Source organism: Nicotiana attenuata, chromosome 11, assembly GCF_001879085.1.
Source record: "Nicotiana attenuata strain UT chromosome 11, NIATTr2, whole genome shotgun sequence".
Taxonomy (NCBI): Eukaryota; Viridiplantae; Streptophyta; class Magnoliopsida; order Solanales; family Solanaceae; genus Nicotiana; species Nicotiana attenuata.
The window spans coordinates 55,190,469-55,262,284 of NC_031999.1; the positions used below are offsets into that span (position 1 = coordinate 55,190,469).

Here is a 71,816-nt window from a genome sequence, read left to right on the forward strand (position 1 = left end):
TCAAATGCTTTAGATTGTCACTCAATAATAATCTTGATGTTCTAATTACAATAACATGCATGCCAGTCGCCTATAAATGATCATTTTTTTCGTATTTAGAGACTACAACATTAATCAATACTGTACCTCTATTCTTGATAGTATATGCTCTTTATGGTTCGTGATGCAAAGGATTTTGTACATTACGATATCTTCCTTTTTTTTTCTCATTAGCATCGCATAAAACACAAAATATAAATGATCAAATTTATAAATTTCTTGCATGAAAATTTACATGTGCTTTGTCATATAATGGACTTCGGTAAAGGTGTATCTAATATTTCAAGAACTTGTGTGCATTGTTACAAAAAGTTTGATTCATGATTTATATTTAACGTGTTCAACCTTTAGATTCTTACTATATGAATTCATTATATTTTTGAAATTTTAGGTTCCATACTCTGTATTGAGAATATTGGGATCAATTGAGCCCATTGACTATATGCTACACCCTCTGCCGCTCTAAATTTTAATATAGATATTCGGTTTAATTATAGAAAAGTAAACCGTGATAGTTGGAGGGGAACAATAATTTCAATATGTCAGACTTGGAGATTTTAAAAGAATACAAATAAAGAAAGAAAGTAAAATAAAAAGTACATAGTTAAAACGCAAGAAGGGATACGATACATGCCCATCTCCTATGAATGGACCCGATTCTTAAAAGAAGAAAAAAAGGTGGAAAAAAGAATAAACCAGATGTGAGATCTAAACCTCTTGGATCAATTATAGAAAAAGAAAGGAAAGAATAACAAGATATACGTGAATTTGAATCATGACTTCACTTTTAAAAGTATACACAATTATATATAAGACTCTTTAAGCTTGGCACATACATGTATATTCAAGTAATCTTAAAGAGATATAGCGATGTTTTATATGGTATAGGGAAATGAGCATGGGTTTATATGAACTCATACCCTTACCCTTAGGTACACCTCTGGGCTTAGCCCCTACAATTATGAACACAACATCATGATGTCTTTTGCGTCAACATATTTTCTTGCATCGTCTATGTTATGTTTATAGCTTCTTGGTATGTCCTTATGCAATGCTTCAGGGAGCTCTTTATAGTTTAGCCGCCGATGAACATTTTACGTTAAGTTTTTCTTTTAATTTTTATCCTTGCTGATTTTTAATTTGAAGTATCTTATTTAATCATGAGCAGCCTATCTAGTAACAAATAACTCTAACACTTTTTATTGTTTTTTCTTACCATAGACATTTTTTTATGGAGAATGTTGTTATATATGAATATTGTTGAGCAATTATCGTTGTCGATTAAAACATTTTCATGTTGGTATCGTTCATATCATTCATTCATTGTCCTTCAATACGTGGGAAATGTTCTATACTAGATGCTATTGGGTAGCTTGTGCATGATCTTATATTTGAATTTACTTGTATGTGATTACATGTTAGTGCCTTCTGAATAAACTTGGATTTGGTATCATAAACTGTGATTTTGTTGTAACTGATGCAATAATACTATATGTTACTAATAAGGGCGTAATCAAATACCGAATAATCTTATGATAAAAGTGAAACCCCCAAACAAACCTAAGTAAATTATAATGCAAGCTTATGTATTAAAATCATAATAAAAATAAGTATTACTTCCCCCGGATCACTTTAATTGATTTTTTTGTCTTTTTTTTTATGATCCACAATATTAGATTTTTTCGGATATTAAGAAGAAATTAATTTCCTTTATTGTCTTCTAAATTATCCTTGGAGTAAAAAGTCTTGAAGTATCAATTATATTTCAGATGAATAAATCTAATTAATGCTAAAAGTTAAATTTCTTAAGAATACAAACAAAAAATAAGGAGTACAAAATTAAAATCTCCATAAAGACACGTAGTCTTCCCTCCATATGTATCTAAGAGCCTGTTTGGCCAAGCTTCTAGGAGGCCAAAAGTACTATTTTTGGTAAAATAAGTACTTTTTCAAAAATTTAACGTGTTTGGCCAAAATGAAAAAGTACTTCTTAGCAGCAGCAGAGGCAACTTTTCTGCTTATGAGGAGAAGCTACAAACTCTAGCTTCTTCCAAAAAGCAGAAAGTTAATTTATTCAAGATAAAAATAACCTTACAATAAATTTATATTTTTCAAATTATCCCTCATTAATTTAATTTTTCTTTTTCTTTTCCTTTTCCTTTTTTTTCTGCTATACATTTATTCTCTTTTTTATTTTAATCAATTTTTTATTCTCTTTCTCCTATTCTTAAGAGTAGATTTTAAATTTATATTGAATAATGTATTTTGACATATTTAAATTATTATGTAAATAATAAGTAATATCAAACACTCAATACTGTTGCTTTGGAATAACTGATATTTATATTAATTAGAATTTTTAATTTATATTTTTACTTTACGTTTTATATTTTAATTGAATTCTTTTCTACTAAATGTTTAAATTTATTTTTCTTTTCTAAATAATACTAATCGCAAAATCTTTACTGTCCTTTTTCGTTATTTGATACTTAAAAGTAGTTTTTTAAAAGATTGGCAAACACGATGAGTTTGCGAAAAGCAATACTTAAACGAATCGGCCAAACACAAACTAGTTATTTTACAAAAGTATAAAAATACTTTTAAAAATAACTAGTTTTTGACGCTCGGCCAAACGGTCTCTAACTCCCAAACGGGAAGCGCTAACATTAGACGGATTTGGAACTTCAAAAATTACAAGCCCCAAAGTTATCAGTGAGCTTCAACGGAACTCGGTTGAATTTGAGATTTTGACGTAGGTTCTGAAATAAAGGGTTTAAAAATTGAGTTGACACTTGTTACTGGTTTCTTCTCTTGTCAAGCTTTTTGATTTTTTGACCTAGGGTTTGAACAACCTTGTGGATCTTCTGTTGTATTGTGTTGTGTTGCGAACGATTAGTATATTTTTCAAGGGCCTAGGTCCTTGATTTGTAGGCCTCACTTTACTGGTACTTTTCCTGGCTTTTGCGTGATAACCAATCACTGTTGTTCATTGAATTGTTTTAATTGCATTCTTATTGAAATTTTGCGCACAACGACAAAAACCATGCTTATTCTTTGGAGTAGTATTTTAACCAGATAAGGTTGTTTCGATTTACCTTGTGAATTGATATCTGGTATGATGGTTATTTCTTTTGAGGTGGGTCACATAGCATGGTATGTTAAAACATCATGATATCGGTGAAGTTATAGTGCAATATGAATGATGTAATTTTATAGTTTGTCAAGTCTCAATTTATTTCTGTTTCAATTGTTGGAAGTGTTTGATTTACTGGATTTCGGTGAGTGAGAAGAATCAACTGATGATTTTATTCGATAGACAAAATTCTATTATATGTTTTGTATAGAACATAATCAACTGCCTTACAATGTAACTAATCCATGTGGTAGATATGTGTGATTGAGGGGCAGGAACTCTAGCAATTTTGACACCCAAATGCATTTTAAATCTAACTTTCATTGTTTACGTATTTTGCTGTTTAATGCAGTTAAAGATGGGGTCTGACTTGAGGAGGTGGGTTTCAGACAAATTGATGTCTCTTTTGGGGTACTCACAGCCCACGGTTGTTACTTACGTTCTTACTCTTTGTACGTTCTCTTCTTATATTTTAATAAACATTGATTAGAGTACCTACATTCTGATGTTAAATTGTTGTGGCAACATTGTTCATAATATCACTTCAATGCAGCTAAGAAAGCTTCATCACCTTCTGATCTAACTAATCAGCTCGTAGATATGGGAATGTCATCCTCGGGTGAAACAAGGGTGTTTGCTCAAGAAATTTTTTCTAGAGTTGAGCGCAAGACGACAGGGCCAAATGTTAGTATTTCTTACAGTTTCAGTTATTTCACTGGGTTTGACTAGTGAGGATTCTTTTGGTGAAACATTGCGCTTTATCTCTTAAAATTCGGTATTTCTTGTTGCACCAGCTGTATTTACAACAAGAAAGGGAGGCTGCAAAGTTGGTGAGGAAGCAAAAAACCTACACGCTTCTGGAGGCTGATGATGATGATGACAATAATGTTGGTGGTGAAAGTAATTCTGTGTCCTCTCAGACTAGGAAAGAGGATACCCATCAGAAGAAGTTCAGGAAGAGGGTTGAGACCCATGAAGACGAAGACGAAGACGAAGACGATGAGGCATAGTGCTTATACTCTTCTTCTTCTTGATAGAATTCGGTTTTGTTTCTGATGGTAAGCTGCCCCAATAGTGCTTGTTGTATTAACAGGTTTCCTTCTATTGACTAAATATGATGGTGCAGGTAGTTAGGAATGTGGGCGATGAAAGACGGGTTAGGAGACGAACTTCCCTAGATGAAGATGACAGTGACAACTCCGAGGTACAGCTTATGGTGTATTCTTTCAACTTTTTTGCCTGTTCACCTTCTCCATACCCAGAACTCCCCAACCATTTGATATTACTTGCATGTTTTGCTGTTGCAGTCAGAAGAGGAAATACTTCGTGACCAAAAGGAGAGGGAGGAGTTGGAACGACATCTCAGAGAGCGAGATGCTGCAGGAACTAGAAAGGTGAGCAATTTTAACATCGTTTGAACCTCTGTGGGCTTAGATAGCATTTGGTGCTTTTATGATTTGAATTCGCTGTCAGGGGTTTGGGTGGAAAGGTATGTTTGAGTAATTGGTAAATCAATCTATTAATTCTTCTGTTTCAGAGTTGTGAAATTGAAGCATGAATGCACTTTAGGCAATGAAAGATTGGTCCCACACAAATACGAATCTAGTGGGGTAGTCTTGTGGATTTGACTATCTTCTAATGCATTTGAAACCAGCAATTTTCGATGAAGCTTTCATTTAAGTTTTTGTTGGTTTAGTTGCTGTTAATTTGAAAGTTTAAGACTGAGGTACATATGCACTTGGATCTTCTATGTTCTATTTGCTATCATATATACCTTCTATTAGGTTCCCGGTCTGAGCATCACATTCTTTGATTGTGTTTGTGCATTGATATAACCTATATTTGAATGTCTCTCTAGATTCTCTCTGCCTTTCCAGGGTAGGGGTAAGGCTGTGTGCATCCTACCCTCCCCAGACCCCACTTGTGGGATTACACTGGGTTGTTGTTGTTGTTGTCTCTTTACCTTATAGAAAAAATAGTTGCTCTTTTCTTCATAAAAAAATGTTGCTCTTCAAAAAATGTGGCATGCATGTGCGAGGATTTTCTGTGTTATTTTGCTAGCTTTTACATCATTCTGTGAGAGGTTTTGATTGATATCTCTTGTTGAAATTATTGGATATGATTTCATCCTGTGTCTACTAATGGAGGTCAGACTTATTTCTTGTGTGCTGATGGTATTCAGTTTCATATTTCTTTGCTCTAATACTACTGTGGTATTTTTGTCTTCGTTAACAGTTGGCAGAGCCAAAATTAACAAGGAAGGAGGAAGGTACTTGCTATAGATACAGTTCCTGCTGTACATGTATTTGTTTATTTTTCTTATTCTTCAGTAGAAAAAATGAGAATTTATGCAAATGAGCTCATACATGGATAACTGCAGAAGAGGCAATCAGGAGGTCTGATGCGTTGGAGCGAGATGACATTGGTGCTTTAAGGTTAGTCACCATACAATCTAGTTCAGTATTCTATTATTATCTTGCATCTCACAAAATCTTCTAGTAACCACGTCAATCCATCATGAACTTGCAACTCTTCTATTTGAAGTTCATTTACTTATCTATTTTGTCCAAAGGAGCTAATTGAAGTTGGTGCGTCGCTTTTACCTGTGGTATTATGTTAATAGTTTTAAGGAGGTACTTGAACTTTATCTACCCCCCCCCCCCCCTCCCCCCCCCCCAAAAAAAAAAAAAGGGGGGGTGGGGGAGCAGATGAAATAGGCCTGTTGTGTTGGGCTTAGGAAACATTATCTTGCTTGTTAGTAGATAAAATGGCAAGGGACATGAATCGGAGCTTTTGTTGGTTGGAGCTTGGATGTCATTTTTCCCCGCTTATTGAGTATTCCACTCTTAAAGAAGAAGGAAAAACTAGATAGATCTGCTTATATAAGTTCAATTTCGGTCCAGCCTAATCTGCTTTAAGATAAAAGACGACGCGATAAGTATGTACAGATTGGGGACATGGTTTGACCGAAGTCATTTGTCAAATCAGCATCTAGTTTGCATGAAAAGTATAAGTGGAGCATCAAGCTCTTTTAATACGGAATACATCTGTATGGATATTTTCATACTTCCTTCATTCTAAACAAGTTAAAGACGCGATGATGTTCTTCAAGCAGCTTTTCTTTCTATTCAATCTTCTGTAGTCTCCAACTCGTGGTTGTTTAATACCCCTAAAATGTTGAACATCAAGACACGAGAGTCCATATTTGAATTTGCAATGCAACTGTGGTTTGCGCATTCACTGTGACCTGTGCCAGAGAACACCAGCTCATGATAATCTATCTCCTCTTCCTTAAACTTCTTGCACTTCAGAGTTGAGGGGAGATAGTACTAGTGACAGGAAAAGGCACACTGTGGCGTTTGGACTAGAGAACTATGTTTCTATTCATCCTTTCTTGGATTGATTGGGTGTGTAATTGAGAAGCACTTATTCGTCATCCTTATCATTTCTGTTTCAAAAAAGTAAAATAAAATTGAGAAGCAGTTGGGTGTTAATGTCTAACAAGGTTTTTGTGAAATAGACTGATCTTTTGTAGATTGAATGGCTTCGTGCACATTACATTTTCTAGTGCATTGCATTCGATACTTAGTTTTACTTTACTAATGTATTTGTTATTCTTTGTCTTTTTCTTGTGGGATTTGGGAGAAGGGTGAAAGAAGAGGGGGGGGGGGGGTTCTGTTATCTTCAATTTAAAATAGACGGTCCAATTTTGGGATGAGGTACTGTATCTTTGCATCTGGGCCTCCATGAAGGACAATGTTGAATTACAGGCCTCAGTAGTCGGATTTGCTATAACTATGTGAAGGATTTAGGGCAGAAATTGGAAACAAATTTACTTGTGTGAACAATTTGTTCGGGCAATCTCAGAATATCTTCCTAAGCTTTAAAGAATATCACATGCCAATCCTTATTATTTTGCACATTAAGTATTTGGCTCTTTAGCTGGCCGCCAATCCTTGTTATTTTGCACATTGTTGAGTATTGGGCTGTTAAGCTGGCATTCACAGATTATTTTCACTCACGTCTCAATTTCACTCTGATCCAGGAAGGTTTCAAGACGAGAATATTTAAAGAAGAGGGAGCAGAAGAAGCTAGAGGAACTAAGGTATTTAGATGAATGTGTATTGTAGTTTACAGTCTCTTATTGTATGGAAGTTAATTACGTTTTCTTATGTTATATAATCTTAAATTATTTCATTCTGGTAAGTAGTCAACGTATAACCATGTTTGTGGTATTTCAGAGACGATATAGAGGATGAGCAGTACCTGTTTGAGGGAGTGAAGCTGACAGAAGCGGAGCAACGTGAATTAAGGCAAGGAAATACACTTCGCCTGCTTTGTTTTGATGCTTGTTCTGTCATAATTCTTATTATAAGATTGCGTTTCCCAATTCATCTGATTTCTTCATTGCAATTGATTCCATGCCGAACTCACTCAGTGGCACTTGTTTATTTGAAGACTTATTCTTGCTATTAAGAGATTGCATGATGTGGAGTGCATCTCTATTTTCCAGCTTAGCAAGATTTTGAATCCCATAGTGGTTTGTGTTTATCATTCTCTTTTAGTAGCTTATATAGAAATGGTTTTTACATGCCTTATCTTTCCTGCTTTGGTGGGAGTCCTACTTCTAGTTGACGTGAAGTCATCCTGTGTTTCTCATCTGTTGTCTCTTTGGGTATGAACTTGATTTTATCTGACTACTTGTTCAATGGTTGTGATAATATGCTGATTCCAGCTCACTCAATGTGATATAATTTCATCATTCCCTTATCATATGAAGATACTGATGAGTACTAACTGAATTCTTGTGAACGTGGAATTAGTGCCGTTCTGCATTTGCCTTTATTAGTTTTTGGTCTAACATTCTCTTAAGTAGACTTTGATTGAATCCGGGATTGCTTTACATGCGCATATGCTATTGTGTACTCAGGACCTTTGCAATTTTGCAGCTATAAGAAACAGATATATGAACTAGTTAAGAAGCGATCAGAAGACACCGATGACCTAGGCGAGGTAATCGATATTCTGCATATTTATCGCTTCCAAGAACATTTTTTTGATGTAATACATTGTTTTTTATTGTTAGCATTTACTGCTTTAATGTCTTGCTTGTCATAGTTCCTGGCATCTCCTTCTCTTTCCTTCCCCCACAACATATGGATAAAAGGTAGACAGGAAAAATGATGTCTAGATCATCATTGCCAGTGATCCTTCCTTGTCTAACCTTCCTTTTGTGAAAGACTCGTTTTTGTTCTATCGCCAGTATTATTTCTTCTATCTTCTCTTAAGGCTTGAATGCAATTTAAGGAGCTTCGATAAAAATGCTGAACATCTAGATTTGTTGTGTAAATTATATTTTCCGTCCATAGTTGAAATAGTGGATGATTGTACCTTTTTTTGTAGTCCTTTTACGAAGTATCAATAACTGGAAGAAAAAACCTCAATTTCTCGCTCTTACCTTTTCTGAACAAACTAGTGGATGTTGGTTGGAGGTGCGCGGTAATCTGAATTTTAGCAATTACTGGAAGCCCTGTGTTATTGTTTTCTACTTGGTTTATTTTCTTATCCCATGTTTAATGTTCCAAATTATTCGTCAGATAGGTCTAAATCAAGGACAATGAGTTTGATGCAATTTTACTAGGGCCACTGATCTGAAGAAGATGTGAACTCATTGTAAAAATATTGGAAAAAAATTGTAAAAATATTGGAAATTGGCAATGGAAATTAAGTTGATTAAGTTGAATTCTATTCCATGTTCCAGTTTATGTCAGATTTCGTGTGGAAATCCCTTATTGTTGTTTTTATTCTAAATACAGTATAGGATGCCTGATGCCTATGATCTTGAAGGCGGTGTAAATCAGGAAAAGAGATTTTCGGTGGCTTCGGAACGTTACAGGTTAGTTATATTGAGAAAGATAGTCGTAACAGTTGCTCTAGCATACGGAGATGCGTAAAAGTGCTATTTGGTCTTGGAGAGTCAATTTTTTAATTAAATTTTTTATATGGGCTTGCATTCTGTTTTGACATTTCCAGGGATCCTGCTGCTGCTGAAAAGATGAACCCCTTTGCAGAACAAGAAGCATGGGAGGAACATCAGATTGGTAATCTCCAATTCACTGCTGCCATACTCAATGTTTTTGATGAACTTAGGAAGTTTTCTAGTCTCTAAGTTTGGAGTCATCGCAATGCAGGGAAGGCAACACTTAAATTCGGGTCAAAAAATAGGAAGCCCACATCTGAGGACTATCAGTAAGTTCTAGTTCCCACCCCCCCCCCCTACCCCCTAAAAAAAAAAAAAAATTTAAGTGTACATACAGAAAGGATGGTATGGAAGAATTGGCTTCTGTGCTTTACAGTTAGCGGATTTTTCTGTATCAAGGATCTGAAGGTATTTGTTTTCCAGCTAAATCTTATTATTCAAACCCGAGACTACTTTGGTGCAGATTTGTTTTTGAAGACCAAATTGAGTTCATAAAGGCAGCAGTGATGGATGGTGTTAATGTATGTCTGCTTATTCAATGTTGTCAACATGTTGTTATGCTAAATCTCCTTTCGCTAATTTCTTGATCATTGGTTTAAGGCCGTCTTTGGTTTGTGTGCAGGTTGACCAAGAGTCTCCCGCTGAGTCAATAGAGAAGTCTATGGCGAAATCAGCATTTGAAAAACTTCAGGTATCAATTTATCAGCATCATGTTGTGGAATAGAATTAGCACTTATGGGATGTTTGGTATGCGAACAAGTTATAGCAGGATTACAATGTAGGGATTATAATACGTGGATTACATAACATGTTTTGTGGTAGATGTTCGGTTCATTGGATTAAAATTGAGATTTAGGGGTATAATATAAAACTTGTGTTTGGTTTTCCACTAGATAAACTTGGATAAACTTTTTGTTTTCAGTTTTAACCTCGGTCTTCTTAAAACACTTTGGGAGAAGAGCTTTGGGGAAGGGCATCTTTGTCTTTTGATTATTTTATCTCAGGATTAGCTAACCTGGGATAGTTATCCCACATGGAATTTAGTATACGAATCAATGGATAGGAATTGATTATGAAGGTCTGCATCTATAAAGTTTTGTCTTTTCTGTTAGAATTCACTTTTGCTCTCTGGCTTTTGCACATTATTGTACTACTAGGTTTTTATTGAGACCATTTTTCTAAATTGACCACGGGTTGTACTTTCCAATTTTGTTGTGTTTGATTATTGAAACTCATTTTTGCTGATCGTCTTTCCTGTATACATTCTTTAGGAGGATAGGAAGACCCTACCAATATATCCCTACAGGGATGATTTGCTCCAAGCTGTTAATGATCATCAGGTTAGGTTGGTTGCTTTGCATTTGTTTTTACTTTTCTTTGGTTGTGGTCGCAGGCTAGTTATAATGTCCTTTTTACTAAATCGTTGTGTAGACACTATTTACAAATTTGTTGCTTGTTGCAGGTTCTTGTTATTGTTGGAGAAACGGGTTCCGGGAAGACCACCCAGATACCGCAGTATCTACACGAGGCGGGGTATACCAAACGCGGGAAGGTATGGATGTCTCTTATATAGAGTATGTACCACACCCTCCAAAAATAAGGAGGATATTTTTTTTAAGAGGCAGAGACTGTTTTCTGGGATAGCATTGACTACCATGCCAAGGGAAGTGGCTGGAACTAAAACAGAATGACGCCTAATTAATTGAGGGATATGCTATCTTACAACTCCTTTTTGATAAGTACTTTGGACTATTCACATAAGCACCAGGAAAGTGCTGATGTTACAAAAGTCCAGAGGACTTCCCCTTTAGTTCAGGAGTCCAAGAAGTCCACCAATTAGTCGAAATCATTTACACTTTTTAAGTTTCCCCTGCAAAGCAGAAGTCAATTAGCATCTAAATTCGACATAGTGTATTGCTTTTGTATTTCATTCAAAGCATCTATTGTTTCTCTCTCTAGACTCCCCGAGTACATTAAGGTTTTCTTCATAAAGCTCTTATACGCTTCCTACCTCTTTATCCCCGCCCGCTATTTATAGCATCCATTAAGGTCCTTGCTATGCCGACTGTACTTCAAAATGATTAAGGAATATCCTCCAGATTTGATTGACAGGAGGATAATGCATAAAGAAAAGGTTTATGGCCTCAGTTGATTGTTCACAAATGTAACATCTACTGCAAGGTATAACCCTCCCTTGGCTGCAGATTATCCTTAGATACATCCTTATGCATAGCAGTCCTTATAGGCATCTATTCTAGAGGAGTTTTACTCTTCCTGAAAGTTTTCCAATGCCAGAGAATATTCACACCATTTCCCAGCAAAAGCTTGCAGCAAGATTTTTCGGTAAACAATCCTTTCTCTTATCAGCTACCTCCTCCACATATGCTTTGTAAATCCTTATTAAAATGGATGGAAAGAAGAGAACATATGTTTTCTTGTTTCCTTTTCAGCATTGCCGAACACTTAAGGAAAATAATAGAATTCTCTCCATGATGTATTTGAATCACCAAGTCCCTACACCCGTGTTTCTTGGTCCAAGCATAGTGCAAGTTATGTTGTCACATACAGCTCCATTTCCTTGGAGGAGGAACATGGTTGGAGCCAGCAAAGAGTTGGCAATCTCAGTTCAAAACAAACTTTGCTACAATTGCCCTCCTTATCTCTATTTATAATGTTGAAAACTTCTCAGTTCAAACTCTGGCTGTTGCTGTTGGGCTCTCTGTTATTTTAGGTTTGGTTTGTGGGTCTTGTTTCTGCAATTCTTGAGAGTTATCTCTCTCTCTTCCTCTTTTTTTTGTTGAGAAGGTTACATTTGTTGTATATATTTTAACTGCACCAAAGCTAGTCTACAACAACAACAACAACCCAGTAAAATCCAATCAGTGGGGTCTGGGGAGGGTAGAGTGTACGCAGACCTTACCCTTACCCTAGAGGGGGTAGAGAGGCTGTTTCCGGGAGACCCTCAGCTGAGATACAATAGATCCGTGACAACAAAACCAAAACATAATCAGCAACGTGGGAGACAACAAATAAATGGAAAAGCAATAACACAAATATTATGCAAAGGTGTGAAACACAACATAAATCGCTAGCAGTGCTAGACAAAACACTATCATACTCGTCGGTACAAAGAGGGAAACCGGGACAAAGAGGAAAACCGCTTGACTACCCTTTAACCTACAACCCTAATGCTCGACCTCCACACCTTCCTATCAAGAGCCATGTCCTTGGAAATCTGGAGCCGCACCATGTCCTGTCTGATCACCTCGCCCCAATACTTATTGGGCCGCCCTCTAGTATAGTCATCCATAATTACAAAAGGGGTACAGGAAGATATTAATTCTTAAACTACTTACAAGGATCCTATAACGTCAACAAAAGACTCTAGATCTTCCATGTATTCTTGCTTACACCAAAAATAGTAAAGGGATACAAAATACATTTTCAGTTTCTGGATGGGGCTGTATTTATCTTCAAAGCATCTTTGGTTTCTCTCATTCCATATTGTCCGCCAAATGCAAGCTGGGACAATCTTCCGTCTCTCTTTCTGGTTGGAGGAGCTACTATATCTTTTCCAGCATTCTAGAACATCTAGGGTATCATTTGGCATAACCCACATGATTCGTTTCAGATTAATGAAAATCCTCCATACTTGTTCTGTTATCCTGCGATGCAAAAAAAGATGGTTGATTGTTTCTGCCTCTGCTCTACATAAATAACATCTGGAGCATAGGTGGAAGCCCTCTTGATTAGGCTATCCTGAGTCAAAATCGCTTTTCTGGTCAAAAGCCATGTGAAGCAAGCCAGTGTTGTCAAAGGCGCGCTTTAAGCGCGCTTAAGCCCTGAAGCGAGGCTCAAAACACGTTGAGCGTTTCGCCTCGCTTTGTGGGCGCTTTAGTGTCGCATCAAAACTCTAACACATACTTTTCCTTGCCAATGAGTGTAATCCTGAAAAGGCGACCTTAAACAATTGATATTTCACTTTATCATGAATTTTTTTTAATTTCTTTGTCCATATATTTGTTATTCATGCTTATAATGATTATTCTTGGACTACTATGCATATTTTTACTTTTTTTCCCGTTGCGCCTTTTTTCATTAAAGCCCATGCTTTATTTGCGCTTTGCGCTTAAAGGCCCAACGGACCTTAGAGCATTTTTGCGCTTTTCGCCTTTGATAACACTGAAGCAAGCAACTCTGTAAGGAATTGTTGAACTTCTCTTTTCCTTTGATTAAAGACCTTTGGAAATCTTTCCACATAGCTTTTATGAATTGTTGAAGGCTTGCTTGTATCTTGTGTATTCATTCTGTAGCTGTCCACGAATGTGGTGATACCTGTGTGGTCACCTTATTTGCAGTTCAGTTAATTGGATTGTCTGTCACTATATTGCTACGGGAATAAATTTTTGGGGAATAGTTTTTTTATCTTGAGGTAGGAGGAGCATTTTTCAAGGGTCCTGCAGTATGGTATGTTAACTTTGGTTGATTCTGTGAGGACTTCTCCACTGTCATTTTCTTACTCCACATCTCTGTGTTTCTATCTTTAGAGATCTTTTAGCTCATCTTACTTTTGCAGATTCGTTGCGTGTTTATTCTGTGTCCCTTTCTTTTCACCGTTGTTTTACTTTTGAGCTTGGTTTGGTCAAAATAATGAATGGAACCTACATATTCATGGGCTGTGTCTCTGCCCAACTAAAGGTGCGGTAGAATGAAGGAACTTCCTAGAGAGGTTTTCTCTGTTGCCCTTGCAGCAATCCCAAATAGGGAATAGGGAAGCCAGAATATTTGGCTATCCTAAATCATGTTTTTAAATTTTAGGAGATGAATCCTACATGACTTTCTGCCTGTAATCTTGTAATATAGGACAGCAAGGCCCTCTGCCAATTCCTTATTTTTTTAGGCAACTCGAAGTTTTTGATCATGAACCGTAAATTTTGTAGTGATTCTTTTTGGCAGTGATTTATTGTCATGGCAATGTATTCTCCCTCATGGTTGAAGCCATTAAACGCCTATTCTTAGCGATGTAAAACTGGAATCAGAAATATGGTTTATGCTTGCTGAAACTAATATTTGCTTCTCACAGATTGGATGTACTCAACCTCGTCGGGTTGCTGCAATGAGTGTTTCTGCACGTGTTTCTCAAGAAATGGGAGTGAAACTTGGGCACGAGGTATGCTTCAGATGATATGTTTGCTCTTACTAATAAGTAGATGATGTGTTTGCTCTTCATTTAGCATATGTAAAGGTTGAAAAGAGGAAAACTGGTTTTCATGTAGTTTTTGCAAGAATCCTCTTGATCGTGTTTGAACTGAAACGTTTTTGCTAATCGAGTTCTGGTTATAGGTTCTGGTACATCAGAGAACATCAAAGGCTTCTGCATTCTGATCTTTATTTATTATCTGCTCAGTTGTTCGCGTAATCTCTTGACATTGTCTTGTTCAAATGATATTTGTACCTTAGGACTTGGACATACATTTTGTCAATCTTTACATCAGCTTCCAACATGTAATGATTGAATCTGTCATGTCCAGGTTGGCTACTCTATTCGCTTTGAAGACTGCACTTCCGAAAAAACATTGCTGAAATATATGACTGATGGGATGTTGCTGAGAGAATTCCTTGGTGAGCCTGATCTAGCAAGCTATAGGTCTGTGCTGTAGTAAATGATTTTATTGGTATTCCTTACCCAACTCCCAAGCCTTTTGATTTGTCTAATCAAGTGTTTGGCTTTTCAGTGTCATCATGGTCGACGAGGCTCACGAAAGAACACTATCCACTGACATCTTGTTTGGCTTGGTTAAGGCAAGTTCTCCTTATTTTAGCCATTAAATCTTAATGTGATGCTCACTCTTGGTCATAATTGGAAGCCGCCCTTTGTTTGGTAACTGAACAATGGACATTATGAACTCTCTACTTGTTTGTTTTGTCAATGCAGCATGCATACATGAAATTGGACAAAAACTCTTGTTACTGGATATATCCTAATTTTCACTACAGTTCAGGAAGAGAAATCTAGAAAAAAATTAATGAAAAAAAGAATCTCCTCATAGAAAGCCTTTTCCATTCGGCTCCCCAAAATTCTCACTTTGGTTCTCCAGGCAAGAAATGGACTTTTCCCAACTTTCTTATACTTTCTTTCAAAGGAAACATGCAACAGAAAATGTTCTCTGTTGTTTTCCCTTACCTAGTTTCCAAGCAAATGATTAATAATGTTACGGTAGCTGGTGGGCTTGTATGGATTGGTGAACTAGGATGGGGAGTATCAAACTTTACATGGTCTCATTTGACCTTCAATTGTGACATTCATGAGTGGGAAACTGCATCCTATATCACCTTCTTGTTGCTGATATAGCTACTTATTTTGTCACAGGATATTGCTCGATTTCGGCCTGATCTAAAGTTGCTTATTTCAAGTGCGACTCTAGATGCAGAGAAGTTCAGTGATTATTTCGACTGCGCTCCAATTTTTAAAATTCCTGGAAGGCGGTTTCCAGTTGAGATACACTACACAAAAGCACCAGAGGCCGATTACTTGGATGCAGCAGTAGTCACCGCTCTTCAGATCCATGTAACTCAGCCACCTGGTGATGGTGATATCTTAATCTTTTTGACTGGGCAGGAGGAGATTGAAACAGCGGAGGAGATCATTAAGCACCGGATAAAGGGTCTGGGTACAAAAATTGCTGAGTTGATAATTTGCCCAATATATGCAAACCTGCCAACAGAACTGCAGGCCAAGATATTTGAGCCCACTCCTGAAGGGGCTCGTAAGGTTGTCCTGGCTACAAATATTGCTGAAACATCATTGACAATTGATGGGATTAAATATGTTATTGATCCAGGATTCTCTAAGATGAAGTCTTACAACCCTCGGACAGGAATGGAGTCACTACTGGTCACCCCTATATCGAAGGCGTCTGCGAACCAACGGGCTGGTCGATCTGGAAGAACTGGTCCTGGGAAGTGCTTTCGATTATACACTGCTTATAACTACATGAATGATTTGGAAGATAACACAGTCCCGGAAATACAAAGGACCAACCTTGCAAATGTCGTGCTCTCTCTCAAGAGCCTTGGGATTCATGACTTGCTGAATTTTGACTTCATGGACCCCCCGCCAGCAGAAGCTCTACTTAAAGCGCTGGAACTGCTCTTTGCCCTTAGTGCCCTTAATAAGCTTGGCGAGTTAACAAAAGTAGGTAGAAGAATGGCCGAGTTTCCTCTAGATCCGATGCTGTCCAAGATGATTGTTGCCTCTGACAAATACAAGTGCTCTGATGAAATAATAAGTATTGCTGCAATGCTTTCTGTGGGGAATTCTATCTTCTATCGTCCAAAGGACAAACAAGTCCACGCGGACAATGCACGGATGAACTTTCACATGGGCAATGTGGGAGATCATATTGCTTTGCTAAAGGTTAGTTGCTGTATGATAATAAACCTGTTTTGGTACAATCATATTCCTGGTCAATATAGGTTTTTGTGGCATGATGATGCGCTTTGCATATCTTCTTACTTCATATTTGTATCTTCCCCTTGGTCAATCCTGCCTCTGAAGTATACCCCAATGGGTAGAGACAAAGTAGAAACAAGTTTCCATATGGTGGACTTGCCTCCAAGAGGTAGTTTTCTGGGGTCGGAGGTAGGCATGACAAATTTTCTGACTGTTGAACAGTAAACCAGAATAAAGAAATGTCTTATATGATCAGGTGAAATTAAGTGCTACCATGCGGGTATATATTTCTTTTGGTGTCAGGGGGAGGGTACGTCTGTAGGATGTTAAAGAAAATGCAATGTCTTTATCACACTTCAAAATAATTGTCATGTCATGATAACACACTATCATTATTTATTGACTTGAAATTTAGCTGGCTACCTTCAAATAAACAAAAGAAAATCTAGTTTGCAGCTTGAATGCATGCTAAAAATGGCTTTCTTCTTTGTCTACTGTTGTTCTTCAGGTTTATAATTCCTGGAAGGAAACAAACTTCTCAACGCAGTGGTGCTATGAGAACTACATCCAGGTTAGTATCAAATTCTTGTTTTATGCTGTGACAGTCTCCTCTTTTTCATGAAAGACATTTAATAGCTAAATAAAATGCATCCAGGTTAGTTTCAAATTCTTGTTCTACGCTGAGTTAGCTCTCTTCTTTTCCTTGTTGAAGGAAGCCATCTAGCCCAATAAAATTTGTATTTAGCTTTGAATCATGATTCTGTTGCTACAAAAATATTTTAGTGCTATCATGTTTTGTTTAAATTTCACCAGTGTCATTAGAAGATCATTTTATCCACGGGGCTTTAACTAAAAGGGGCACTTATTATTAGCAATAAAGAAAAGGCCATTGATATTTTTCCATTCTGTAGATTTTTATAATAAGATGGGCTTAAATGGAGCGACATGGAGTAGAATTCATAGGACCAAACTCAATTTGATTGTGATTGAGGCTTGTTGTATTGTTGTATCACATACATGGCTACGGGAGGAAATTGCCCCTGACAGGATTGCAACTTTTATGGAAGGGGTTGGGGGGAGTGATTGTAACTTTAAGTGATGAGTGATGTTGATTCATCATTGTTACTTGTAATGTTTAATGAAATGCTCTTTTAACTTTCTAGGTCAGAAGCATGAAGAGAGCCAGAGATATCCGAGATCAATTGGAGGGCCTGCTGGAAAGGGTGGAAATTGAGTTGACTTCAAATATTAATGACTTGGAAGGTATAAAGAAGTCTATTACATCGGGATTTTTCCCCCACTCAGCAAAACTACAAAAGAATGGGTCTTATCGAACTGTTAAACATGCCCAGACAGTTCACATTCACCCCAGCTCAGGTTTAGCACAGGTAAAGGATTTTGTTTACTTAGAGATGGAAAAATAAGTAGAAAAAGATGTTGCAAGTTACAAGAAGCTCTAATGCATTGTTTGCTCGTGATGTTAAATCTAGGATAACTAATCCATGTATTATTTTATACACCAATTGGTCTATTATCTTATCCCACCACCATGGAATAACTAATCTATCTACAAGCTATACATGTGTACAAGCACCAAAAGGACAAAAGCACCTTTTGTCTTTTTTCTAAAAGCCTATGAAGACCAAATATCCAACTTCCAAGGGTATAATTATAAATTCATTATTTTTTAGTTTAAAAAGTAAACAAATAACTTAGATGATACTTTGTATACCCAATTTTAGTGCAATGAACCAAACACCCAACAAGAAATAATCCATGTACTATTAATTTTCGTATTATTAATCCCTGCATTACTACTTCCTACATTATAATCAATGTATAACTTGTGTTCGAACCAAACGACCCCTAAGTGTTTGGGAATGTGAGTCTCAATGTCTCTTTTTTCACACCACCTATGACTCCTAGAGTTGATTTTACTTTCATCCTCTAGCATAAAATGTTATGTTGCTGATGAAGTCTTCCCACTCATTCATAATATTCCTCCCCATTCCGTACCCAAAAGGGAGTATAGTATTTTTGGTCCTCCATCCCCCTTTTTGCGTACTTTTATGATATCACTCTCTCCATATATCGTGGTTCTTCATATATCATAACCATTTTCCTAATAAGGTTTTTCCGAAAACTTGGAGATCTTTCATTCCAACTGTCTAAGTGGAGTCCCGTAGGAAGATCCTTTGAAGCATTTCCAATTTACCTATGATACTGGCCGGTGCGTGAAGTAATGATAATGCACGTAGAGATGCTACCGGAATCTATGGAGCAGACTTTATTGGAAGTACCCAAGGGTAAGCTCAGATAAGTAATTGGAACTTGGAAGAGTTTAGAGTTCCAACCACAACACTTGTGCTAAATGTTCAATATTGTTAATGTCATCCATCAGAATGCTATCACACTTCTTGAGGTTGATCTTGAGGGCTGACAATGTTTGGAAACATATAGGAACCTGCCTAAGGTTATCTCCTTGTATAATGTTGTGTCACAAAACTGCAAACAAGAGATGTGGACCTTCATTGTATATTGTACCAGATTGCGGTAGAGAAGTCCCTCAAGCAACTACCTGCGATAGCTATCCATTATTTTACCCAACACTTTGAGTTTCAAGATGAATAGCATGGAGATGATGGGTCATCCTCTCTCACGCCCTTGAGCTCCAAAAATCACTCGTGCTGCCATTCACTAGGACTGAGAATTTGACCACTGATATGCATAACTTGATCCCTTTCTCCACCTATTTGAGTCAAATCTTCACATTTTAGATTCAGGAACTCACAAGGTTTAGATTCAGGAATTCACATGATTATAGGCCTTCTCAAGGTTTAGTTAGCACAAGAATCTCGACTTCCCTACCTCCTTCTGGGATCGACTACTTCGTTTGCCACCAAGATGCTTCTAGGATCTGTCTTCTATCCATGAAGACATTCTGAGAGGTTGAGTCTATATTGTCCAACACCTTCTTTGATCTAGTTGAAAACACTTTAGAGATTATCTTTGTTGATACTCCCACTGGACTTATAAGAGGCATGTAATGATTGGTGTTCATTGCTCCTTTTTTTCGTACGATAACTTCAAAGGATGTGTTGAGGCTTCTTTCAAAATTTGGAGTCTCTTAAATCAGTATTGGCAAAGGCTCATTTAAGGTGTGCTTAAGCCCCGAAGCTCTAAAAAGCTTAGGGGTATGCGCTTCGCCACTTAGGCTGCGCTTCAATGTAGGCAAAGCACCAAGGCACGCACCTCATTGCCCATAAATTCTATGTTGATAGAGCGGTAACAAAACAACAAATATAATTTCAAAAATATATATTTATTGTTAAGGAAATCATTATGAAAATAAAATTGTTACTTTTTTTTTGCATTACATATATATTTTTATTTATTTTTGCTTCGTTGTGCCTTTTTAAACTAAAACCCACACTTTAATTGCGCTTTGCACTTAAAGCTTTGATAGACCCGGAGTGCTTTTTAACGCTTTTCGCCCTTGACAACACTGCCTAAAATGCAACAATGGTTTTCATAACCTTTGATTTGACTGTTGAATGCTGTTGGAAGAACGGTTGATGAATCCATCTGGTCCGGAGTCCATAGTACTTGCACGATTCTCTGCTGCCTCCCTCACCTCGTCTTCCCCAATCTCCTTGTCCAACTACTCCCTCATATCATGTCCTAATTCTTTTTATAACCGTGGTGGGCGGGCCAACTTGCGCGCACCTCGACTAATTCCACGGGGTACCTGCCACCTCCTACCAGCAACAAGTACTAGGTAACTCTATTCGCCAAGGCTTGGATAGATGGGAAGAAATCACCTAGTATTCTTTGCCTCCGCTAGGATTTGAACTTGAGACCTCATGGTTTCCACCCACTTCATTGACCACTAGACCACACCTTGGGTGCTCATATCATGTCCTATTTGATGGAACAATAGCCTTTTAAACTTAGCTTTCCAACTCACCTCATGTTTATACAAACATGCGCTATCACCCCTCTTATCTCCTCTCCTCATATAGCCCTCTATTCTCTTCCAAAGACTCTTGAAGTTTAGCCTCCTATTCACCACTGCTGCCTGTGAAAGAATCTTGTATCAGTCTCCTCCAACCACAAAGCATTCGATCCCCTTTTCCCCTCTCAACTTCCACAAACTCATAAACTCTAACATCTTCACCTCTACCCTTCCAAGATCCTCCCTATTCCACACCTGTATGTCCTTTTGGTATTTTCAACTTCTTTTCGAGTTTGAATGATGGCATGCCTGTGACTGCAATTCAATTCCACCAGTGCCGCTACTCTATTTACGAGACTTTATCCTCAGCCTCATGTTCTCGAATCTGAAAGGGGCGTGCGTGCTTCTTCCTCCGCTACCATCTAGCAACTAGCATGATGGGTTAATGGTCCTCGATCAGTACCTCGACTGGGGAATCTGTGGTATGTTCAGTACCATTTCCTTCCAAGAGTTTGATGCCAAGAATCTTCGCTAGCGTTTGGACATAGATTTGATTGAAGCTTGAAAAAAGAGTTTTTGAAGTCGCGTTGAAAAATATTTTTTGAAAGTTGAAGTTGTGTTTGGACATGCATTTTATTTGAAGAAAAGTTGAAGTTTTGTGAGTGGAAGAAAATTTTCACCCAAAAACCTCCCTAAACCAATTTTTGAAATAATTTTTCCGAAAACGCGATTATATTTCATAAACAAATAATGTTTTCAAATTTTTTCTGAAAAAATGAAGTCAAAATCTATGGCCAAATGGGAGCTTCATTTCTCGTTTATGACGTCGATCCTTCAGCCGTGGCCCATATGTAACTAGCTTCTGTCAAAGGAAGATCATAGTACGGTTTACTTTGTATTTTTAGGTTGAGAAGAGAGGCAGTCTGACCTTTTCCTTCTTATGGATTTATTAGTCCTGTGATGCTCTTCCCTGGCAACTGGTATTTCTGTGTGTTGTTTAGCTAATTATGACTGAGCCAGCCAATGGGGTCTTATCTCCCCCACCCCTCTCATTTTAATCCTTCCACGCTTTCAAATAGCATGCACTCAGTTGTTGTGCTTTGTATTTTTAAGTTGTCAAGACAGATAATGTAACCTTAGTGATGATAGTAACTTCATGAGAATCATTTGCTCTTGCATATTGTAGGTGCTCCCTAGATGGGTTGTCTACCATGAGCTGGTCCTGACAACTAAGGAGTACATGCGGCAGGTTAGTCCACCTCTCCTTTATCTCTCTTCTTTTTGTTTCGTAGCAGGGTTATTATTGTGTTTGCTTGATTATCACGGAGATTGTAATTGAGGGTTTTCCTGGCAGGCAACTGAACTGAAACCCGAATGGCTTGTAGAAATAGCTCCTCACTACTATCAGTTGAAAGATGTTGAAGACGGTAAGCGTTCTAGCTCTCGTGTTATTTTCGGTTTCTGTTTGTCCTGCTTTATTGGTGCCTCACAGCTAGACTACATCCCATCTCCTGGTTGAGGGACTTGCAATCCAACATGAACTTTTGGTTTTAGGCAAGGGACTAGTTGCATTCATTTTTGTTTTCAATAAAATATTGATATTTCCATCGGAGGAGGGTAGGATTGCACTTTTTGTTTCATAATTAAAAAACAAAAACCTTTTACAGGAGGGGTCATATAAACTTTTTAATCATTGCCTTCTGTAGTCCCAACTTCAAGTGGCGTGCGACTGCAGAAAGGTAAAATGAAACCCCTTACTTTTGGCAGCCATATGCTACTGCTGGAAGGATATCTTATAAGCTGCATCTAGTTTCATTTATTAGAGAATTAGATCCAACGAGCCTTGCTGCAATGGAGTCATCTGAAGGCGGAGACTTAGTTATTTAGTTTAAAATGCTTATCTGCTTGATGCATATTAGGGGCCAAAATATCCGAAGTATAATCCTTATCTGCTTGATGCCTATTAGGACCAAAATATTTAATGTTGAGGCATTAATTATCATATTTTTTTGGAGGTTTGGCAATTGGATTTCATTCCAGGAAAAAAAATGATGTCGTTCCAATTGTTCTATTTAAATAACGTAATATTGTTATGTTTATATGCCTTCTGCAGCTAGCTCAAAGAAAATGCCTCGCGGAAGTGGCCTTGCATCTTAGGATCAACTCCTATTTTTGCAAAAGAAAAGAGCATTGACAAGAGAGTGGTTTATGCTATGAAAATCTGCTCATTATACTGCTAGGCAGGACTCTGCTAACTGAAGAGGTCCATGGACATTAACTGAGATGATTAGATAACTGTATATATGATTTTGTAGATTGATTTTTGTAAATTTACGGCTGTAATTTTCTGTGCGTGCGTCTTTTTGATGTATTTGTTGTATTAGGGAGCTCAACTGTCTGATTAATGAATTGTGGCATTAGTACTGTGTATTGGTTATGTAATATATAAATTGTGGTTAATCCATTTGTTTTATACGACGAGCTTGCTATGACCGAGTTTACAAAAGAAAATAGTGGTAATTACAGAAGAAAACTATTCTTGTTATGCGCAAGTATTTTAAATTCAACAAAGCTCACCTCTAATTCCTATACTCCCTTTGTTTATATTAAGATGTTTGAGGGGACACAAAGGGGAAGGCAATTTGATACTATGTAGAAGTCTGGTCATAAATTAGCTCACTGCCCTTATTACTCTATTTGATAACTTCATTTTACCCTTTTTCCGACTGTAACTTCATTTTACCTCTTACCCCATGTTATTTTTATCAAATTTTAATGAAGGGATATACTAAATCGAGCAGCATTTCCTTCTCGCCAGTCCTCTAGATCTTGTAATTTATGGTAACATTTCGTTGAAGATCTATATTTATTCTTAGAATGTCGGTAAGAGAAGATAATATTATGTATTTGGAAGTGTCATTTGGTTAGGGGATGTTATAACGATCTAAATTAGAAAGATATGGAGTTGATATGATTGACTTTTTGCTAATATTATTGCGCTCCGGAGTAGTGGTAAGGTTTGCGTACACACTAACTTTCCCAGAATCCACTTGAAGAATTTTACTAAGTAATTGTTGTATTGCACGACAATTTTGTAATAACGACAATAAAAGCAGGAACTCTTCGTGTTGATAATGAGCTCGACGATAGTCGTGCTCGCTCTACGAACGAAAAGGTCCCATTATCAGAACTCTCTTAAACTATTCCTCCTATTCAATATTGAGCAAGATCATTCCACTAGAACACTGAAGAGAGAGAGCTTTTCTTTGTCTTATAATAAATGAATTCGTACAACAAATATGAAAAATGAATTACATGGCACCAATATTTTTTTATTATAGGAGAAGCTTATTGATATAGATAAATATCGTTATTGGTGTACACTACTAAATTGACAATTTTGTGCTTGACATGCATAAAAAAAATACATAAATTATATAAGTAAAAAAAAATCTATACTATATTAAAAGCACAAAGGCCCTTAGCGAAATATCGTTCGCCTTTTTTACCCTTTAAAATATAAAGTTCACATTAGACAAAATAGTAATTTAAGTATTTCATTAATATTTATAAATAATTATTTAATTAATTCTCCTCTAATTTAGGAAGCTATTTAATTTTTCTCCTATTATAACAATCTAGGAAAGTTAATAAAATTTCGCCTAAATTTTTTCCTATTCGTTCTACTCCCTACGGTGGAGTAGTTAATGGCCTTTAAGGTTTTGAAGACCTTTTTGTAGTTTAAAAAATTCTCCCTAGCCTAAGTTTTCGCCCCTACGTGCAACTCCCTATGATGGGGTATTAAATGTGTTTATTTTGCGGTCAATACCTTTTAGGTTTAGGAGATCTTTTTGATTAATTTTTTTTTGCCTTAAATCTCAAACACAATTTCTTTTTTTTGGTTAGGAGTCTTTATTATTTGATAAAATTTACAGTATGTGTGTTGCTTGTGTACCTAATCTTAATATGTAAATATACTTACTAAAAGTTATATTTGAGTATAAAATAGAAAGTTTAACTTTTTGAAATTGATGAATATTGATCTTATATATATCAAACTCAAAAAAAGAAGAAATTATACCCTATAAAATTCCCCAGTCATCATTCATTATGTTCAAATTAAACTTAGTCCAAGTTCTATATATTCAACTTTTCAGTTTTAGCAAGAATACATATATTTTGAAGATCTATGAGCTTTTCTAAAAAAATTGAAAAACTATTTTCAAGTTCATTTAGACAAAGACAATCTTTTTTCTTTCTTGCGAGCAAAATATATGTTTTATATTTTTTTAATCAATAAAAATCTATATCAACTATTATAAAAGCACAAAGCCTCAGAGCGAAGTATTGATAAAACTTTCTACCCTTAAAAATAAATTTCAGATAGGAATAATTTGACATTTTTAATTATTTTTCCTAATATTTATAATTTTGAAATCATTTATAATATTATGATAAAAGTATTAACTTAATTTTTCATTTTTATTGATTACTACATAACGAATCATAATATACATGGTTATTGAGACAAAAGCAATATTCATAAGATATTCTAATTTCAAATTACTAATAAACTTTTTTGTATAAGTTAATTTAATTTTTTATTTAAATAAATATTATTAGACAAGATCATGAATAAATGAATAAAATTCTTTATATATGTGTCAATTTCATGATCAATATTTATCATTATCACACTACTAGAAATTCGAAAAAAACCGACCAAGAAAAATCGATCAACTTTGGTCGGTAAAAAAACCGGCCAAAAACCGACCAAAGTTGGTCGATTTTTCAAAATATTTTAATTTTTAATTTTTTTTTACGAACAGATCAACTTTGGTCGGTTTTCTTTGGCGCAAAAATGCGGTAAACTATTTTTGAGTCCCGCGAAATTTATTTTTCAAGAAACCGACCAACTTTGGTCGGTTTTTGCAATTAAAATAAATAAAAATTTATATTAAAAAAACCGACCAACTTTGGTCGGTAAATTCGGCCGGTTATTTTAAAAGACCGACCAACTTTGGTCGGTAATTTTATTTTTTAATAAAACCGACCAACTTTGGTCGGTTATTTTCGTGCGAAAATACAATTAAAGAGTATAAAAAAAAAGACAATCTTAAAACAAAATGCACCAATGGTCTAGTGGTAGAATAGTATCCTGCCACAGTACACACCCCGGTTCGATTCCCAGACGGTGAATCTTTTGATTACATAATAAAAATACCGACCAAAGTTTTTTTTTTTTTTGCAATATTTTTTTTTGAATTTAATTTACCGACCAACGTTAGTCGGTAATTTCCGACCAACTTTGGTCGGTATACTAAAGCGAACACCAAAATTCCGTCCAAGCGTATTTGGTCGCATTTGGGTCGGTAATTTGCATAACCGATCAAAGTCGGTCAGTTTTTTTGGTCGCTAATTACCGGATTTCTAGTAGTGTCAAGAGCTCAAATTTACTAAAAATCTTATTGTGACTAAAACCATGCTTTGAATACTATTTATATAATTTTTTTTAAATAATTCTCATCAATATAGGGTACACGCGCGACGCGCGTAGGGGTGTGCATTCGATTTATCGATTCGATTTTGACCCTTATCGATAATTACTTATCGATTATCGATTTGTACATATGCTTATCGTTATCGTTTCAATAAGGTTTCGATTTTTTCGATTTCGATGTATCAATTTTGGGGGCTTATCGATTCGGTTATCGATTACACCAATAAGAAAATTTACGGGATTCCACGGAAAGTATATCACTATAAACGCGCCTAACTAATATGGACAAAAAGAAGCTAAAATAAGACAAACACTATTTATAATATAAAAATTGTGTCAACAAGCACATGCAACAAAACTAAAGTAAGGGATCAAATGTATGCCACCAACACTCCAACGATATAAAAAAATAAAACAAAACAAAACACATCATCACGGCTAATTCTGTTTTCCATTAATTTGAACTTCATTCCCTTGATCTTTAAATATGATCATTCCTTAAATGTGGTAGAGGAAATAATAGGGTAAGGGACTTAGGGTAAAGGAAAGGGTATAGATTAGGGAAAATAATATTGTATAGCCGCTTTCAAAATAGTAGCGGAATATATCACATTCTGTATGTTATATTAATCTACACAAAGAGGTAATTACTCATTTAACAAGTGTCTACAGTCTAGGGGTGTGCATTCGATTTATCGATTCGATTTTGACCCTTATCGATAATTACTTATCGATTATCGATTTGTACATATGCTTATCGTTATCGTTTCAATAAGATTTCGATTTTTTCGATTTCGATTTCGATACGAATAATCGATTCGATTTATCGATAAACCGATTCGAATGCACACCCCTAGACGCGCGTAACTTGAGACTAGTAATAATAAAAGGGGAAAAGGGGAAATTTGGGAGGAACGACGTCGTCCTGATATCCAAGCGGAAAACCCCTAGCAAAACCCCTTAGGTGGCCCAGGTCTCTTGCTCTTCCGATTCGATTGCAGTGCAGAGCAAAGCAAAGAGAGACGCAAAAATTTACATATATGATTCGTCAGACTTTCTATTCAAACTCAGCATCAAACTCTCGTCGCTGGATTTCTTCGACAACACAACTCCATGCCTCCTCATGGATGGACAAGATTAAAGGTGCATTTACCGGCGGCCAAAAGACTTCCTCTGAACCTGAATTACCCACCTCTCAGTCATTCACTCTCCCTCGTAAGTATTTTTGTAATACATTGACAGCATATAGTAAGATCCTTTATTGTGTTGTCTGAGTTTACTTTTTCCTATTTGATGGGATGTTTTAGGATTTGCGGACGAATTGAGCAAAGCAAGGAAATTGGGGACTCTGAAGCAGTACATTGTAGGGCGAAGTAGCGAAGCTACATTTGCTGATGCTTTTGAGAAGCAAGAATCTATTATCAGATATCTTGGTGCTTTGGATCCCACTGGAGAGGTTTTCCCCTCATTTTCCTTTTCTCTATAGCACTTTTCTGTCTAACTTGTGAATTTGTTATATCAAGGGGATTTAGCAACCTGAAGATTGAAACAATTTATGTTACAACCTTAGTGTTTACAAAGTCTGAACTTTTGATGGATTTCATAGATTCCATGCAGTGAGAAAAGGAATTCAGAGTCCTTTTTATGTAAAATATTGTGCACCTTCTTACTGCAGTTAAATGAATTTTCACATAACTTAACCCAACAAACACCAATAATAAACCCAGTGGATCCCACAAGTGGGGTTTTGGGAGGTTAGTGTGTACGCAGACCTTACCCCTACCCTGGGAAGGTAGAGAGGTGGTTTCCGATAGACTCTTGGCTCAGGAAAGATGAAACAAAGCAGTAGTCATGTGTAGGATAGATGGAAGAGACTATTGCTGTGACAAGAATTGGATAACCTATTGAAGCTCTTTCTGTCATTAATTATTTATTCTTTTTTTAAAAAAAAAAATAGAATCTTCAACCAATTCAAAAGCAAGAGGCAGCAAAACATTGCAAGTGCACAATAGCTGATGTTGAGAATACATTGGCAAAGTTTACTTGGGCAAAAGAAGCACAAACAAAACTTGAGAAGATGAAGGAAGAAGGGAAGCCAATGCCAAAGAACATGGCTGAGGTACTGTATATTGCATTTAAGATTGCTGCTCTATGGCATATTTTCGCTCTTTGTTTTACTCCCTCCATTCTATTTTATGTGACACTTTCTTTTTAGGATATTCCAAAAAGATTGGTGCATCTAAAAAAGATCATTTTACCTTTAATAAAATAATTTGTTTGAACTCCACTTGATATAAGATCTGATATTTTTATCAGGAGAGAGAAAGATGAAAGGACACATGGAACTCTTAACATCTCTAAATTAATTGTCCGCAGTAAAGACAATTTTGGTACTTACATAAACTCCATGTCCAGCCAAACTTCTTTACATAAAATGGGAATGAGGGAGTATTATAGTTTTTTTTTTAATCTCTTTCTATATACCATATTAGGTTTTCTGGTTGTTTGATTCTTTCACTTTCTGGGATTTTTGTTTGCATTGTGGAGAGATGCATATTCTTTGTGCATTCTAAGAAAAGAAATCTTCAGTTTTATCTTACTTCATAAAAAAAAAAAAAAAAAATCTTCAGTTATAGATGCCAGTAATGTAGGTGCATGTGTATTACGGGTTTGTTGTCTCTGGTCCATTCAACAGCTATGGGCTATGGTGGAAATTAAATAGCGCTTAAGATCCTTCTCATCCAAATACTTGGCTCTGCACAGAGTCTTCAGAATATGAGAAAAGAATGCATACAATATGTTCCAGTATTGGTGCTTCCTTTTTCTGTGGTTATATGAAGTTGACTTATTTTGGGTTCTTCTAATATTAGGTTCAAAAGTTGATGGGTTCATCCCCGATGGATGTTGCACGATCAAACTTGGCTAAGAGTGGGCATATTAGTAGGAATGCATTCTGTCCTTGTGGTTCCAAGAAGAGATACAAAAGGTACTTTTGCTTTTCTCATTGTTAAACATGAACGGCTATTTCTCAATGTTTGAATTCCTTAGAGCAGGAAGAGAAATGAGACATGTTTACTAGATTGCGCTATTGGTTGCCAATGTTCGTGTCTTCTCTTCGTGTACTGCAAAGACTACCAAGCTTTTTCCTTCCTTCTCCTTTTGCCATCTCTCTTGACCGGTCCATAATCCCCAGGCGGTGTAGGTGATTATCAAATGAAATGTCCTATGCGATGCAAGAAACATAGACGTTTCTGTTTCCATGATGTACGGAATCCATACATAGAGTGGGTGTGGATTATTAATCATGTTTGATAGGAGTTCCCAAATTCAATGTTTGTATGGTTTCTGTCAGAGGTGATTTATGGTTTACTAACATTCCAATGTCATGATGTCAATTGACGCTGATCATCTAAGTCGTGGGTTGTTTCAACCTCAGAAACCTTGGCTCTTTAAACTGTTCATCTACATAAATGGCTGCAAACCATCCATGAATATGTTTGCTGGTCTTTTCTGTATGCTTGTATATTGGATATTCGAAATATTTTGTGCACTGGAACAATGAATATGGTTTATAGATTATGTATACAATTAGTATTTGACCATATATTATAATGTTATCTCCCCTCTCTCTGTCTCTCTCCAAAAGGAGCTCTGCTGTGCCTGTCTTTTTCCTCTTCTGTGTTAGCCCGCCCTGCCCCTTTTTTTCACGTGACACGAAGGACTTGCATGTCTGAGTTAACTCATTAGCCCATCAGCCACTGAATTTAAGAATTTTTAGAGCATAACCAACTGGCGTAGATGAGCTGTTTCCTGGAGATATCACCGTAGGATACTTGCCCAATCTCTGCTCTCAAGATCTAGGAGAAAAGGGGGAGGGAAGAAGGCAATAAAGTCGTGAGGAAGAGGGGGATAAAGGAACTGCTTCAAATTCGATAGTGGCTTCTCTAGCCTACTCCGCCACCCCACCTCCCCTTTTTTTGCGCTTATTGTCTTGCTGTTGTGGTTTATGTAGGTGTTGCGGGAAGGATTCAACAATTTAAAGAAGAAACAGGAGAGAATAAGTCGACAAATCTAGCTAAAGATGAGGGGCAAACATGTCCAAAAGAAGAAATTTTTATATTGTCGGAATGGCATTTTCTTTTTGTAGTCTTGATATCCTTTTTCCCTTTTCTCCCGGTGTACGGACTCATTTTTATTCGGTCATGGGTTGGTCAATAGAACGAGAGTCGGCTTCCTTAATTAAGTCCTATGTTCTTCAGTAGCTCAGTAATATTTAGTGCGGTAGATTGTTGATTACTAGCAATAATTCGTGATTCCAAATGATGTGCGGACGGCTTGTCTAGTGATTGATGTGGGTGCCAATGCTATGTCGTTTAATAATAACAATTAGAAATGAACTTGTCTGTTCGCTAATGCACATCAAAATTCACCTTCTGTTTTGGTCATATCTAGTCTCAAGGATAATTGGTGATAAATTAGGAGAAAAAGCAGGTTTTAAACTATTATTATGAGTAATTATGGATAAATTCTGATATTAGCATCAGCTTAAGTTCAGTTAGTACAATAAGTAAGTACAGTACACAATGATGAGAAATAATAATCAGAACAGAGTGCAAGAAAATTTCTTGAAAATAAATCCAAGAATAGTGATCTTTCCAGAGATTGTGTTGAACATTGGGGAGACAACTCTGCTAACCAAACGATTCTTTTGATAGTCATTCATTTGCTTCTACAAGAAACTTAGATCTTTAAGTTCCAGGAGTCACTGCTTTGCTTTTGCTCATCTTTCTATATATTAAAAAAAAAAAAAAGAGTTTTTCCATCCATTGTTGAAAAAAAACGGAGATTCTGAATTATAAAATATAGTATATCAAGAAGAAAATGCCCGAACTAATCAAAACAAGGCAATTTTTTTTTATTGTAGTATAAACTGATTATCATGAGCTGGGAAGCTGACGTTTAAACTGAAAAAAAAGAAAAAGAGAATACATATTTTGAACCATGCAATTGAAAAATAGTAATTTAAAGGCCTGAAGTTGAAAAAAAATTGAAAGAATTGGATCTTCCTCTCATTTCTAGTGCTTAAACCAGGGAAAGGCAACCTGATGTTTCTTATGCCACAACTGGCATATCCTTGAGCCATGCATCCAAAGGTTTCCCAATGGAGTAGACAATGAACCCGATTTCTCTGAGCTTCTCCGCGTCAACAACGTTCCTCCCATCAAACACGAATGCAGGCTTTTGCATGTTATCATAAATCTTCTTGAAGTCAAGTGTTTTGAACTCATCCCACTCGGTGAGAATGCAGAGACCGTGGGCGTCTTTTGTTGCCTCATAAGCATCCCAGACGACGTTAACTTGCTTTACTGCACAAGGGCTCATTGGTTGGAGGTGAGTTGGATGATCCCAGTCAAACTTTTTCATTGAGAGATCCTTTGTTATTTGATCCTCAGTGACCTGTGGATCATATATACTCAAGTGTGCATTGTCTCCCAACAAGCCTTTACACACATCAATTGCAGGAGTTTCCCTAGTATCACCTGTGTCTTTCTTGAAGGCAAATCCAAGAATTGCAACCTTCTTTCCAGAAACTGTGTTAAACATTGAGGAGACCATTCGGTTAACAAACCGATTCTTTTGGTAGTCATTCACCTTGATCACTTGCTTCCAGTAATTGGCAACTTCTTTTAGGCCATTACATTCACATATGTAAATCAAGTTGAGGATATCCTTCTGGAAACAAGAACCACCAAAACCAACACTGGCGTTGAGGAATTTTGATCCAATTCGGGTGTCCTTACCAACGGCATTGGATACCTGTGTTACATCAGCCCCTGTAGCTTCACAAAGTGCTGACATTGCATTAACAGATGAAATCCTCTGAGCCAAGAAGGCGTTGGCAGCGAGCTTTGAGAGTTCAGCTGACCAAAGATTGGTGCAGATGATTCTGTCTTCAGGCACCCAATGCGCATAAACTTCTTTGAGGGCGTGGATCGCCTTTTGCCCTTCAGGGGTATCTCTTCCTCCAATTAGAACACGGTCTGGATTAAAAAGATCCTGAATTGCAGTTCCTTCAGCAAGAAATTCTGGATTCGAGAGGATTTGATAATTAATTCCCTTGCTATTATGGGTGAGTATTTTCTCGATTGCCTCAGCTGTTTTCACAGGAACAGTTGATTTCTCCACAACAATCTTATCGTTCTTGGATACGTCTGCTATCATTCGAGCAGCACTCTCCCAGTAGGTAAGGTCTGCAGCTTTTCCAGCTCCAAGTCCTCGAGTTTTCGTTGGGGTGTTAACAGAAACAAAAATGATGTCTGCTTCAGCAACATGTTTCTCTACTTCAGTGCTGAAGAAAAGGTTCTTTCCTCGGCGTTGCTTCACCACATCATCAAGTCCAGGCTCATAGATAGGCAGCTGATCGCTGTTCCATGCTGCAATTCGGGCAACAGAGATATCAACAACAGCTACTTCAATTGAGGGGCACTTGAGGGCAATGACTGCCATCGTCGGTCCACCAACATATCCAGCTCCAATGCAACAAATCTTCACCATTTTTGTCCTGCAATATGAAACCTGGTAAATAGGGAAGGATTAGATTCAGAACCAAGCTTGTCTGCAGTATCCTAATTATTATTTTAACAGAAGTTAATGCTTCATTTGGTCCCTCATTAAGATAGGCTGTAAGGTAACAGGAAATTTATCCAGCAAAAAGCTGTAAGTTTCAATCTAGGTGTCATCTTTACATTTGAACTTGCATTAATAAAGAAAAGTATAGCATCTTATGAAAGGAATCATATCCCACAGCCAAAGGGATATCTCTTTTTATTTGTCCAATTAACAACCACCATGTTCTCCCAATGTCCTAATCAGCCTCCACAATATGACTTTCATATGTGAATGCTCTGGTTACAGATACAAAGAGAACTGGATAAACTCCGCTAGATCTTTTTCTTTTCTTTTTTGTGCCCTCATAAAAGGGTTGCATCGACATGCCAAAGGCGTGTCAATATCAGTGCACCAGGATAATTCCAATCAGAGCATATAATATAAAGTTGATATTATAAATATAGAAGCTTTTCAGATAGTAGTTAATTTAGACTTGCAAGCATCATCAAATGCATTAAGTCTATGGCACAAGTATGTAGTATCAAAGCATATGTTACCAATGGCGGAGGTAGGATTTCCGCTAAGAAAAAGTTAAAAAATTGAAAGGGATTGTGGCCAGCAACCTCACAAAGGCTTTGAGCCCCGTGACCACTGAGCTATGTTTTTAAGCTATAGCAAGGGGATTCAATATAATATATAGAGGTATAAAACAGTGTAATTTTCCGGCAAGGGGGTTTAGTGAACCCCCTTCCGCCCCTAAATCCGCCCCTGTATGTTACCAACAAGATCTTATTACCAATGCACAGGAATACACAAAGAAACTGAAATTAAGAAAAGCTGAAGTAAAAAAGAGAGGAAGGAGCAAACTGAGACAGTTTTACACAAAAATTGAACTAGAAATCTGCATTGAGAAACTACAACTATAAAACCACTTCAATAAAAGTTACCTCAAGGATTTCCCACTAACTTTTAAGAAGAAAAGATATGTCTTGATTCTGAAATGAAATGTTGTTATAAAAGGGAGTCGAAGAGATTCAGTGATGGTATACAAAGATGTGGAAAGACCACTTTATATAATGGAAAAGAGACTAAATGGTGTAAGCCAATGAACTCTCAAAAACTAAGTAAAGTGCCAAACGTAAGATTTAAAGTCTGATTCAAAATGTTGAACACGTTTTCAAGAGGGACCTTTCAGTAACTAACAAGGTAAATTCCACCATCTCTTTCTGCCTTTTCCCTTCAGCAAAGACACAGACTTTACACTTGGACTGGTTTCTGACCACTCCCTCAACCATGTTTCAATTTTGAAACAATGGTTTAATACTCTTACCAACCTTTTTCTGCTAGAATTAAAGTTCATTGCACGGTTAATGTAACTGATGGTGTATTTACACAATCAGATCATCAAGTAAATACAGTTTAAAGTTCACTAAAGTGAAAAAAAGTAAGTGTATATAATTTAAATGCCTATGCAAAGTTCCGTGGCGGAGCTAGCACTTGCTTATAGGTTCGCCCGAACCCAATATCTTTATTTTAAATTCTATATTTATTTTAAAAAATTCATTGGATAAGTATAAATTATTAATTTGAAAACCAGTAACTTAAAAGGATTAGAATCCCGAATCCAAAAATTTCGAATCCGTGCTCCGTCTCTGCAAAAGTTCTATTGTGACACATTATAATGGGAAACACGTAAAATAGATTGGAAAAGGGGTTTTAAACAAGCCAAAAAAAAAAAGAGTCTTGGTTTATGATCACTTATGTTGTCCGAACTCTCCGAAAATGTGGACGGGTATGTGTCAGACCCCCAAAAATAGTATATTTTTTGGAGAATCCGATACGGGTGCGACACCTATTTCAGAGAGTCCGCCCAACATATCACAAGGAAAGTCCATTTACCAAAAGGAAAAAAGACACATTTTTTATCAAGTATATTGATATTTTACTCCAAACAAAATTTACAAGAATGGATTTTGAAAACAAAACAGTCTCACAAGGTGGGCAAAAAACCCTTTTTTTTTTTTTTATTATTTTGTTGCAAAGTGAACCAATTTAACTAGAGGTGCAATTTTCATGTGAAAATGAGGTTGTAACCCAACAAGAAAATTGTTTTTGACTGGTGTACAGTAACAGAAAGAGAATGAAGAAAAAGAAAGTTCAGAAAGAACGTGATGTGTTTGTTCAAAGGGCATTGAGTAAGATTAAAGAAAGATTAATTACAGCTAATAGCATGTATTAATAAATTAATACATTATGGTTAGAGGAAAAAAAAACAAGTACTTATTAGAAAGCTTGCTTTGAAGGCAACAGAGGTTGAGATCAACGTGTTGGGTACCTGAAAAATGGCCTCTTCAGCAGATTTTTTTTATTTATTTTTGGTGCAGAAGCTTTAACTACACTACTTATGAATTGTGAGAGACAAACTTATTTTGCTTACACTTTTTCTTTTGGGGTGTAGAAGAAAAGTTTGGATTATTTTATTTGGAAGTTTATTATTTGATTACCTTTGCAGCTAGAGAATATTATGGTTTTGAATATTTTGATAAATTGAAAAGAAAAGAAAAGGAAGTTTTGCTTAGATTGGTGATAAATTCAGTCTAGTGAGATGCATAAATTTTAAAGAAAATCCAAGAGGAAATAGCCTTCCATTTTTTGATTTGTATTTAGTACTAAACAAATAGAAAATAATTATTTTTTTACAGGAGTAAACGTTGAAAATGCTTTAAATTCTTAAAATTGTAAAAGCATACACCAATTAAAGTAGCAATTCATGGTGTCTAGACATATTACATAATACCTTCAAAGGTATTTAACTGGTAACCGGTCGCTGCAAATATATTCTGGTTAACAAGTCCGGAGTCGAATCCCACAGGGAATTAACCTATCAATCACAACTATTGGACTTACACAAATTTACGTATTCAATCTTCAGAAATATTAAAGTAATAAAGTGGATGTTTACTAACTAAATAATACGTAAAGAAAATGCAATAAAGAATAACTAACTACGAAACGGGTTGTAAACAAGAATTGGAGTGATCCAAGGTTCTGATTTCCCCTATTGATCGAATCCTTTCCGCTATGATTGCTATAAATTTGCCTAAGTCTTTTCTATAGATCATGAGCACTCTGATTGTCGTAACTCTCTCCCGAGTAATTACAACAATATACTAACATATTCTCACGAATTACGCTAGCTAGCTTTAAGTACAGCTCACTTGGGTCGCACCTAAGGTTTCGTTATCCCTAATCCCACCTTTAAACCATTCGTGTTGATCCCTCATATACGTTAGGAGTGGTGTTGTTCAACAACTACCTAAATATGCACTCTCTCCCGAGTAATACATACTAAATAGGCACAGTCGATTGAGGGCCCTTCAATCAACATCAATCACAATTTTAGTTGAACAAATAGAGAGAATACTATGGCAAATCTATATTAACATAACAAGAAAATCATCCACCAATAGGTTCCATCAAAACCCTAGATAAGGAGTTTAGCTATGCATAATTGTTTTCACAATCATCACAATAGAATTCATCATCAATGATAAAAACAAGAGGAAGAAAGATAAAAACTCTATGCCGAATCTTCCGTCTTGCTTCTTTCCTGTTCTTGCCTTCAAAATCCTTCCAAAAACCAAGATACCCTCTTTTTGGGCGAGCTGGGCTTCATATAGGTCAAGGAGAGTCGTCTCTGAACTTACGAATTTACCTCTGAAATAAAAATCCTCGGAAGGACGTGCGAAGCCGCGGATCAACTGCGGATGGACCGCACATATTGCCTTTCGTTCTGCCTGATGAGCGCGGCCGCGGATCGACCACACACCTGGAGGATATTTCTGCCTTCAGTTTTCTTTCTTCTTTTGCGCTCGCTCATCTCCGATTGGCCTTTATCGCTCCATATTAACTCCAAAATACTCTTTAATGTCCTCATAGCCCGGAATTACTCCTACAAAGCACAAAGTTCTTAATTAGAGCAATTTGTTATCATTTAACATTCATATATCAATAAAGTGCAGCTAAGTTGTAGCGTAAATGGTAGCTAAAGTACGCAATTATAGCCTACTATCAACACCCTACACTTAAACCATTGCTCGTCCCCGAGCAATCAAGCCACACTCTACAGAGGCCTAACTTCACTAAGCGACTTTCCTAACTCGTCACACTAAGAATATTTCACATAGATTTGAGCATAGTAGTGTAACATCTACACCTCAAGAGTTACTCTCATGGGCCACGTAATATTCCTAACTTACTCACTTACTCTAACGCAGAGGTCAAGACTTACCTTTCCTTCATGAATCAAGTGCCTGCTCACGACAAAAGAGACTCCTTCCACAATCAAATAAAATTCATGCACAATGAGGAACTTCAACATAGACAGAATTCACTCACCCTCAAAAATGATATTCTTGTGCCACAAAAGATGCTCCATACGCTTGCCCGTAGTGTACTACTCTACTAATCGAGCTTATTTAGTCTAGGATCAAGTAGGACTTTATTTGGTTGTAATGTAGGGTGAGGGGCGGGTAGGATACATTTAGATATAAGAGTGACTACACCTCCCTAAGCACTTTAATACATACATTTTAACAGTTAAGACCCTACTTATGTCAACCAAACTCCACCTTTACATCAATGTGTATTACCCCATACTTCTTTAAGCACAATTACATCAAGAACCACCACTTCTCAAGGAATGTATATAATTTTTTTTCACAACAATGCAACTATTCTTTTCTTTCTTTTCTTTTTTCAATTCACGTGGCTCTTTACTCTTTTTAACACAATGCACCTTTCTCCTTATTTCATTAGTGCCACTCAAAAGCCAAACCAACCACCCCACACTTTAACTTTTACGCATTTCAGAACAATTCAAGTGCTCATGAGAAGTTAGAGGGTTCAAATAGATGGTTAACACAAACAAATGGGTAAGGTTTGTAATGTGGTTGCCAAAGAAACAGGATTACAGGCTCAAAGGGGTTAACTACAATACATAACAATTAGGCGGGTAAAATCTATATATGGCTCAATAAAGAAACGCCTATATCACTTCCAAGACTGAACACAACTACTATTTCGCTTTGCAAATACACGGGGAAAGTTCTAGGCATCAAATGCAGTGCACAAAATACAATAATTCACACACACACACGGCACATGACTCACTCCAGATTGGATAATCAAAACACTCTAGTCAAGGTACTTAAGCCAACTGAAGAACATACAATTTAAGCCACTCTAACAACAATCAATAATTGAGCTTAAGCATCACACTAAAGAACCCGTTGTATTCAAGACATAATAACGTTAAGAGATCTTATTTCTATTTCCGCCCGTTGCCCATGAGTTCCTAACTAACAATAAAAAACTAACTACACCTGGTTCAGATGAAACCCTTGAAAAAGAACCGCGGTCCAAAGAAAAACCAAGGGGGAATTGATAAACTACCTACAACTGAAAATCTTTTTTTCTCTTTCGACTTAGACCCTTAAGAAACCTGCCGAGTGATATCCATCGTCGGGACAAGTCGAAAATTTGAATTTTTCACACTTCCACACATTTAGAAGAAACTAACCAAAGACTAAAATCAAGTGACATTCCTATATATATACAACATACAAACAAAGTATCCCTCACCCCACACTTAAAATGATGGCATGTCCCCATGTCATATAAAATAAAGTAATGCAAGGTAAAGGAAACTTCCCTGGTACATCAATCTTGATCGGAGACAGTGCCGGTGTCGAACTCCACCGGTAAGTGACACGCTTTCCCAAATACCAACTTGTATGGCGACATGCCGACTGGAGTTTTGAAAGCAGTTCGATAAGCCCAAAGTGCATCATCTAACTTTCTTGACCAATTCGTTCAAGTAGCATTCACAGTCTTAGTCAACACACTCTTTATCTCTCTGTTCGAAACTTCCACTTGCCCAGTCGTTTGTGGATGATATGGGGTGGCAACCTTGTGGTGTACATCATACTTCTCTAACAACTTCGCAAAGGCTCGATTACAAAAGTGAGTGCCTCCGTCACTGATTATTGCCCTTGGAGTGCCAAATCGGGTGAATATGTTCTTTCTCAAAAACCCAATTACCCCCTTTGCATCATTTGTAGGGAGCGCTGCATCCTCCACCCATTTGGACACGTAGTCCAGAGCGACGAGCATGTACTTGTTGCCATATGAGTTGACGAAAGGCCCCATGAAATCGATTCCCCATACGTCAAACACTTCTACCTCCTGAATTGGGTTCATATGCATCTCATGTCGCGGGATATATTCCCGGTTCGTTGGCATTCATCACAACCCTTTATCCATAAATGTGCATCTTTGAACACTGTTGGCCAGTAGAAGCCCGACTCCAAGACTTTCGGAGCTGTCCTTACTCCCCCGAAATTCCCACCATATGGTGACGCGTGACATGCCTACAAAATAGAAGACTGGTCTATCTCGGGGATACATCTCCGGATCATGTTATCAATACAAATCCTGAACAGATAAGGCTCATCCCAATAATACATGCGACAATCATGAAAGAACCTTTTCTTTTGGGCAGAGGAAAGGTCATAAGGACAATACCACTCGCCAGGTACTTTGCAATGTCTGCATACCATGGCGCTTCCTCAAGACTTGTGGTTAATAGTTGTTCATCTGGGAAAGTCTCCACAATTTCTTCCACCTCAACCTTCTTCTTGGCTCCTTCCACCCTAGACAAGTGATCATCTACTTGGTTCTTCGTTCCCTTTCGGTCGCGGATTTCCAGGTCAAATTCTTGTAGCAGTAGCACCCATCGAATCTGGCGCGACTTTGACTCCTTCTTCTCGATTAAGTACCTGAGAGCAGCATGGTCAGTGTAAACAATTACCTTCGAGCCTATCAGGTATGACCTGAATTTGTCAAATGCGAACACCACTGCCAGCTTCTCCTTCTCGGTCACAGAGTAATTTAGCTGGGCTCCACTCAATATTCTACTTGCGTAGTATATTGGATGCATGATTTTATCTTTTCGCTGCCCAAGAACCTCTCCCACACCATAGTCACTCACATCACGCATCAGCTCAAATGGTTGCTCCCAGTTGGGGGCAACTATGATAGGTGTTGTTACTAGTCTCTTCTTCAACTCCTCAAACGCTACCCTGCAATCATCAGAAAACACAAAAGGGTGATCTTTTTCAAGCAATTTACACAAGGGGTTAGCAATTTTGAAAAAATCTTTTATGAATCGCCTATAGAAACCGGCGCGCCTGAGGAAGCTTCTTATTGCTTTAACGGATGTGGGTGGTGGAAGCTTTTCGGTCACATCAACCTTTGCACGATCTACCTCTATACCTTTACTCGACACTAGGTGCCCCAAGACTATACCTTCCTGTACCATGAAATTGTCACGACCTAAGTTCGCCCTCCATGAACAGTCGTGACGGCACCTAGTCTCTACGACTAGGTAAGCCTAACAAATGCGGAAAAGAAATAATTGCGGAAAAGAAACTAATAAAAACCGAGATAACAAAGTATAACAGCGTTTAAGACGCCGCCCGACATATAACAATACAAGATTTCCAACTATATCCTTATTCATCCGCCTCCACCAATAGTGCTACCTCAAATCCTGATACATCTTCGCGGCACCCGGATGGATGGAGTACTGTGAACTATAGACCTCCTCTAGAATCAAGTCCCGAAGCCCTTCAACATTGGGTACACAAACCCGACCCTGCATCCTCAATATCCCGTCATCACCAATGGTCACATCTCTGGCATCACCTCGCAGAACCTTGTCCTTGAGGACAAGCAAATGAGGGTCATCAAACTGACGCTCCCGGATACGATCAAACAAAGAAGACCAAGAAACCACACAAGCAAGGACCCGACTAGGCTCCGAAAGATCCAATCTCACAAACTGACTAGCTAAGGCCTGAACATCCATCGCCATGGGCCTCTCTGCTACTGGCAAATAAGCCGAACTCCCCAAACTCTCCGGCCGACGACTCAAAGCATCGGCCACCACATTGGCCTTGCCCGATGATAACTGTGATTTTAACACGTTTTATGCCCATACTTGCCTATGCTTTATGTATGAATTGTCATAAAATAGACCCAGAATTCTTACAAAGTGCGCTTGATTGCAGGGTTGAGCGACAAGATGACGAAAGTCAAAAATCAGCTTGAAACGGAGTAAAGCCTGCTCAAGTGTCAAAATCATTGAAGTAGGGACAAGAGGACCTAGCGCGGACCGCACTGATTTGCTACGCGGCCGCGCTAGGAGATTCAGAGAGCATCCATTTCAGGGGTTTCCATGCGCGGTCAGCGTCCATTTCTACGAAGTCAGCGCTAGTGTCCATGCGGTCGCGCTTCATTGTTGTGCGGTCCGCGCCCATTAGCCTGCGCGGCCGCGCTACCTCTTTGTGCGGTCCGCATCCCCAGTTTCAGAAGTGAATGATCAAAGGGCCAAGACCCCTACGCGGCCGCGCTGCACTTTTGCGCGGTCCGCGCCAGCCCCGCAAGGGTATTTTTGTCCAGTTTTTCTAGCCTAGTATAAATAGAATATTTTATTATTTCTAGGTTAAGTTTTAGACATCAGATAGCAGCAACACTCGTGAGACTCAAGTTTCAACCTATTTTGGGCATTTTCATCTTGTTTTATCGTGGATTCTTGTAGATTAACATTCTAGTTAATTAATATGTTGATTTTATCTACTACTTCTTCAATTTCTGTTGCTATTATGGCTAGCTAAACCCATTAGCTAGGGTTGTGGCTTAACCCTAGTGTGGTTAATTAATGGGTGTGATTGTTTAATGCTTGAATGATGTTGGGTGTTTGATATTTGGGTTAATTTTATGTTTTAACTAGGATATGGTGGTTGCAAACACTAAGTCTAGCTTAGTGGGTCTTGACTCTTCTTGAGAAAGAGTGTCTATGACTCCAAAATTAACCCAACAAGGAGGGATGGACCCACGAGAATGGTAGTCCCAATTAACGGGTAAAACCTCGAGAGAGTAATTACCCAACTTGAACCCTAAGTTGCTTGGCTTGTTAGCCTACCTAATTGGTCTCGAGAGAGTCAATTGGGCAAAATCACTCTTTCTACCGAGAGGTGTGAGAGTGAGTGCAATCGTGCAACGGTTATAGCATAAGCCCCATAATCATCATTCTTGTATCAGGAATCTCTACCTGTTAGTTGACCACCTAGGTAAATGCCACGACCCTAGTGCCTTTCTCTATCTTGCATACAACCTAGAATTAATATCTTAGCATAATTTAGTTATAATTAGTAGTTGTTAAATTGTAGTTGATAATCATAAAAACCCAAAAATGATAGAAGATCAATTAGAAGCAAACACACATTTCTAGGCTAAGCAAATATCCAACTCCCTTTCTAGCTCCCTGTGGAAATTGACCCCGATACCACTATTGGGTAAAAGTATTAGCGCCCACTCTTCCTAAGGTTGAGTCCGCTGCGCGATAATCACCTGGGTGATACAAAATAGTGATATCATAGTCCTTCAACAGCTCCAACCACCTCCTCTGACGCAAATTAAGGTCCTTCTGCTTGAACAGATGCTGCAAACTCCGGTGATCAATATAAATCTCACAAGGCACACCGTACAAATAATAACGCCAGATCTTCAAGGCGTGAACAATAGCAGCTAACTCGAGGTCATGGACAGGATAATTCTTCTCATGTACCTTCAACTGTATGGACGCGTAGGCAATCACCCTACCGTCCTGCATCAATACCGCTCCAAGGCCAACCCTCGAGGCATCACAATAGACAATATAAGACCCTGAACCAGTAGGCAATATCAAAACTGGGGCTGTAGTCAAAGCTATCTTGAGCTTCTGAAAGCTCTCCTCACACTCTTTCGTCCACTGGAACGGAGCACCCTTCTGGGTCAGCCTGGTCATAGGTGCTGCAATAGATGAAAATCCCTGAACTAATCGACGGTAATAACCCGCCAAGCCAAGAAAACTGCGGATCTCTGTAGCTTAGGATTGTCTGGGCCAACTCTACACTGCTTCCACTTTCTTTGGATCCACCCTTATCCCCTCACTAGATATCACGTGACCCAAGAATGCCATAGAATCCAACCAAAACTCACATTTTAAGAACTTAGCATATAATTTCTTCTCTCTCAAAGTCTGAAGCACTGTCCTCAGGTGCTGCTCATGATCTTCCCGACTTTAGGAATATACCAGAATGTCATCAATAAAGACAATGATGAATGAATCAAGATATGGCCGGAATACACTGTGCATCAAATGCATGAAGGCTGCTAGGGCATTGGTCAGCCCAAATGACATAACAAGGAACTCGTAATGACCATACCGAGTCCTGAAGGCAGTCTTCGGGATATTTGGCTCCCGAATCTTCAATTGATGATAGCCTGAATGCAAGTCAATCTTAGAAAACACACGAGCACCCTGTAACTGATCAAACAGGTCATCAATACGAGGCAAAAGATAATGGTTCTTCACTGTAACCTTGTTCAACTGGCGATAATCAATACACATACGCATAGAACCATCCTTCTTCTTCACAAATAAGACAGGAGCACCCCAAGGTGATACACTAGGCCGAATGAAACCCTTATCAAGCAATTCCTGTAAACTGCTCCTTCAACCCCTTCAACTCAGGAGGAGCCATACGGTACGGAGGAATAGAAATGGGCTGAGTGCCCGGCAATAGATCAATGCCAAAATTAATATCTCTATCGGGCGATATACCCGGAAGATCAGTTGGAAACATAGTAGAGAAATCCTGTACTACTGGGACTGAATCAACTGTAGGGGTATCAATACTGACATCTCTCACATAAGCTATATATGCGTCACACCCCTTCTCAACCATACGCTGAGCCTTAAGGAACGAAATAACTCTACTGGAAGTATGATCTAAGGTACCCCTCCACTCTACTCGCGGCACACCTGGCATAGCCAGCGTCACGGTTTTTGCATGACAATCAAGAATAGCATAATGGGGTGACAACCAATCCATGCCTAGAATAATATCAAAGTCTACCATGCTGAGCAATAAGATCGGATCTGGTCTCAAAACCACTAAGAGCAATCAAACACGACCGATAAACGTGATCCACAACAAGAGAATCTCCAACAGGAGTAGAAACATAAACAACAGAACACTAAGAATCTCGAGATACGCCCAAATACGAGGCAAAATAAGAGGACACATAAGAATAAGTGGAGCCTGGATCGAATAAAACTGATGCATCTCAATGACAGACCAGGATAATACTTGTGATGACAGAATCGGAGGCGACAACCTCAGTACGGGCAGGAAGGGCATAGTATCTGGCCTGGCCTCCCCCTCTAGGGCGACTTCTACCTCCCCGACCTCCACCTCTAGCTGGCGGGGCAGGTGGGGTAGCAACTGGTGCTGTAATCATAGCCTGAGAACTCTGCGGGGCATGCTGCAGCTGAGAAGTCTGTGATGTTGCACCCATACAAAGTCTAGGGCAATCCCTCACCATATGGCATGTGTCACCACACTCAAAATAAGCTCTCGGAGGACGTGGCGGCTGTGACTGGCTCGGGCAAGGTCTGCTGGACTGACCACTGGAAGCACCCCGTGCAGGAGGCGCACTAGATACTGGAGGTGCATAATAAGGCTCCTGAGGTCTAGGAGGAGCTGGAATACCACTAGCTGCTGGAAGAGCTGAATGAACGGGGCGACTCATATAACCCCTACCATGACGAGCTGAAGCTGGGGCACGGGCACCAGAATAATGGCCCGACTCTCAAGAGCTCTTGGCCTCCCTCTCCTCTCTGTCCCGAGCATGCATACCCTCTACTCTCCTAGCAATGCTCACCACCTACTGATAAGAAATATCCATCTCCAACTCTCGAGCCATACTAGACCTGATGCTGGGAATGAGCCCCTCAATAAATTGGCGAACCTTCTCGCAAACAGTAGAAACCAAAGCTGGTGCATGTCTAGCCAAGTCGGTGAAACGGACAGCATACTCCGAGATAGTCATAGTACCCTGGCACAAATGCTCAAACTCTGCGCGCCAAGCGTCCCTGAGGCTCTGGGGAACATACGCTCTTGTGAACATATCTGAAAACTGAGTCCAAGTCAGGGAAGCTGCCTCATCCGGACTGTCTAACTCATAAGCACGCCACCACTGATAGGCGGCTCCTCGAAGCTGAAAGGTAGTGAAGGAAACTCCCCTCGATCCTGATATATCCATGGTACGGAGGATACGGTAGCACTCCTCTAGAAATCCTAGAGCATCATCTGATGCTAGTCCACTGAATGTAGGAGGCTGATACTTCTTGAACCTCTCAAGCCTCTTCTGCTCCTCCTCTGAAGCTAATGCCCTCTCCACGGGCTGAGCTGGGGCTACAGGCTGTGCCGGTATAATTTATGGGACCTGCTCAACATGCACTCGCTGCTCCAGAGTGCGGGCGGCGGGAGTCGGTACTCCTCCCCCAGCCTGGGATGTGGCTGCAGCAAGGGGAAGCAACCCTGCCTGAGCTAGTATGGTGTAGACACGCATAAACTACGCTAGAGTCTCCTGGAGTGCTGGAGTGGTAGTAGCAGTAGACGTGTCAGGCGCCTGGGCTCCAGCTGGAACTGCTGGTGGCTCCTCGGTAGCAGCTCGCACGGGTGCTCTGGCTGCACCGCGTGCGCGTCCTCGTCCTCTACCCCGGCCCCGACCTCTGACGGCTCTCGCAGGGGGCGCGGGTGTCTGGTCACCTCCAGTAGCACGTGTCCTCACCATCTGTGAGAGAATAGAAGACAAAAGTTTAGAATTTCGATATCAAAGATCTCGCACGACAAGGAATTCAAATGAAGTGAAATTTTCTTAACAGTCGTGACGGCACCTAGTCTCTACGAGCAGGTAAGCCTAACAAATGCGGAAAAAAAATAATTGCAGAAAATAAACTAATAAAAACCGAGATAACAAAGTATAACAGTGTTTAAGATACCGCCCGGCATATAACAATACAAGATTTCCAACTGAACACTCCTAAAATTCGGAATCCCATGAATCACAAGCTAAGAGTACATAAAAGGCTCTAACTCTAGAATGTCTATCAATAAGGAAGATACAGAAGGACTATACTAGTACAGAGAATAGAATGGGACTCCTCGGTCTACGGTCGCGGCAGATATACCTCGAAGTCTCTAAAAGAGCGCCTCGCCTCAAGGATGATAAAACTGAGTAGAAGTACCTGGATCTGCACACGCAAAAACATGTGCAGGAAAGGGCATGAGTACACCATAGCGGTACCCAGTAAGTGTCGAGCCTAACCCCGGTCGAGTAGTGACGAGGAAGGTCAGGGCCCTACCGGTCATATACAATAATATATAAGGAAGATGTGCAGTAGTAAAGAAATACAGATAATGTGAGAAACAACAACCACAACCAAGGCAAATAATCGCAGAAGGTATACAACTCTACATAGAGATAACAACCGGGGGTCTACCAGGATCCCATCCTGTAGCCCCAAAAGTAAATAATCGGTGGATCTCCCGTACCGTAGTCCATATCTCTGTGCAGGAGGATCTACCGGAATACCAAATCCGTAATCCCAAAGGTAAATAATCAATGGATCTCTCGGGTGCTGTCCCGTAGTCCATATCACTGTGCAGGGGGGGATCTACCGGAATACCACATCCGTAGTCCCAAATAAACAGACAAGGGGGATCTACCGGGAACCACCCGTAGTCCCTATGTAAACACGCAACAACAACACAAGAATAATCAACTCAATTCAATTTAATATCAAAAATGGACAGGTAATTCTAACCTAGCATGCTGCACAGGGTTCAGATAAGGCGGTTTGAGCAAGTAGGCAATTTAGTCATTTAGGCATGCTTTCCTAAGCTAACAGTAAGCTCAAAGTTCAAGTAGTGTAAACAGTGAAGTAAAATACGAAATATAGATACTTAAATGGAAAACAGGATTTTCAACAATCAGTACAAGTACACGCTCGTCACCTCACGTACAAGGCATTTCAGATATCACAGTACCAAATCCTAAGGGGAGTTCCCCCACACAAGGTTAGACAAGCCACTTACCTCGAACCAGCTCAATCAATTCTATACCACGTTCTTGCCACAAGTATCCGACTCCAAATGGACCAAATCTATTCAAAGTAATTGTGTAATATAAATAACACTTCAAGTAACTAACTCAACTAATTAATTCTAAGCTAATACACAAAATTAGGAAAAATAACCAAAACGCCCCTGGGCCCACGTCTCAGAATCGGGTAAAATTTACATCATGGAATCCTTATCCTCCCACGAGTTCATGCATATCAAATTTACCGAAATCCAACCACAAATGACCCCTCAAACCCCTAATTTTTGGTCTCCAATTACAAGCCCTAACTCTTCAATTTCAACCACTAATTTTCCATCAATTACAAGCCTAATCCGTGAAATAACACCACAGGAATCGGGTTTTATGTTAAAAAATCTTACCTAAATGAATTTCCCTTGAATTCTCTCTTCAAAATCTCCCAAAAAGCTCCAAAGTCGTCTTAGAAATGGTGAAATAACCAAAGATTCGCGAAAGAAACCTTTTATATTTTCTGACCCAGGCTTTTCACACCTGCGGTCCCTACAAAGCACCTGCGATACCGCACCTGCGGCCCAAGCACCGCATCTGCGGTTTTCACTTAAAACCAAAATTCCGCACTTGCGCCTCACCTTTCGCACCTGCGGTTCCGCAGGTGCGACCAATCATCCGCACCTGCGCTTCAGCCCTTCACGCCAACTTCCGCATCTGCGGCTAGTCTTCCGCTTCTGCAGGCCCGCACCTGCGGTCCCCTAGCCGCAGGTGCGATTATGACAGCAACAGAACTCCTTCAGCTGCCAAACTCAACTCAAAATCACCCGTTAACCACCCGAAATCACCCTGAGGCCCCCGGGACCTCAACCAAAGGCACAAGCAAGTCATATACCACCTTCCAAACTTGTACCAATACTCAAAACACCTAAAACAACATTGAAACATCGAATTAACCATGGATTCAAGCCTAAGAACTCTAAAAACTTTTGAATTCCGCTTTTGATCAAAAAGTCTGCCAAACCTTGCCCGATTCACCTGAAATTTTGCACACACGTCCCAAATGACACAACGGACCTATTCCAACTTCCGGAATTCCATTCTGACCCCGATATCAAAATCTCACTATTGAACGAGAAACTTTAAAAATTCAACTTTGCACATTTCAAGCCTAATTAAGCTACGGACCCCCAAAACACAATCCGAACACGCCCCTAAGTCCGAAATCACCTAACGGAGCTAACGGAACCAACGAAATTCCATTCCGAGGCCATCTTCACACTGCTCCGACTACGGTCCAAATTCTAAAGCTTAAGCTCTCATTTAGGTACTAAGTGTCCCAAAACTCTCCGGAACTCCAAATAAATCATCCCGGCAACTCACAATAGCAGAAACAAACATGGGGAAAGCAGTTAATAGGGGATCAGGGCGTAAATTCTTAAAACAACCGGCCGGGTCATTACAGAAATGGCACTTTTCCCAATTGAGTACCAGATTAGTCTCGATACACCTTTTCAATACTCTCCTCAAGTTCACAAGGCAGTCCTTGAATGAGTTCCCCACCACTGAGAAGTCATCCATGAAAACCTCCATTATTTCCTCTACCATATCTGTGAAGATGGCCATGTGGCGGGTACGTTGCATAGGTGAACGACATTCTCCGAAAGGCATAGATACCATAAGGGCAGGTGAACGATGTTTTCTCTCTATCCTTCGGGGCAATAGAAATCTGATTATACCCCGAGTACCCGTCCAGAAAGCAAAAGTGGGACCTCTTTGCCAATCTATCTAGCATCTGATCAATGAATGGCAGTGGGAAATGGTCCTTCCGGGTAGCCAAGTTCAACTTCCTGTAATCCATACAGATCCGCCAACCAGTGACTGTTCGTGTAGAGATCAATTCATTCTTCTCATTTTTCACTACCGTCATACCTCCATTTTTCAACACACACTGAACTGGGCTAACCCAGTTGCTGTCAGAGATGAGGAATATGATTCCCGCATCTAACCACTTAATCACTTCTTTCTTCACCACCTCTTTCATGTTGGGGTTCAACCTTCTTTGATGTTCTCTAGAAGGTTTGTGCCCATCTTCTAGTAAAATCTTATGCATACAGAAGACCGGGCTGATACCCTTAATGTCTGCAATGGTCCAACCAATTGCAGTCTTGTACTCCATCAACTGCAAAAGCTGTTCTGCCTGTACATCTAACAAACTAGATGAGATAATAACAGGTAAAGTTGAGTTAGGTCCCAAGAAAGCATACCTGAGATGAGGTGGTAGGGGCTTCAATTCCATCTCTGGTGGCTCTTCTATCGATGGCTTAGCTGGAGGAGTTTTCCTTTCTTCTAAGTGCAAAGGCTCAAACTCAAGCTCCCTTCTCCAAAAACCTTGTCCTTCAAGAGCAAGTACCCACTCCGCCAAGTCCTCACCGTTTGCTTTATCTAAGTTCATGAGACAGGATACTGGAGGGTCTTTGATGTTCAAAGTCTCATCTTCCCCCTCCAAAATTACATCCACGACTTCTATTAGAGAGCAGTTAGCAAATTCGCTTGGTCGCCGCATCGATTTCTGTACGTTGAATGTTATTTCCTCATCATTTAATCTCATTTTAAGCTCTCCCATTTCACAATCAATCAAAGGTCTCCCAGTGGCCAAGAATGGTCTTCCCAAAATTATGGGAATTTCCTCGTCAACCTGACAGTCAAGAATGACAAAATCTGCTGGGAACACAAACTTTCCCACCTGTACTAATACATCATCGAGAATACCAAAGGGCCTCTTCACTTTCCGGTCAGCCAGTTGTAGTAACATGGACGTGGGTCTAGCTCTTCCAATGCCCAACCTTTTGTAGATAGCCAGGGGCATCAGGTTTATGCTTGCCCCCAAATCACACAGTTCATTAGCAAACGCATAGTTGCCTATTATACATGGGATTGTGAAACTCCCTAGGTCAGACAGCTTCTCAGCGATGGGTCTCGTCACAACAGCACTGCAAGTCTAAGTCATTGTAATCGTGGCCAAGTCCTGAAAGTCGAACTTACGGGACATCAAGTCCTTCATCATTTTCTCATAACCAGGCATCTCTTTTAAAGCGTCAATCAATGGAATGTTTACTTGAATTTGCTCCAACATATCCAAGAATTTCTTGTACTGCTCATCTTTCTGATACTTGGCCAATCTCTATGGAAATGGTGCTGGAGGTCGCTTCTTCCCTGTGATTTGATTTTTTTCTTGTTCAGGCACTACTTCTACTATCGGTTCCTGTGCTACCTCAGTCTCGTTCACAACCTCTTTTTTTTTGCTGGCGTTCTCTTGTGCATGTTGTACTGTCACCTCAGTTAACCATGCAGAATCATCTATCTCAATGGGTACTGGTACTAGTGTCTCAGTAGGTCTGCTTTCACGAGCAATTTCTTGCTCCAGATCTAGGTCTCTACCATTGCGGAGACTTACTGCTATAAGATGTTTCGGGCGCTGCTCTTTTGGATTGATTTGTGTGTATGCAGGTAACGTCCCTTGGGGACGATTATTTAAAGCCATCGAAATCTGTCCTAATTAGATCTCAATATTTTTTATCACTGATTCATGTGAGTCTACTCTTTTAGTTATTTTTCCAGTGGACCCAATCAATTGTTTCATCATTCCCTCAAGTTTAGCAAACCCATCTTCATGTCTGGCAATCTGTTGTTGTTGAGGTTATTGATAAGCCTACTGCTGATTTTGCTGGTTGTAACCCTGTTGCCTTTGGAAAAGGTACCACTTGACCCTGTGGTCGCACCGCCCCAAGATTGTTGCTGTTGTTGTACTGCTGCTAAGCTGGTCTACATTGTTGATTCTGCTGACCCCAATTCTGACCACCTTGCCTCTGTCCCCCGTAGTTGGCCACATTGTTAATATTTTCTTGATTGCCGGTTATCACCTTCAGCACTCCACGAGCAAACATATGGTTGATTAATGCATGATGTACATAAGCCCCCATTAGTTGCATCAACTATATGTACCTACTGCTTCTGGCCTGATTCATCAACCTTTTTGGTGAGGATACTCATTTGTGTCACTAAAGTGTCCATATTTTCAGCTATGGAGTTATTTGGGTCTAAAGCCACTAAGTGAACTACATGAGTGATTGGAGCGTTTCTTGTCGTCCATCCTGAGTTTTGGGCCATCTTGTCAAGTAGGATCTTGCTTTCTCTGAATATTTTTCTAAAAAATGCTCCACCTGCTGAAACATCACCATTGGCCTTCAAGCTATCTGCCAAACCCATGTAGAACCTCTGCCCCAACATCTACTCCGGAATACACTGATGTGGACACGTAACCAGCACACCCTTGAACCTCTCCCACGTTTTTTATAATGTCTCTGTTGGTTTCTGTCTGAAGCTCAATACCTCATCAATTTGTTGAGCAGTCTTATTTGGTGGGTAGAATTTGTTCACAAATTGCTTGACTAATTCTTCCCAAGTAGTGATAGAGTTTAAGGGGAGTGAATTAAGCCAAGTCTGAGCCGCTCCCGTTATTGAGAATGGAAACAACAACAACCTTATTGCTTCCGGTGTCACATTATGTTGCCTTTGCGGGGCACGGATCGACAGGAAATTTTTCAGATGCTGCTGAGGATCTTCAAACGTATGACCCTGAGAACAGTCCCTTGTTCTGCAACAAATGTAGCATGTTATTTGTTATTTGGAATGATTCTGCTTGTATCTGAGGGACTGCAATTGCGGTTGCGAAGTTGTCATCGGTGGGTTGTGCCCAATCGTACAATGCTGCTTCTGGCACAAGCGGCACCACACCCTCATTGTTCGGGTCATTCCTATTATTTCTGTTGTTTACTTCGTCTCTCATATCTGGTTCGATTTGTTCTGTTGAGTTCTGTTGTTGTTTTCCTTTCTTGTTTGCACGATTCAATGCCTTGAAAACTTTCTCAGGATCTAATAGTGCTTCAAACAATTCACCAGTTCTTGAGGAGTTTCTGGGCATGTACCTGTAATACCCAAGACTACAAACGTTAGAATTTCAATATATTAAGTTTAAGTTGAAGAAAATTGACTACACTAAGAATTTTGCACTTTTTTTAACTGCAATTAATAATATCGTTAATTCTCCGGCAACGGCGCCAAAATTTGATCACGCCCAACTATGCATTATAAAAAGGACTAAGCGGTTGCTGCAAATATATTCCGGTTAATAAGTCCGGAGTCGAATCCCACAGGGAATTAACCTATCAATCACAGCTATTGGACTTACACAAATTCACGTATTCAATCTTCAGAAATATTAAAGTAATAAAGTGGATGTTTACTAATTAAATAATACGTAAAGAAAATGCAATAAAGAATAACTAACTACGAAACGGGTTGTAAACAAGAATTGGAGTGATCTAAGGTTCTGATTTTCCCTATTGTCGGAATCCTTTCCGCTATGTTTGCTATAAATTTGCCTAAGACTTCTCTATTGATCATGAGCACTCTGATTGTCGTAACTCTCTTTCGAGTAATTACAACAATATACTAGACATATTCTCCCGAATTATGCTAGCTAGCTTTAAGTACAGCTCACTTGGATCGCACCCAAGTTTTCGTTATCCTTAATCCCACCTTTAAACCCTTCGTGTTGATCCCTCATATACGTTAGGAGTGGTGTTGTTCAACAACTACCTAAATATGCACTCTCTCCCAAGTAATACATACTAAATAGGCACAGTCGAATGAGGGCCTTCAATCAATAGCAATCAAAATATAGTTGAACAAATAGAGAGAATACTATGGCAAATCTATATTAACATAACAAGAAAATCATCCTCCAATAGGTTCCATCAAAACCCTAGATAAGGAGTTTAGCTATGCGTAATTGTTTTTACAATAGAATTCATCATCAATGATAAAAACAAGAGGAAGAAAGATAAAAACTTTATGCTGAATATTCTATCTTGCTTCTTGCATGTTCTTGCCTTCGAAATCCTTCCAAAAATCAAGATACCCTCTTTTTGGGCAAGCTGGGCTTCATATAGGTCAAGGAGAGTCGCCTCTGAACTTACAAACTTACCCCTGAAATAAAAATCCTCGGAGGGACGTGCGCGGCCGCGGATCAACCGCGGATTGATCGCTATTGCCTTTTGTTCTGCCTGATGAGCGCGGCCAGGGCGCCGCGGATCGACCGCGCACCTGGAGGATATTTCTACCTTCAGTTCTCTTTCTTCTTTTGCGCGCGCTCATCTCCGATTGGCCTTCATCGCTCCATATTAACTCCAAAACACTCTTTAATGTCCTCATAGTCCGGAATTGCTCCTACAAAGCACAAAGTTCTTAATTAGAGCAATTTGTTATCATTTAACATTCATATATCAATAAAGTGCAGCTAAGTTGGAGCGTAAATGGTAGCTAAACTACGTAACTATAGCCTACTATCAATATGCGCAAAGTGACAAGTAAAAATGAAAATGTAATTTTAGTATACCTGCCAAGTAAAAGTTAACGAAGAGTTATTATTACTAAGGATAAAAAGGAAAAAGATAATTAATTTTGTTTTGAACTTCTAAAGTGATAAATAATTTGAGATAATTATTTTTAGTAATCACAACTGATAATATGAGACGGAGGGAGTAGATGATTTTATCTTAAACCTCGATTGTGATGTGTAGTAATTAATTTTTTTGATAGTTTAGGGAATGAAATCGTTTAACCAGGCATCACTCTGGTGGCAGAATTGAGGATCTCATGACCTTAACTACATTTGTCACCTTGGGATCTGAAATCTGATATTTATGATATTTCTCCATATAAAATCAGCATTTTTGTTTGCCTTTGTACGTAATTATTAATGACAACTCGTGAGAGATATTCCAAGAAAGACTGTTGAGGGAGATTGGATTTTAAATAGGTAAAATCATATGGGCGTGTGTTAAATGATGATTGCATATATAAACTTGCACTTTATCCTTTCTCAAGCTTTATTTTTATTTTATTTATTTTTTTATTATTATGGCGTGATGAATTATAAAAGCTCCACAGCCTTTCTTGGAATCAAGTTATTCGAACACTGTATGAGGTCTAGTTGACAAGTTGAGTGTGTGATAGACGTTTGTAAGAATGTATGTACCGATTATTTTTACTAATAAAAATAAAAGAAAACACTGTCATAATTTATAAATTGGTCAAATATATAACAGGAGAAACGAGAAGTACAAGAAACGGCTGCATGTATGGGGGGGTCATGTGCAAATGGTCAAAATTATGCCATCATTTGGTAAATTAGTTAGAAAATTATTATATAGTATTCATATATTGGTTTAACAGTGTTTGTGCATTAGTTTCCGCTTTTTAAAAAAAAAAATCAAGTCAATCGTGAATGCAAAATTAGTAACATTGAATAAATGTCAACTAATTGGCTATTTTATTTAAAACTGTACTCGTTTAAAATTCTACTATATTTTGACTTCTTACAAATGTTAAGAGCATGTTACGAAACAGATAACTTAATATTTGCAATGATCAGATGCAAAGTATTACATCGATTTTCGCATTGTTTATTTTACATAATAGAGAAAAAATTTACGTAGAAAAGCATAAAAAATGAGTAATGTGTACGTTCCGTTTTGTATATCTTTTTTTCTTCACCTTCCATTTTGTATATCTGAAAGAAGTTTTTGGGACATCATCACATCAACCTCGCACAGTTAAAAATAATAAAAACAGATCAGCCAACTCCAAATATAAGAAATGTACCTACACTCGAGACGTAAAATAAAACTTGGATTGAAGATAAAACTGAGGAAACAATAGAAGAGCTTCACGAATTACAGCGTGAAGCGCAACGAGACGTTGTCTTTGAGAAGCACGTTCAAACTTGCAGCTACTCACAGGCAGAGCTGATTCTTTTCCCTATGTATGACTCCTTCCTGTAAGATGTTCATTGAAAGCACCGGCAATATAAGAAAGCTGCTACACCACAATTTATCCTCAGCCCACTACGATGGTCCAAACAGCTAAAAGCTGCAAGCATTGGCCAACCCATCATCTTCAACTACTGGGTGGTTTGGATATCGTTACAGCCACTGTTTGTGGGATACTGTATAAAAACACGCCCAAAGGACCGAAACACTTGAGCAGAAATTAGAGTATTAGACCGTAGGACCACGAGGACACTGGTTCAACCATCATAAAATTTGCCTCTACGCTCAGATGTTGACTAGCTTTGTATACATTTCTAATTTCCATATATTTTACATGTGAAATGGAAGAACCTGTAAAAAAGGGCAGAGGACTTTATACAAAACTTCCTACTAACTGCTGCAACCTAAAAAGTGTCAGTGTCTAAGAGAGTCTAAGGGCCATTTCTTGAAGAAGTGCCCGCTTCTGTGATGCATCGATCACTTGATTGGATTCCGCATTCTCAAGCACATCAGCTATTATTGCTGCTGCATGACCTAGAGGTTCTTCTGCTGCTCTCTTCAGCATGAAGACCTGTAACAGCAGCAGGGACAAATTATAGATTCTGTATTAGTTCAATAAATTTAACGTGAAAACCCATTCTCCCTTCCCCTCTCCCCACCCTTGGAAAATATCAAAGGATAGGTAAGTGTAATTGACCTGTCCATGATGTGTTATTGTCAATGTACATGGTTGCTGATACCAGGGTTCTCCATCTATTTGAACAGGAAATCCAGCAAAAAGTTGAATTTTGATTAATTGCCCCTGCGCAAGCCTCCGAGCTTTCGAAAGCCCCACCTGTTTGCAAGAGCAGTAACCTTATCACAAAAGAGTGAAATCAAAAAGTAGCTGAAAGATCAAATAGACACATCATGCAATAACCATCAAAAAGTGCTCTTCCAGTTATACAACTGCAGCAACTCTTGTCAGAAGATCACCAGATGGAATTACTGAACGTCTCTCCAGTAAGGATATGAACACACAACATAGACAACTGCCTGAGGGCTGAGAGGAAGCTACTTTAACACGTGAAAATTTTCCTCAACAAAAAAGAAACAGCCTCCACAGGACCATGAAAATTACTTTTGCTACATTAACGTCTCAGAAATTGTTTCCTATATACCTGAAGCTTCCCAAGATGCCAGGTCCCAGAAATGCTGACAACCTCCAGCATCTTGTCATGCATGGATTGAGGATCAAGATTGTCATAAGTTTCATCTTCATTCTGCCACAAGTCTACTCCACCCATGTAGCTTCCAATATTAGCTACAAGAACACCTTCTGCATCCTACAGAAGTCACAAAGTAATAACTCATCATTAAAGATCAATAATCTTTTAGTTGCTGAAGGTGGTTTCAAGACCGTGATGACTCTCTAAAACATCTTTAAGAAGAATATACAGAATTATCCACCAAATTTCCCTTATAAACTTTTGCACCTTTTATCATGATAGAAGATTTCCTAGTATCTCCAGAGAGTTGATAGTATTATTGCAACTTATATAAGAATGATGAGAGTTATTAAAAGATAGACTGCAGTAAGAATCACATATCAAATAACTAAAAGTAGATATTCGAAGCAAAAATGTTTTTTCCACAAGTATAGTTAAGCCTTTTGTCACCACCTCAGGAACCTCAATCTCAACACCATCAACCTCCACCCTAACTTGCCATGGAAAATCTGCAAATGTCCGATCCATGATACTCTTAGCACCTTCTCTGGCGTAAAGAACTTTGTTCATAAACTGCAGCATTTTTGCAACCAAAAAAAAATATATATCAGTCACAAATGCATATAAAATAGGAAGGAGACATACATGGAAGTTAACTCTCAGTTACGCCAAAAAAATTCCATACGATCCTACAAACAAGAGATGCATGAATACATAGATGATGCAATTCATTAGATAAGTCAAAGACAGACCTATTTCTTTATCAAACCAAATTCACAAACCCAATTATCATGCTCCACATGATCTTATAGAAGATGATCTGCATACCTGATTGTAGAACTTCTCGGGGTTTTCCTCCCTCATATTATGGATTTCTAATGCAACCTTTGCATCACAGCCAACCCCTGGAACATCAATAACGAACACTAATCAAAATTTGCAACCAAAAGAAAAAAAAATAGAATTGAAAAAAACACTGTAAAAGTGAGATGATGATCATCACATTCTCCAGTAAAGCAAACTTAATATATCATCTGCCGTCCAAAGAAGAACAGTTACCATACCAAGGTAGTTGTTCAAGAACTTCGGGGCTTGAAGCAGCTTGCCTTGTTGGTCTAAGATAGAAACTTTCCATCGATCAAGGATAGTTACTGCAGCTTGTTCAATATCATGCAAAAGTGTGCAAAGACCACCTTGTCTCTCTACAGAACCCAAGCCACCTCCCCAGGAAAGAACTCGAGCCAAATCATTTCCTGTCCCAGCGGGGAGTATTGCCACTGGTGGAGGAGAAACATAGTTTTGTTTATCTACGGCATTCAAAACCCAACCTACAGTACCATCACCTCCACATACAAGAACCCGGAAGTGAGGCACCCTTCTAAAAAGATGCAGACCGACTTCGGGCCCTTCGGTTGAACTCAACTCAAAGACCTAATTAGCATATCCATGGAAAATCAGATCAACACATTGGCTCGCTGGCAAAAACATTCATGAATCTACTGAAAAAGCTGGACCACAAAAAAAAGCCTTTAAACAGAAAAGACTAGACATCATTAATGAAGCTCATAAGGCATATAATCAAGTAGCATAAAAGGAAATTAGCACTCCGCCGCACAGAAACCCTGTAAAGGGATAATGTATTTATCTATCACCATATTTGTGCCTCTGCCTGATAGAGATCTGCCAAAGTCAAATTTACAACATTCACCATAATACCAAGATTATACAAGTCAACCGTTGATAATGAAACATTATTAGGCGGTACATTTACAATTATCCAAGGAATGTGTTACAACACTTTCAAAAGCATGTTGGCAGATAAAATAAGGCTCATTGAATCTTTTTAGCAGCTACAAGCACGAGCCCTCTATGCCATTTAAAGGACAGCTGTATTAACTAACCACCTATGGTGGTAACATTTCTCAAAATGTAATTGTTGCACTGATTAACACATTACTACCGATAGATAAATAGAGAGAGCAAGAATTATTCACAAGATGGATGCTAAAAGAACAGTGAGTAGCTAAGGAGCTTCACCTCACCTGCACTGGATTTAATAAAAGGTTTAACCGCTGCCTAAGTGAATCTCCTCGTTGAGCTCCACTTTTCTTGTTTATAAAAACTAGCAAAGGCCTGGCATCTGGAGGCAAATCAGTCAATTCATATTTCTGCTTTATCCCTATCAATTGAGATTCATCCTTCTGATTAATGGATGAACTCCTCTTGAAGCTGGGTATAGATATCATCTTTTTCACACCACTGTCTTGCTGCTGATCCACACCCTCTCTATTTACACAGCCATTGCAGTTTTCCTCTATTCTACAATTACCATTTACTTGATGACTATCAGCAGTGCTTTCAGCAGTTGTGTCCCCAGTAGCATCACCATTGCTTGTCTCTGCAGAGGTCCCATTCCCATGTTTCTCATTACTATGTTTGTATTTCTTGCTTTGACTTATTATACTAGCACGCACTGAAGATGCAATCTCATTGGCTCCTTGTGTGATAGAACTCAGCAGTCCGCCCGCAGAAGTCCTGTTAAGCTCTTTCACATAAAGTGGCGATAGAATAAGCCTTCTGAAAGGGCCCAGGTCACAAATATCACCAGTTTCATTGAACATATTGGCATGACAATCAACATGAACTAAACGCTGACACCACAGGCAACACCATATAGGGGACCCACCAAGAAATGAACTACTGCATGGCTCTTCACAGTAGCTGCAGAAATAAGATTCATCAGGTTGATCAGCTACCTCTGTCCAGCGCACTGCCCACTGATGTACCACATTAGGGTATCCAAACATAGATACACATTTGCAATCCTTGTGAGCACTCGATGAGCAACACAGATGAGCTGCTGCACCACATATGCTGCAACGATTAAAGAAACTTTCCGAAGCCACAATTGGGCCAAGAGTCTGAGATGGAGAAATGGACTTTAAACAGACACCGCAATTTAAACTTTTCCCTCGAGAAACAGTTTCTAAAGCCCAAGTATGAGGAGCCACAGGGACCTTATTCCTTGTTTTCGGGTTTTTCTTTGATCTGGCTATGGCTTTCATCCAACTACCATTTGTGTTCCTTCTCCACTGGAAAGCTGTGTAAAGTATAGTTAAAATTCCAACTAAACCAGCCATGACACAGGAGACAATAAACAGAGGGGATTCCGCCATCTCAGAAGGATTTTTGCTGATCCAGCTAAGAAGTGGAAGCTCTGATTCTCTAAAGTCTTCCATATTAAAATTCTATAATTCCATATTTGGTACACAAATACAAGTACGTCAGTATAAATCTGAACCTAGGCAAGCATTAGGCTACGAATAACAACACCATTCACCTCCTTCACAAACTGCCACAATCTAAAGCCAAGCTGGTGTTATTATCCTACATTGGGTTTCGTTTTACCCCTAATATGCCATATATTGTAGCTTACTACTTCGAAACCTTTGTCTAGAGATGATGATACTTCACTTCAACTCATCCTTGAAATCCTACTTATTCACTTTGATCCTGGAAGGACCTTAAACCTTTGAATCAACACAGTAAAATAACCTGCAAATATGAGAATAAAATGTATATCAGACAAGTGCCCAGAAATATCCCACTAAACCGTGGTGGAATACTTCCAATGTTAACCTAATTTTAGCTAAGAATAAATTGAACATGTATACAGTATACATTTACCTAACATTAAACAGAAATTAAAACTATTATACTGCATAAATGTTGCAAGTTAAAATATACTATGCCATAGCCCATCTGCCACCTCTTGCACAGGGAAACAATCATCATTCCCATTGAGTCAAAAACAATGTACTTGCTTCTCGAATTAAATTGTTTGTAAAACAATTTTCAAACGAAATCTCTAGGAAATGGAAGCAAAACAAAAATAATTACTAGTTAAACTGATATTATAACAGACCATCACGAAATGGCTCAAAACTCGTTTTTGAAAGGAAGGACGAAGAAAGCAACGTGATCATAGTTCGTGAAAAAAAGTCAATTAAATCAACAAAACCATTACAAATTGGTAGTAAATAATCTTACCGTATTAGCAAAATTAAAAAAGAGATTGTATTAGTCTCGTTCTCTGTTTGTTTCTGTAGCAGAGTCGTAGCAGCAAAACCCTGGGCCAAGAAGAAAATGGAGAATCTAAGCAAAGTAAAGCGAAGAAAGCAAAAGCCAAAGCCTAAATCTGCTCTGCTCGCTCTTTTGCTTTAATGGAACTAGTACTCGTACCCGATGCGCGGTCAATATTAAAAAAATATTTGTCATTTTGTTAATTTTTCATGTTACGTTCGGAATTATCACAATTATTTGATCCTATTCTATATAAATAGAATAAATATTGTCTAAATTTTAATAAATAAATCTCCATTAAATTAAGGGAACTTATATAGTTATCAAATAATTTTTTCGTTATGTATTTTATTTATTATGTTATCCAATATTTAGTATAATTATATTGTTAATAGAAATTATGACACTTGTCATTATAACATTTTTTTGCCTCTCCTATATATAGATTTTTTGACTCTCCTATTATATATATTATATATTATATATTATACATATATTATATTATATTATATATTATATATATAAATAGATTTTTCGTTTTTATTTTAAAATAATTTTAAAACTCCAATTTGAAACTACTTCCCGATTTGAATTAGTAATTCATTATTTTATTTAATTTTGTTTTTTATTTTAAAATTATTTTTAAACTCCAACTTGAAACTACTTCCCGATTTGAATGGGTAGTTTTTCTTCTCTTTTTTTGTTTTTTTATTGGTAATTTTTTTTTGCTTTTTATTTTAAAATAATTTAAAAACTCAAACTTGAAACTACTCCCACCCAATTTGATGGGTAGTTATTTTTTATATATTTATTTTTTGTTATTTTTTATCATATTTAATTATACGATATCTATATTTATTAATCCAAATAAAATAATCAATTATATATATATATATATATATATATATATATATATATATATATATATATATATATATGGTAGTTTTTTATTTTATTTTATTATTTTCGTTTTTTATATGTATATTATATATAAATAGATTTTTCGTTTTTTTTAATTTAAAATAATTTTAAAACTCCAATTTGAAACTATTCCCCAATTTGAATTGGCAATTCATTATTTTTTTTAATTTTGTTTTTTATTTTAAAATTATTTTAAAACTCCAACTTGAAACTACTTCTCGATTTGAATGGGCAATTTTTCTTCTCTTTTTTCTTTTTTTTTTATAGGTTAATTTTTTTTTGATTTTTATTTTAAAATAATTTAAAAACTCAAACTTGAAACTACTCCCACCCAATTTGAATGCGTAGTTATTTTTTATATATTTATTTTTTGTAGTTTTTTTATTATATTTAATTATAAGATATCTATATTTACTAAATCTAAATAAAGTAACATGTTAGTTTTTTATTTTATTTTATTATTTTCGTTTTTTATATGTATATTATATATAAATAGATTTTTCATTTTTTTAATTTTAAAATAATTTTATAACTCCAATTTGAAACTATTCCCCAATTTGAATTGGTAATTCATTATTTTTTTAATTTCATTTTTTATTTTAAAATAATTTAAAAACTCAAACTTGAAACTAGTCTCACCCAATTTGAATGGGTAGTTATTTTTATATATTTAATTTTCGTTTTTTAATTATATTTAATTATATGATATCTATATTTATTAATCCAAATAAAGTAACCAACTAATATATATGGTAGTTTTTTATTGTATTTTATTATTTTTTTTTTGATATGTATTTAAATTCAAAAATAAGTAACCAATAACTAATTATAAACTAAATAACTAATTAGTAACCAATTATGCCATGTGGCATTTTTTTAGGCTGCCACTTGGCTTAAGGAGAGGAATTTTTCCTCTCCTTTTAATAATATATAGATGGAGAATTTAATCCTTGTTTTATCTTTTTTTCTTTTCTCTGTTGATCGTTATTAAAGAGCGATAGGCAATCGCTTAATTATGATTTATGAATTTAATAGTTTCTAGAGATCTTATGTCTTTCCTCCTACATCTAGAGGAGGGGCGATGCTTCGGAGATCGTCAGGCCTACACGTGGAGCGTTTGTATATTGAAGAGGGCCCAGCTCATTGTGTATATTGAAGAGGGCCCTACACAATCGGATTTATACTGGAGCAAACGTCGGATACACGCTACTGATCCTGGTGTGTCACTGGGTCGGTGGGGGAACCCGCTGATCACCTAATGACATGATAGCGGGCTTTCTTGCCATTGGGGCCATTGCCCAATGGGGCATTTTCTTTCCTATAAAAATTATTGTTTATAAATTTTTACCTCCTATAGCAAAGGTTAACACCTTATTTATTTTAAATAAATACCTTTTAAACAATTATATTCTATAGATACCTTTTTAATGTTTATAGCAAAATATCTAATTTTGGTTACCTCCTACCCTTAAGCCACTAAATACGCTATTCAGTTATACTATTTTCTCTCTCTCTACTTTGATACATGCCATTCTCTTCCCCTATTCCCTGAAAACACGATGCTCAATCTCAAAATTTCTCTCACCTGCATCACCTACCATTAGTCAAAAACCCCCACGCTCTCTCCTCTCTCCTCTCTCTTTAGGGCGACATGGTGTAGTATAGGCTGCTATAGATGTACAGCCCTCTCCATCAAGTTAACATCAGACCGTCTCAATTCATCTTTCCTATATATATTTGCCCATTACCAGAGCATTCTTTTGAGAGATTCAGGAGAAGAAGAATAACAAGGAAACTAAGGAAGAAGAATAGAAGAAAATAATGGGTATTTGGCCTTTCAGTTTTCCAAATAACATCTTTCCTCTCTCTCCTCTAAACAAAAATGGAAGCAGACGGTGAAGGAGTAGTCCCAGTACCTTCCCACTCCCACAGCGTTTCATCTCCACCGCAGCAGGTAAGCCCATTGCTATTGATAAGGCCACGCAAGAAAGGTCTAGACCTAGCACAATTAGGGTTAAGGTTGAACTTGATCTTCAAGGAAAGCTGCCGCAATATACGAGGGTTCAATTTGTTGATGATAAAACCGGGAAGGTTATCGAGCATGTCCAGAAATTCAATTTGGGGCTGAGCAACTTGGTTTTCTGTTAATGTATTTCAATGTATTTTCAATGTATCACGCTGTATTTTCATGTATTCATTGTCTATTTTTTCATTGTAATTCAATGTATCTTGCTGTATTCCATGTATTTCATTCTATTCACTGTCTTTTTTTTCATTGTATTTCAATGTATCCCGCTGTATTCTATGTAATATAATTTATGTATTCATATGTATTTTATAATTTCTCTGAAGATTGCTATGTTTTTGGGTATTTTCCGGTTGAGAATCTTTTTTATAACTGAAAATACAAAATTTGCATGTTGTAATTGAGTTTGTTGAGTTGTATTAGGAGTCGATTATGTTAATTGATTCACTTTTCATTTAAAAACAGTGTAATCCCCTGTTTCACGTCGTGAATACAGTCGAATACAATAATCTGTCCAGCTGAATCCCATGTTTCACGCCATGAATACAGTCGAATACACTCAAATACAAAAATCTGTCTAGCTGTAATCCCCTATTTTACGCCTAGAAATGCTACTGTATTCATGAATATAGTAGTTTAAATACATAAAATACATCTTATAATAACAGAAAACGTATCTACAATCTGTAATATAGCAAATAGTATCTATAGATAGCTAATTACCACTAAAAGATAGTGCTTTATGAAAATTTATCTAAATTTTATTATTAAAATTGTCTCAGTTTTAAAAATTACTTGCCCTAAATAGGGTTTGTTTACAATTTATATACAATCCATTATTAGTGCCTTAAAATGAAGGGGTTAAATTACACCATTTTCTTTTTTTTCTCTCCTCATCTCTTTCCCTATTTTCTGTCGCCTCTCTCCATGTGTTATTCATTATTAATGCCTTAAATTAAGGGATTTAATTATATCATTTTCCTATTTTCTCTCCTCTCCTCTTTTTATAAGCGTAAAAGGTTAACAAAAAAAAACGTTACCATATATACAAAGACAACAAAGATTGAAAACCTCTAGGTTTTGAATAGCAGATTCATTGTTGGCCAACTCACTTTATTCGCGCAACAAATCACTTTAATTCTTGCAGCTTAAAGATGGCATGGCCAAGAGAAAGAAAGCTTAATCTCTCAAATTTATTTTTTTATCACTATTAATTAAGGTGACTGTAACTGACTATTTTTAAGTATTAGGACTTTTAACTAGTACTATTAAGTAGGAGTATTAACAAGGTGCTCGTAAATTTAATTCTTTCGGGAAGAATTAAATTTCGTACAAATTTGATACATTTACAAATTAAAAAATAAATTTTGTACAAATTTGATACATCTTCAACAATATATAAACTAAAAATAAATTTATATAACTAATTATATAGTATACAACATATTTATAACTTATCTACAACTTTCATATATTATTTTTCCAAACTTTTTTAAAAAATGCAAGCAGGGATGGCTGCGAAGCCTGTATTGGGAAGGAGGTTCAGGCTTTGGACAAGATGCCATAGTATAAGAAGAAGGCCTTTGTCTCATCAGGCTCATGACCTGAAGATTGCAGGTTCGAATCGTGTCCCTGCCTTATTCTCAAACCTGGTGGCTCGGTTGATTGGCACGGCTAACACAATGGATCAATACAGGGGAAATTGGCCGAGTTTGTGTGTATTTTGTATCTAATTTGTATATATTTTTTATGTGGTGTGTTCTTCTTCCTCTCTAAAATTCCAATCAAAACTTTTTCTCTTAATGCAATTTTGATACATGTCAACAACTTTATACAAAAAGATAGTATCTATAACTTAATATATATTTTTTATGTGGTGTGTTCTTCTTCCTCTCTAAAATTTTAACCAAAACTTTCTCTCTTAGTACTATTTTGATACATATCAACAACTTTATGTAAAAAGATAGTATATATAACTTAAACACAAATTTCTTATAATGATTCATACATTATACAACTATTTTTCAACTTTCATACAACATTCAAATAAAAAATATATAACTAAAATATAATACAACTTAAATACAATTTACATATAACTTTAATACGGTTTCGTAAGTATATTGAATGTCATGTGTTCTTCTTCTTCGATTTTCAATCTGAAATTTAGCCAATATCAAGTCTAATCTTCACCAAACACCCTCAAAATTGAGATATAAACTTCAAAGAATATTCTCAATTGTTTGCAACAATACCCAATCCAAACAGATAATAGTTTTTGAAAATTCAAATTCGAATTCAAAGCTTCGAAGCTTTTTAATGGCTATCAATGGTGGAGAATCAAATACTTTTAAAATTTATTGATTGACAATTTCAATTCGAACATCAGTTGTGCAACATGAAAAGAGATTGCTAAGTTAAAACTCTATAGTGAAACGATTGAAATTCATTGATGAATTTCACTAAAACTCTATACAACAAGAAAGCATAAAAAAATAGAGAACATCAAAGAAAGAAAAATTGGGGGGAGAAACAGGGAGAGAGAGAGAGAGAGAGAGAGAGAGAGAGAGAGAGAGATGGGAAGGTATAAAGGGATGGGAAAATAACTGATATTACTTATTTAAATCATAAGATAAAGGGATACTCATTTAGAACTTATTTGCATATAATTGGTAAATTGTATATGATCGTGTAATTAAGTTAAAACTTGATTAGGAAAGGTAATAAAGTTTCATATGTAGTATAGGTGTTACACCCTATATTTTCGTACGTAAAAATGCGTTGTAAGCAAACTAATGTAGGACCAAAAATGAGATCATCTTTGAAAGTATATAAAGTAAGTTAATCATGTTACCTAGGAGGTTACAAATATTGAAGATCATGAAGAACAAGTAAAAAGAGGGTTGGAAGGTTCAGAAGCTAAAGGAATTGAAGAAAATAATATTTCGTCGAAAGTCGACAAGTTGGAAATGTTATAACATGTACTTTTGGGGTGAGACTAGGGTGCTTAACATGATAAGGATGTTATGTTATGAGTTATGTTAGTCGTATTATAGTCGTGTGTTATGTTTTGAAGTCAAGCGAGTTGTTGAAAAAAAGTCGATGAAAGTCATCACAAGTAACGTTCATAAGTTTTACTAAAATTTGGGTCAAATGTAACTGCGATTTTCTCCAAATATACTTAGAGTTATGGGGTGTTCCACCCATAAAATTGAATATTTATGAGTCTATTTTCTAACGCATTAAACTGTTTGTCAATACGATATTGGAGTACAGAGATATATGAGTTTTTGCGAGACTGCGCAGACTGCTAGGTGACAAGTGGGTGTGTCACCTACTTGCTTAAATGAGAGTCCAAAAAGGGGCTATTTCGGGTCGTCCAAAAAGCTCATTTAAGGACTTATCTCCTGTAATATAACACTCATTATATAACACAATAACCAGACCTAAGCCCCTGCAAACATCCTCCCAAAAATTGCCCACAAACCCTAATAGACTTTCTCTCCTTTTCTAGTTCTAGTTGGAGGTAAAACTAGAGTTTGAAGAATGATCACGCCCAACTATGCCTTATAAAAAGGACAATGCGGTCGTTGCAAATATAACCCGATTTACAAGTCTGGAGTTGAATCCCACAGAGAATTAACCTATCAATTACCTTTGTTGGAATCACTAAATTCTTTATAATCAACTTCCCCAAACGTTGTAAACAATAGTTGATGGTATTTCTACTAACTAAGATTGAAAGTAAATAAACAATTGTAAACTAAATATGCTTGGGTTGTAAACAATAATGAGAAGGCTCTAAGGTAGTGATTTCCCCTATTGATGGAATCCCTTCCGGTTATGTTTCATATATATTCACCAAAATATCTCTATCAATCATAAACACTCTTTTTACCGTAAATCTCTCCCGAGTAATCGCGATAATTTACTAGACGCACTCTCCCGAGATACGCTAGCTGACTTTGTTTATTACAGCTCACTTTAGATTACACCCAAAGCTTCGTTATCCCTAATCCCGCCTTTAAACTCGCAGTTATAGATCCCTCTTATACTTTGGGAGTGGTGTTGTTTAATAATTACCTAAATATGCACTCTCTTTCGAGTTATGCACACTAAATAGGCACAGCTAATTGAGGATCCTGTCAATTAACTACAATAAACACGTAGTTGAACAAATAGAGATTAACCGGCAAACTATATGAACATAATCACGAAGTTCATCCTTCAATAGGCTCCATCAAAACCTTAGATTAAAGTATTTAGCTACTCATAACAACGTAAAGATAAACTACGAAAATATTCATCATGAAAAAGTGCAAGAAAAAGAAGAAATAAAGAACTATGATGTTTTTGGGTGATCTCTCACACTTGTGTTTCTTGCAAAAGTAATCTCCAAAACAAATCTGCCCTAATGTGGTCGAATTCCTACTTTTTATAAGGGTTTTACACTAAGTTTTCCCGACTTGACACTTTAGTCCCTGGCTTTTCCGCGTTCTGCCGCGGTCCCACTGCGGTTACACCAGGACCGGGGCCAAATAGGTCCTCTGAATCTGCAGCTCTGCTCTGCCGCGGTCCTACCGCGGCAGGCCAAGTTTAGCTCTGCTTTTGTCTCTTCACTTGGTGCATTTCGTGGGCATTGTTTGATTGGCCTCCTTTTCTCCGTAATTGATCCCAAACTTGCTCCATCGACTTCATTCGTTGGATATAGCCTGCAAAGCATGAAAAGCACTAATCAGAGCATTTGGTTATCACTTTTTACCACAAAGCTATACAAAAATATGGTTCTTTAGGGTCCAATTATCGTCTAATTCACCTATTATCAACACCCCACTCTTAAATCTTTGCTCGTCCTCGAGCAAGTTGAACCACACTTCTAGGCCTAATCATTTGATGCATTATCCTTTTTATATCACACCTGCTATTATGAAGGAACAACCTAAGCAGTGCAACAGCCACACCTCAGATGAAGACTCTAATGCCATGCCACACTCATGCTTACTCTATGTACTCTAACAGAAGTGAAGACTTGCACTTTCTTCTTGAGTTAAATGCCCTCACATCACATTTTTGAGAGAAGTTTCACACACATGAAATCAAACAACAAGGAACTGTAGATAGAAATAATTCACTCACTCTCAGCAAAGAACATTCATATGCCACACAGATACACCATAAGCTTGCCCTTAGTGTAATACTCTACTAATCGAGTTGCTCAGTCTAAGATCAATAGGGCTTCATTTGGTTGTAATGTAGGCTACGGGACAGGTAGGATACATTTAGATATGAAAGTGACTATACCTCCCTAAGCACTTTAATACATACATTTTATCAATTAAACCTCATCCTTATGTCACCCCAAAATTCCACCTTCACATCAGTGTAATTACCCAATTCTTCTTTAAGCACACTTGCATCAAGAGCCACCACTTATCTAGGTATTATTAGATATACATACATATATATATATATATATATATATATTTAACATAAGTGGCTCTTCTTTTTCAAAACAGTGCACCTTTCTCCTTATTCAACTAGTTCCACTCGAAAGCCAAACCGACCACCCCACACTTTAACTTTTACAAGGTTCATAACAATTCAAGTGCTCATGAGAGGTGAAAAGGTTCAAATAGATGGTTAATTCAAACCAATGGGTAAGGCTTGTAATGTGGTTGCCAAAGAAAAAGGATCATAGGCTCAAAGGGGTTAACTATGATAATATGTACAGGTGGATTAATGATTATATGGGCTACACAAAGAAATGCCTAAATCATCTCTAAGACCAAACAACTACTATTTCGATTTGCACACACACGGGGCAAGTTCTAGGTATCGCATGCAAGCATAGAATACGTGTATAACATCACACACACTTGGCATATAACTCAATCCAAATTAGTTTGTCAACACATTCACATGAGTGTTCAAGCAAGACAGGGTGTGCAAAATTAAGGCATAAGATTAAGAGTCTACACATGAGCCTAGGCGTCGCACCCTCAAGTTCGTTTTAAGTATCTGCAGGTATGTACACCACGGGATGCATTCTTGCCCAACCCATCTTAGCCCAAAAGAGTCCTAAGGGTCCTAAAATCTATTAAAGAAAAATTTACCTAACCCGGTTCAAGAAAAACCCTTGGAAAAGAACCGTGGTCAAAAGAAAAACCAAGGGGAAATTACTACACTATCTAAAAAGAAAAAAATAAAAAAAAATCTTTTTGGCTTTTTGATTAGACTACTTCCCTCAAGAATACTGTGTAGGTGGTCCGTCATCAGGAAGAGTCTCCTACCTTTTCTATTTTTTTTATCCGACTTCAGCCCTCAAGAGACCCGTCGACAAGTGTCCGTCGTTGGGCCAAGTTGGTTACATCTAAGCTACATACACAACAATACATATATACACTAACAACACATATATACACTAACCCAAGTCTCCCACCCCACACACAAAGAGTATGGCATGTCCTCATGTCATAAAACAATTTAAAGCACAGAAGGGTAAGAGGACTTCCCTGGTCATCATTCGGAGTCAGAGACGGTGTTAGGATCCACGTGACAGGCCCTCCCCTAGAGCACGGAACCAAGCCATCACCCGGCTCTCAGACCTGGCCTGTCGTCTAGATATGGCATCCAAACGAACATGCAGGCTATCTACCGAGGAGCGAAGTTATGCCACGTCTTCCTCTACAGAAGGAAACAAGGGTCGCCTGGAGTATGTTCTAGAGAACTCCGCCCCAGTTTGGGGTTGCCGTGAGGATCCAGCTGCATCATAAGACCTCCTGGGTGGTGCCATGGGTGCTGGGTCGTCATCATCATCGTACAGGTCAATGGGCGTAGGTGCATCTTTGCCCACTTTGATCTTGTAAGCTTTGAAAGTTATTTTTGGGGGCAAAGTGCCATCCGTAGGACTGACTGGGACATCAGCCAGCAGACATAACCTGGTCACCAGGGAGGGGAAGTAAGACCCCTTAGTCATTAGTGGTGACCGGAGGATCATTTCATCTCCAATGATTTTAGCAACATCCACGTCCTTCCTTGTCACGAAGCACCAAACCAATAAAGCCCGCAAGCTGTTCGCATCTGTTGTGTTGCCCGTGGGCAATAACCTGCTGCAAATCATAGTGAACCAGCACTTAGCTTTCCATGTGAATGACTTGGAATGCAGGGTCACGTGTTCCTGTATCCAAACTGGCCGACCCCCTGAGCATATGGACTCAATCAGAGTGTCCCAATCGACCCCTGGAGAATTGTGGTAATAATCATTGTCACCCGTGAAGGAAGGCAGCTGCAGGACCTGGCGAGTTTTCTGGACTGAGGCATCTACTACTTTGCCCCGCACAACCACAGAACGGCACATATGTTCCGGGCAGTTCGCGTAGAACTCCCGGACTATCATTGGTTTTGTCGTATCAGGTTCATCAAACAAATACTCCATCCCCCTCCGGCGGATTTCCTCGTACATGTCCGGCTTTTCGACACGGAGGGCAGCCCTGTCAATACCAATTTCCGGCACAAAGCTTTTGGTGGCTTTCGCATGAAACCTGTCCTGGGCCTCCTCGGATGTGAACCGGGTGGCATCATAAGTCGGGACGTCGGAAGTGCTTTCCGAGTTCCTACGCTTCTTTCGGGCCATAGTACCTGCAATCAATTCATCATAACCATCAGGGACAGCCAAACATGTGCCAGTCGGATAGGTACTCAGACTTCGCCACCCGCTGGCACAAAACAGTTACCCAAAGTGGACAACATCCACTATTGTCCCCACACCACCTATCAATAATATAATTCCGCCATATAAGACCCCCCCTCCCCCCACAAGTTTCCACCAATAAATACCATTTAAGTACTACCACCACCCACCCCACACAAAAATTAGCAATACACTCCCACATCGACACAAATCAACCCCAAACACCATGACAACACCAAACTTTGGAGTCCAAAACCCCATTGCAACCAAAAGCAAAAATTCTATACAATAATTACTACATAATACAAAAGACATACAATAGAAGGAAAAGTATAACAACTTACTTGAGGATTACCGCGAAGTCTTGAGAAAGAAAAAAAGAAAAAAATTTGGGGGGGTTATGGCTGGGTAGGGGGGTGGGGCGTTTTTTTTGGGGGGGGGGGGGTTGTGGGTGGGTAGGGTTTGGATGGAGATGGGGGTAAGAAGAAGGGGTAATGGGGGTTTTGGGTTATGGGAAGAAGAAGAAAGAAGAGAGAGTGGGTTCTGGTGAGAAGAAGAAGAAGGGGAAAAAATGGAGAAGAAGAGAGAATTTGGGAAGAAGAAGAAGAAGAAGAAGAATGGAGGAATTGAGAGTTTAGGAGGAAGAAGAAGAAGAGGGTTGAGAAAATTTAGAGAGAATGGGGAAAAGGGGGGGGCGGAGGTTTTGGTTGGGGAAGGTTAGTTTAGGTTAGATTAATGAAAGGGAGAAAAAGAAAAGAAAAAAACAAAAAAAAAATTCTGCGTTTTCATACCTGGGCCCGTTCTGGTCCACCGCGGTCCTGCCGCGGTTACGCCGTGACCGCGGTGGGATAACTTCAGAGAGGGGTCACGACCGCGGTCCTGCCGCGGTTACGCCGTGACCGCGGTGGGATAAATTCAGAGAGGGGTCACGACCGCGGTGCTACCGCGGTTACACCGTGACCGCGGTGGGATAACTTCAGAGAGGGGTCACGATCGCGGTCCTACCGCGGTTACGCCGCGACCGCGGTGGACCCGTTACTGGCTGCCTATTGTTGGGGTTCTGTTCATTGTTTTGCCCCTTAGGCACTATTTTTACCTCTTTTAATGCCTACCTTACCCATGATATGTCCAGGCTCATGATGCAACGTCCTCCGCACTAACCTGCATATATACAAAATGTTAGAAATGCTACTATCGTGGGTTGCCTCCCATGAAGCGCCTGATTTAACATCGCGGCACGACGCAACACGAGCGCAAGATTCGCTCAACCTCTTTTTT

General features: G+C 38.1%; 4 protein-coding genes across 10 annotated transcripts; 2 read left to right on the top strand and 2 right to left on the bottom strand.

Annotated features, from left to right (window-relative positions):
• LOC109234572 (pre-mRNA-splicing factor ATP-dependent RNA helicase DEAH1-like) lies at positions 2,669–23,038 on the top strand. 4 transcript variants are annotated; one of them, XM_019400608.1, is made up of 27 exons: positions 2,669–2,984; positions 3,525–3,624; positions 3,726–3,856; positions 3,967–4,176; positions 4,299–4,376; positions 4,480–4,566; positions 5,408–5,441; positions 5,553–5,607; positions 7,218–7,277; positions 7,414–7,485; positions 8,122–8,185; positions 8,989–9,068; positions 9,206–9,273; positions 9,364–9,421; positions 9,616–9,673; positions 9,775–9,843; positions 10,424–10,492; positions 10,615–10,704; positions 14,236–14,322; positions 14,684–14,799; positions 14,888–14,954; positions 15,523–16,569; positions 17,114–17,176; positions 17,769–17,993; positions 21,747–21,809; positions 21,915–21,987; positions 22,674–23,038. In XM_019400608.1, the coding sequence occupies exons 2-27, from the start codon at positions 3,531–3,533 to the stop codon at positions 22,715–22,717; spliced, it is 3,162 nt and encodes a 1,053-aa protein (XP_019256153.1). In that variant the 5' UTR covers positions 2,669–2,984; positions 3,525–3,530; the 3' UTR covers positions 22,718–23,038. The 4 variants fall into 4 exon arrangements, with proteins under 4 accessions (XP_019256153.1, XP_019256154.1, XP_019256156.1 ...); XM_019400609.1 differs by having other exon boundaries at positions 2,669–2,791; positions 22,674–22,990; XM_019400611.1 differs by lacking the exon at positions 2,669–2,984 and having other exon boundaries at positions 3,525–3,599; positions 22,674–22,990.
• Positions 26,999–30,356, top strand: LOC109234573 (protein translocase subunit SecA). Of its 3 annotated transcripts, none has more exons than XM_019400613.1 (5): positions 26,999–27,275; positions 27,368–27,516; positions 28,018–28,179; positions 28,931–29,046; positions 29,114–29,247. In XM_019400613.1, the coding sequence occupies exons 1-5, from the start codon at positions 27,101–27,103 to the stop codon at positions 29,244–29,246; spliced, it is 735 nt and encodes a 244-aa protein (XP_019256158.1). In that variant the 5' UTR covers positions 26,999–27,100; the 3' UTR covers position 29,247. The 3 variants fall into 3 exon arrangements, with proteins under 3 accessions (XP_019256158.1, XP_019256160.1, XP_019256159.1); XM_019400615.1 differs by lacking the exon at positions 29,114–29,247 and adding an exon at positions 29,254–29,684 and having other exon boundaries at positions 27,002–27,275; XM_019400614.1 differs by lacking the exon at positions 29,114–29,247 and adding an exon at positions 30,073–30,356 and having other exon boundaries at positions 27,003–27,275.
• LOC109234574 (UDP-glucose 6-dehydrogenase 5-like) lies at positions 30,905–34,101 on the bottom strand. Of its 2 annotated transcripts, none has more exons than XM_019400617.1 (2): positions 33,617–34,101; positions 30,905–32,622 (listed from the first exon to the last, which is right to left on the bottom strand). In XM_019400617.1, exon 2 carries the CDS (start codon positions 32,613–32,615, stop codon positions 31,173–31,175), a length of 1,443 nt encoding a protein of 480 aa, XP_019256162.1. In that variant the 5' UTR covers positions 32,616–32,622; positions 33,617–34,101; the 3' UTR covers positions 30,905–31,172. The 2 variants fall into 2 exon arrangements, with proteins under 2 accessions (XP_019256162.1, XP_019256161.1); XM_019400616.1 differs by having other exon boundaries at positions 30,905–32,636.
• Positions 54,402–60,043, bottom strand: LOC109234575 (diacylglycerol kinase 1-like). Its single transcript, XM_019400618.1, has 8 exons — positions 59,869–60,043; positions 57,861–59,373; positions 56,883–57,249; positions 56,647–56,723; positions 56,272–56,391; positions 55,771–55,935; positions 55,308–55,445; positions 54,402–55,181 (listed from the first exon to the last, which is right to left on the bottom strand). Exons 2-8 carry the CDS (start codon positions 59,055–59,057, stop codon positions 55,032–55,034), a joined length of 2,214 nt encoding a protein of 737 aa, XP_019256163.1. The 5' UTR covers positions 59,058–59,373; positions 59,869–60,043; the 3' UTR covers positions 54,402–55,031.

What these genes read in the sequence shown, in the direction of transcription:
- LOC109234572 (XM_019400608.1), top strand. Translation starts at nt 3,531, where the DNA reads ATGGGGTCTGACTTGAGGAGGTGGGTTTCAGACAAATTGATGTCTCTT. An exon ending in GCGGAGCAACGTGAATTAAG is followed by an intron (nt 7,486 to 8,121) that starts GCAAGGAAATAC and finishes GCAATTTTGCAG; the next exon opens with CTATAAGAAACAGATATATG. An exon ending in GTGGCTTCGGAACGTTACAG is followed by an intron (nt 9,069 to 9,205) that starts GTTAGTTATATT and finishes TGACATTTCCAG; the next exon opens with GGATCCTGCTGCTGCTGAAA.
- LOC109234573 (XM_019400613.1), top strand. Translation starts at nt 27,101, where the DNA reads ATGATTCGTCAGACTTTCTATTCAAACTCAGCATCAAACTCTCGTCGC. An exon ending in TCAGTCATTCACTCTCCCTC is followed by an intron (nt 27,276 to 27,367) that starts GTAAGTATTTTT and finishes GGGATGTTTTAG; the next exon opens with GATTTGCGGACGAATTGAGC. An exon ending in CTTTGGATCCCACTGGAGAG is followed by an intron (nt 27,517 to 28,017) that starts GTTTTCCCCTCA and finishes AAAAAAAAATAG; the next exon opens with AATCTTCAACCAATTCAAAA.
- LOC109234574 (XM_019400617.1), bottom strand. Translation starts at nt 32,615, where the DNA reads ATGGTGAAGATTTGTTGCATTGGAGCTGGATATGTTGGTGGACCGACG.
- LOC109234575 (XM_019400618.1), bottom strand. Translation starts at nt 59,057, where the DNA reads ATGGAAGACTTTAGAGAATCAGAGCTTCCACTTCTTAGCTGGATCAGC. An exon ending in TTTTATTAAATCCAGTGCAG is followed by an intron (nt 57,250 to 57,860) that starts GTGAGGTGAAGC and finishes TATGCTAATTAG; the next exon opens with GTCTTTGAGTTGAGTTCAAC. An exon ending in GGCATCTTGGGAAGCTTCAG is followed by an intron (nt 55,446 to 55,770) that starts GTATATAGGAAA and finishes TCTTGCAAACAG; the next exon opens with GTGGGGCTTTCGAAAGCTCG.